The 51,854-nt window shown below is 55.1% G+C and overlaps 1 protein-coding gene across 3 annotated transcripts; it reads left to right on the top strand.

The window, feature by feature from the left end:
* Positions 1-1,456: 1,456 nt before the first annotated feature.
* Positions 1,457-51,332, top strand: TMEM266 (transmembrane protein 266). Of its 3 annotated transcripts, none has more exons than XM_053912909.1 (10): positions 1,457-1,577; positions 16,747-16,878; positions 19,127-19,315; positions 26,988-27,142; positions 29,115-29,188; positions 30,750-30,806; positions 31,770-31,908; positions 33,039-33,154; positions 41,829-42,000; positions 50,145-51,332. In XM_053912909.1, exons 2-10 carry the CDS (start codon positions 16,841-16,843, stop codon positions 50,732-50,734), a joined length of 1,530 nt encoding a protein of 509 aa, XP_053768884.1. In that variant the 5' UTR covers positions 1,457-1,577; positions 16,747-16,840; the 3' UTR covers positions 50,735-51,332. The 3 variants fall into 3 exon arrangements, with proteins under 3 accessions (XP_053768884.1, XP_053768885.1, XP_045052507.2); XM_053912910.1 differs by having other exon boundaries at positions 50,097-51,332; XM_045196572.2 differs by lacking the exon at positions 1,457-1,577 and adding an exon at positions 2,409-2,468.
* Positions 51,333-51,854: the final 522 nt, after the last annotated feature.

Below are 51,854 nucleotides of genomic sequence, written 5' to 3'. Positions count from 1 at the left end.
AAAAAATTGTATTAGGCCCTGGCTGGTGTGGCTCAGTGGATTGAGTGCAGCTTGCAAACCCAAAGATCACTGGTTCGGTTCCCAGTCAGGGCACAGGCCCCCATTGCCGGCCAGGCCCCCACTAGAGGGCGTGTGAGAGGCAAGCACACATTGATTCTCTCCCTTTTTCTCCCTCCCTTCCCCTCTGTCTAAAAATAGATAAATAAAATGTTTTTTTTAAATTGTATTAGACTACAAAGTTCCCAGGTGTTCCAAGTTCTGTGTTTGCAAGGTTCAAAACGTTTGTCCCACTCATTAACTGGTATTGTAACTGGGTGCCTTTCAATGGTGTTAATAAAATCTTTAGAGTCCTATGAGATGGGGAGAAATAGGATGACAATTTGGGCAAGTGATGCCCAGGGTTTTGTTTTTTTTCCTCACTCTTTTTCAAGTGAGGTTGAAATATTGCCACCACCTATCCGAAAACTATGCTCCCCTCCCCCCCCAACACCATCCGTCCTCCCAAGTTTTCTTGGCTCATCCCCACTTGCTCCAGTTCACATTTCTTCCTTGTTGAAAGTGTAGAAGGAAAATCCTCCGGCAACCCATGTAGCTTCTACAACTGTCACCACCAGGAGCCTTTTTCCCTCCCAAATTCAACCACTAGATTTGGGTAAGAAAGACTGAAAGGGAGGGAGGGAGTGAAGAAGGCTTATTTCCCACCTTGCCAAAATGAGACACTCCCTACCAGGATGTTCCTGTGTCTGAGAAAGTGTGGTTTCTATCTTCTAGCTGGAAACGCTGAGGTGGGGGAGAAGGAGGCCCGAATGACAGAGACATTCCTGGGAGGCCAAATGGACCTGACTAAAACAACAAACACTCCCCCGGATAAACAATAGAACCCCCAAGCCAATAAAAACCTACTTTCGAGTAGGAGAACGGGACAACTCCGTGTTCCAGAAGGGAGGGCTTCCAAACTTTTCAAATATTCTAACAAAAATGTCAACGTCAGGAGCCCGTAGGAAACTGGCTACTTTTTTTTTGGCCAGGTTTTTCAGGTTGAACTGATGGCGACTACAAATCACGAGCCCGGAGGCAGCCCGTCGGGACGGCGGTGCGCACGTGCGCGGAGCCCCGGCGCGCGAGCCCGGGGACCCTCCCGCGCGCCGGGCGGAGACACGCACGCCGGCTCCGGGGTCGTGGGGGCAATTCGTGGACGAAATGTCGGAAAAGGCTCCTTGAGGGCAGTCACGGAAAGGAATTGCTGACAGGGATCCCACCCCCGGGCCTCAGGACGCCGCGCCGGAGCCACCGGGTCCCCGCTGTGTCGCTGGTCCCACGTCCCTGGGCCTCGCACTTGTTGCCGCCCAGTCCCCGCCCCGCCCGGAGACCGCCGGCTTCTGCACCGCGCTTCTCCAGCGCCGCGGGCGGGGGGGCGCGCGGACGCGGGGGCGCGCGCGGGACGCGGGGCCAGCGCGCAGGCGCGACGGCGCAGGCGCGGGCCCGGCAGAGCCGGCGGCGCGAGGCGCTGAGGAGAACCCCGGGCGCGAGCGGGGCGGCCGCTGCTGCAGAGCCGAGCGAGCGGAGCCGGGCGGCAGGTACGTGTCCCCGCAGCCACCTCGCCGGGCCGCCTTCTCGCGCGGGCCCGGGGGTCGTGCGGTCTCCTCACGTGGCGCCGCGGGCTGAGGGGCTGAGGGGCCGGGGGGCCGGGCTGACCGCTGACCTTCATCCCGCGGGCCGGGAGCGTGCGGCCGCCCGGGACTCGGCTGCAGCCAGGGACCTACCCGCCGCCCCGCGTCGCTGCTCGTCTCCGCAGCGCTCTGGGCTCGGGTCCGGGTCCGGGTCCGGCCGCGCTGCCTGCCGCGCGCCCTCGGCCTCCGCGGGCCGGCTTGCGGGTCCCTGCAGCCCGAGGCTGCGGAGACCCCTGCAGGGCCGGCGGGCGCGCTCCGGCCTCGGTGGGCCGTGGCGGGGAGCGCACCCCGGGGGGCCCCTCGCCCCGTCGCGGTGGCTCCCGGGGTGCCGCGCCGCGGGACGGGCTGTCGGGACGTGGGTCCCTCCGGGGGGCGGGCGCGCCGACGCCCCGCATGCGGAGCGGCCACCTGTTGGAGGCCGGCCCCCAGGTGTCGCCGTCCCGCGCTGCCCCTCGCGCCGCGCCGCCGGCCGGAGCCGTGTCTTCCCCGGCCGCCCACCCGGCGCGGCTTCCGGGACAGGCTGAGGGGACACACCGCCTGCAGTGCACACGCGCGGGGCCCCACGCGCTCTGGACGGGTTTCTCCTCAGCGGGCGCGTCCCCCGCTGCCCGGGCTGCTCCGCGCGCCTGCAGCCGCTCAGGTGCGTGGCGTTGGCACTCTCCGTGTGTCCGCGCAACGCTGTGGGGAAAGGCACGGGAGCAACCCGAGGCACCGATGCACAACGGCTCCACCAGGCGTGGGCATGTGGCAGAACCCCGCCGCAGGCCGCACGTGCCCCCGAGGAGCGCACACGCCGAGGTGAGAGCTGGGCGCGCGCCGTCTTCCGGAGCCCTCGCACCTGACCTGCGACCTCCGCGCGCTGGACGCCGAGACCCGGAACGCTTCGCGCCCTGGCCGAAGGTCACAGTCAGGGTCAGGACAGCGAGGCGGGCGGACTCCGGCGCCCCCGAGCGCGGGGGGCGTCGGAGGAGCGTGGGAGGCGCCGTCGGCACTGCCATTAACGTGGAGCTTATGCGTTGGCACGCGGTGTCGGGTTTTCCACTCCGTCGGTCCCCCACCAGTTTCGGTGGCTTTGCTCTGACTGAGAGAATCTGCGGTTTTACAATGGATCCCTGTGGAATACTGGGAGGTGGTGCAGAGCCTATAAAAAACGGAGTCCGAGACTACTTCCGTTCAACTCTCCCAAAGAAGCAGTGAAGTGCAAAGAGTGCTTTCCCTTCAGACTTAAGTCTATAAAAATGTACACGCATCAGGCAGAGCAAGTCACTCGTGCTTTTCAGTATTGAACCCTACTGCAGCCTTCTCGCCCGCCCCGCATACGGTCTTCTGGTCTCACTGCCAGTCACAGGACCGCCCGGTTGCTGCCATAGGAATCCATGTGTCATACGTCCTACTCCACAGGCTGCCAACCCCTGGGCCCCAATCCAGTCTCTACAGTTGCAGCAGTTGTGCATTCGAAACTCTTGTAATTTGTGCTTTTAACTATTGATGTATATTTAGACTTTTTTTTGCAAATGCATTATTTATTATTATTATTATTATATGAAATACTTTTAATTTTCATTTATCTGTTTCTCTCTTCTTGGTGGCAACCATAGCAAGGGTTTTAATCTTATTTAGAAATAGGTTCACAACCCACAAGTTAACCCATCTCCTTGCCAAACTGAAAATAGTTGGAGTTCACGAGGGTCACCCACTGTAGAACCCTCACCTGCGGTCCAGGTCGCATCTAGGAACCCCTAGAGTTCCCTTTTGCTCTGTTTGCTCTCAGTTTCCCCATAGAGAAGATGTGAGGGTGTGTAAAGTTAGATCATACCAGTGGCCTTGGGTGCAGAGTGTGCGGGAAGCCGCCCGGTTCTGATGTGAGAGAGAGCCAGGAAATCACTTCTGCCTGAACAGCAGCCTAGACTGAGATTTCTGCTGGCAAATGTAACCTGCACTCGATTATAAAATGCTCAAGTATCACATGAGTAGAGAAGGTAGAAGGTCAGTAGTTAGAATCTGGTAATCTCACTCCCCAGCGTGATCCATAGTAACAGTTTAGTGTAGAGCCCTCCAGGTTGTGAAGATGGATACTAAAATATTACTGTTTGCCAACAGTAGTATACATAGTTACACACTGGTTTGCAGTTTCTTGTCTTGCACTTGGTAATGGACCTTGGCCCTCTTGGAGGCCCTTGAATGGCATATTTCTAGTTACCTTTTCTTTGGCCACGGTGGGAACCAGATGAGGGGAGCTGTGTAACTAGGGTGGGAGGAAGGGAACTAGTGTGTGCTGGGTAAGGACGCAGCCTGAGCTGTGTCCTATGATAGGTAGGTCTCACGTTCTGTAACTCCTGTAGCCTTTTGCTGTCACCCCTTGTGGTCAGCTGTTTATAGGTGAGGAAAGGGGAGCCCTAGGCACATGATGTAAGGACAGAGCTGAGATTCAAGTCTGGGCCAGTGTAACTCAAACTCTACTCTTTTTCTTTCTAATTGCACAATGACAAATGCTCCTGCCCCATAGTTCTCTGGCCTTCCATCCTATGCTGCCACTGCCCCTCCACACTGGCCTCCTTGCTGTTCCCCCTGCCTCAGGGCCTTAGCACTAGTGTTCCCTTTCCTGGTGTGCTCTCCCCACAGACAGCTACATGGTTTTCAGCATGACGTCCTTTTGGTTTTGCTCAAATTCTGACCACTCCTTTAAAACTACGTGCCTCCCCGTAGGCATTCCCATCCCTCCTTCCTGCTTTGCTTTTATCCATAGCCCCTACTAGCACACTATATAAGTTAGTTATGTTTATTGTCCACCCGCAGCCCGGGAATGAGCATGCCAGGGCACAGGGATTTTGTCTGTTGTGTTCCCTCGCTGAACCCTGATGCTATGTACAGGTCACTGTGGCATCCTTAAATCTTTCCAGCCCCCCATACTTTTTGTTAGCCTTACAGGTCCCCACAGTGAGTCGACATGTCTAAAATGCAAAGGCTCTCTAGGTTGGTTTGGGGGAACAGCAGTGAAAGTGGAGAAGAATCCACAGAGACCTTGTCTTACCTGAGTGGGTACTGGAGAGAGAGGAACCTCCCAGGTAGAGTCAGCCCCCTTAAAGATGAAAAGAAAGTCCCCTCAGGGCAGGGGTGTGTGACAAGGCAGCAGACAGTTGTGGGGCAGGGGCCTGCGTGGAGAGGAGACCTGTGGGTTCCCCTCTGTTGGAGTGCAGAGTGTTTTGAAGACTTCCAAAGATGCCACCAGCTTTCTTAGGGAGCCAAGTCTCTAGAAAGGAAAAGCAATCTCTGGACACTCACACAGGCAGGTTAATCACTGCAACTCAGCATCAGCCTGTTGCCTTTTTGGAGATTAAATACCTGTTGGTATCTTCCCTGTTGAAGCCTGGGTGTAAGAGTTCAGTGCCGAGCACACACCAGAAGCATCATGGCCTGAGATGCTTTTGGCCCAAGCTGTCCTGGACTGGGCTCCTTTCATACATTTGCTGCTTGTAGTTCTTGAGCTGCAGCAAATGATGACCATTTGGGGAACTCATACAGCACTTTACAGTTTAATACCTGGTTGCTGGAGGGAGTTAATGGTTATGGGATGAAGTCTCCCCAAAACTGCCTCTCAGCCATGGGGAGATCCCCCTTCTCCCTCTTCTCTCTTTTCGGTGGCGTAGGTGCTGCTCTGGGCAATCTGAATTATCCACCAGGAGAGAGTTACCCTTAAAAAAAAAAAAGAAAGAAACCAGCAATGCAGCCTCCCTAAAACTGCTTTTGACTTGTAATAGAAATGACTCAGTACCTAGGAGGGGAGCTGATACACAGCTCATTAAAACAGATAATTTTAATCAGTATTTCTACCCTTTGCAGCCCGGGTATTTGGAAGTCCAGGCTGCAACTGGGCAACTATTCTCTGGGTTTCAGTCTCAAGTCATAACACATGCTTTTGGTTGCTCTTTTGTCTCAGAAAACAAGTCGGAAGTGAGTTATTTCATCCTATTTCCTCAGCCTCCCACCCTACTTCTGGAACTATGATTTTGTCCAGCCAATGAGCTCACTGTACGAGGTCAAGCAACCTTCACTATAATGGTCTCCCTTAAAATCGTTAAATCTTTGTATTTTAACTGAATTTGATGCTGTGGTTTTCTTTTTTAATTCTGTGACACTTACTAATTCTGATTTTCAACATGACTACTAACAGGTGTTAGTTTTGTTCTTTGAAACAAAAGAACAGGGAGAAACATTGTCATCCCTTGAATAAAGAAAATCTTCCATAGCTTTGGGGCACAGTCTTAGAAGGATGCTTAGAAATTCACCTCTCCCTGTCCTTTCACTCTCAGTTCTTACCCTTGGCTCTATCTGCTGTCACTGCCTCCTTGATGTCCTTCAAGGAACCCCTGCTCCCACCTCTCATAAAGGTCACCTGTGATGGCCTACGCCCAAATCCACAGCTGTTTCTCAGATTTCGTTCCTGAAGGCTCAGCAACATCTGACCCTATCGACTCGTACTCCCGGGACTGCTCCCTGTCGCAGCTTCTTCCTAAGGCATCTGGCCTCTGTCCGAATCCTTCCTGTTCTGTGGAGAGAGGCCAGGGCGAGGGGGCGAGAGGCAGAGGAGTTTGACTGTGGGCTCTCCCCAGGGTTGGAATCCCGGCTCTAGCATTAGCTTACCCGGTGACTGAGTGATTTAACACAGCTGCGCTTCTGTTTCCTCATCAGTAAAATGGAAAGAAGAGTAACTATGTCGTTAGCTTGTTAGGAAGCGGATTAAATGAGTGTGCCTAGTCAAGAGTGAGCACTCAGCAAATGTCACCTTTTATCATTTTGATAATTTCTACTTAGATACCTCTGGAGGCTAAAAACCCTAACTTTGACTCCCAATTATTCTACTTACTGCCATGGCCCTTCCCAGTGTGTGGCTACTTCCGGGCCTTTGTCCACGCAGTCCCCACTGTGGACCCGGTCACCCCTTCCCGCCCTGCCGCTCCCTCCTGGCAGAGGCGGGAGCGCTGAGGAGAGGTTGAGCACCGACCCGTGATAAGACATCTTCCCACAGGCACTCAGCCCATCTTGCCCAGAAAGACTATAAATTACTTAAGGATGCCAGCTGTGCTTTATACTTAAAAAAAAAAAATCCTCCTCCATAGCATTTAACACTATACACGTAGTAGGAATTTAACTTGTATCTTTAAGCTGTCAAACATAGTTTTTCTTGGCCCTGTCAAAATCTTTTTCCTCTGAGGTTTTGATCAGTTCTAAAGCCCATGTAAGGTTTAGAAGGGAAAATTAAGTCAGCCCCACAGGGAGAGTTAACCACCTTAGAATAATTTTTGGAATGAGGAGGGATGTTTAGAAATCATTTTAAAAATGGGAGCGCAGGGAATAATTTAATGCGTTTAAAAAGGAGTTTGAAATCCTACCAACCTATGAAGCTGTTAGGATTTTATAAAGTGTTTAGAGCTTTTTTTTTTCCTTCCTGTTCTCATGACATTTCTCTAAGTAAAATGAGCTCTGAGGATGTAAGTGGGAAATTTTTTAACTCTTCAGACCTTGTCACAGGCCTGGTCCTGAGCCACCAGGTTCTAGTCCTGCCTTCTTTCCCTTTGCTACCCGGTAAAGAGGACATTGACGTTGAGTGAAGACCTAAGGAGGGGCTGCTTAATATTTTTAAAAAACATTAGTGTCTATAATCAGTTATAGATTGCATAAGAAATAAGGAGCTGTAAATAGATAAAACAGTTACAGAAATTCAGACCATCTTACTCCTGAAGGTCTCAAGTCTGAATGTAACCACACATTCTGGGGCTGTAGTGATCATCCTTGGAGTATTTCTGCTGAAATTGTTTTTAAGGGCCCCAAATGCTTTTATAGAGCCTTTGATAATAAGTACGTTATTATCAAATAATAACCACAATCAAGTTTTATTATCAAATCTTGATAATCAAATATTATCAAGTAATAATTATTACCAAAAAATAATATTTCTGGAGAAATCTTTGTTGGTTACCATTGGAGGAAATTATATTTGACCAGCTGTCCCCACCAGAGATTGCTTGTGGTGACAGTGCTGCTCTCAGACGCACTGCCAGGTGCTTCAGGGTGAAGTAGGAGTGACAGGTGCTCCGCCCTTCAGCAAAGGGCCACAGTGGCTCAGGAATCATCGTTGGTGTTAGAAAATTGATCTGGAGACTTGTGATTTAAAACCCACCTCCAGCTGACAGTCTTTGTTGTTCCTAAATGCAGTGGTGTTTCAGTTGACTGAAAATAACATGCTGTACTTTCTGAGAAACACCAAGGCTCCAGCCTTGGGAAAGACCTGCTTTGGCCATAAGTCTCCTTTGGCTTGTTAATTGCCTTCAAAAGTGGAAAGTGTATACAGAGGACCCCCAGTGTATACAGAGGACCCCCAAGGTGCTCACTACCCAATAGTTTAGAAATAAGCCTTCTATAGGTTCTGTGGTCATGGAGGCAAGGTAGACTTACTTATTCCACAGATGATTGCTGGCATCGTCAATGCTCCCGATCTTGCTAACAGGTGGAAGGAGCACCAAAGATCATGTCCAGTGCTATGGACTGATTTATGGCCCCTGCCCTCTACCAAATACATATCGTTGAAGCCCTGCCTCCTTATGTGGCTGCATGAGGTGATAGGGTCTATATCGAGAAATTAAGGTTAAACAAGGTCTTAAGAATGGGGTCTTAATCCGATAGGACTGTGGTCTTAGAAGAGGAAGAGAGAAAGATTTATTTTTCTCTCTCTCCACCATGTGAGCACATAGTGAGAAGGTAGCCACCTGCAAGCCAGAAAGAGAGGTGTCCCCAAAACCCAACCATGCTGGCACCCAGATCTTGGACTTCTGGTCTCCAAAACTGTGAGAGATAAATTTCTGTTGTTGAAGTCACCCAGTCTGTTATGGTAGCATAAGCTAGGTAGCAAACTAGGAGTGTGACTCCTGACAAGTCGTTTCCCTCTTCTGGGTCCTGGCATCCTTTCCTGCTAAATACGGGACTGGACTTTGTGGTTTAGAGGTCCCAGCATAACTTCTGTACTCTGAGCTGTGCAGTGCCTTAGGCGAGCAGGACAAAATAATTCACACGGGGAGCTTGCTTTACAAATTGTACTCAGTGATATCGGTTGGAAAAGTCAAGCATAGATGAATGGCATTTGTCAGGAGAAAACCTTAGTACATCCGAAACCCTTAATTATACACTGTAGGCAGCGCTGTAGCTCTGTCTGTGTCAAAAGATGCAGCGTTATCAAGTGGCACATTGTGGATAGAGATATGCAGCGTTTTTGCAACAGCTTGTTCATCTGGGGCGTGACTGGCCTGTGGCAGACAGGCAGCATCCGCAGTTTCAACTGCTCCTGCATCCCAAGACCTCAGTGCTCCTTCGTGCAGATTAAAGGCCCCTTGCCCAGTTCCTGCGGATACGAGTTAATGGACACAGATGATGCTCAGTGGGAAGTTTGGGGCCCATAGCTAGGGACACATTTTTTTCCTCCAGATTTTATACGTAACTGAATACTGTTACCATACTAGGTGTGAGTTTGTTTTGTTTTTGCTTCCTGCTTTTAATACCCCAGTCAGGCTAACATTTCTCAATTGTGATGTCATGCTTACTATTGCTGCATAACAAATTATCCCGACACATAGTGGGATAGTTTAAATGCCTTAAAAAAAGCATTCTATTTCGCTCAGATCTGCCAGTCTGGACTTGTGGTGCTGGAGACAGAGAGCTGTGGGGCAGAGAAGGTCGCTGGGCTGCTCCGTGGCCGGGGTGGTGGCCCTTCCTCTTTGCTTGCTGGATGGGGCCCTGACTCCTTGCTTTGACTCCATTTAACTTATGTCACAGATCATCCCCTCCCTCCAACCCCCCCGGTGTGCCGAGTCTGGGCCCTGGTAGTGAATGTGAACATTTTGATTACTGGAAGAGCTGCTCTCTCTCTCTGTCACACACATACTCATGAATATACATTTGTGGCCTAATTTGTACTTCTTGTGAGCTTGATTAACATGATTTAGGTAATCATGCTGAGGTTGACTCAACCTTGAGAGCGATGAAACTAGAGGCCACATCCTGGCACTCCATGCTGCCTCAGGGGGCACTATGCTTCCCCCTCAGTTTAAAATCCGGGAAACCTATTTATTCCGCAGATATTTCTTTCTTGGCACTTACATATGGGGTGCACTCAGGGGCTGGAGATCTCCTAAGGTGCCGGTTCAGGGACCCTGGGGCTTCTGCAGCCAAGTACCGCAAACTGGGTAGTTTAAAAAAACAGAAATTTGTCCTCTCGCAGTTCTGGAGGCCAGAGGTGTCAGATCAAGGTGGCCGCAGGGCCACACTCCCGTACAGGCTCTGGAGGAGAACCCTCCCTGCCTCTCTGCTGGACCCGGGCGTGTCTTGCCTTGAGGCAGCATCACTCCGGCCTCTGTCTCTTTCTTCACGGGGCCTTTTCCTCTCTGCCTCTTATAAGGACACTGCCGTTGGATTCAGGGCCCACCCCAGTCCAGGACTGTAACTCATTGTAACTACTTACAAAGACCAATTTCTACATAGAGTCGGGTTCTGAGTGAATTTGGGTAGACACTATTCAACCCACTGTGTCTCCTTCAGTTGGAAAGATGCTCAGGCTTAAGAGCCTGGGACTGTGCTGATTAAGTGAGTCCATCACAGCACAGACTACACAGGCCCTGGGTTGTAAGTGCAAGAGCTGTAAGAAGCATGCAGAAGCCTGGTTATAATTGAGGGAGATGTTGGCTGGTGGCTGGGGTGATACACAGTGATGTCTTCTGGTAAGATCCCCACAGGCACCATTCCAGACTGGGAACAACTACCCACCCACTAGGGCTCTTGCCGCCGCCAATCGAGCTCACCCCCCAGGACTGCTCTGTGCAGATGGGGCTGGTTCCCGCAGCCCCTGCTGCTCTCTGCTGGTGTGGCCACCTGTCTCCTGGCCCAGGGCCCTCCCAGCTTTGTAGCTTCCCATGGACACTGGTGATATTCCAAGGGCTCCTTTTCTCCTTTTGCGATAGGCTTCTCTTAGGGGCTGCTCCCCCATAATCACTCTAGTTACTGCCCACATCATTGCCATCTTGGTCATAGGAAGGCAGTCCCCCACAGTTGGGACATAGCACTCTCCTGCCACGCTGCTAACTGTGGATAAGCCACCGACCTCATCTTGAGTTAGGTTAACCTGTGACGCACTCCTGTGTTGGTTTCTTTCTGATCCTCCCCATCTCAGTCAAAGGGTAAGTGTTCTGTGCCAGAGTATCACATTCTCAGGTTCCCAGTCCGTCTTCTTACTCCTCATTCACTCATATGAGACTCCAGGGGACCCATTGCACAAATTACACCTACCCCATACTGCCTGGGTCACCTGGCACTGTGCCAGGTTCACGGACAGCCCTGCTGTCCTGGAGCAAAACATCTGAAACAGTGACAAGGGGACCCAAGTTGCCTTGGCTCCTAGCAGCAGAGTCAGGTGGACGTGGGTTCCAGTTCTAGGTCAGCCACTCACTGACAGTGCTCTTAACTTCCCTACCCAAGTTCTGTACATTGTAAAGTAGCTGTGAATTGGGCCTAAAGTGTTATACGTTGAAAAAACTTTGTGAAAACTTTTGGCACCACACCAGTTGCACTGAGATTGTAGGCAGAATCCACGGCACGTGGATAATAAGTGGCTGTCTCACGGCACTGTGTCGATTCAGGAAACTGGGCCCTGATCCACCTGACTACAATAGCTAATGCCTCTCCCAGCATGCAGTGTGTGTTTTTCTCTGCAGCAGGGGAGTCCCAGCCACGTCCCGCGGGCCCTATGTGGCCCAGGGTGGCTATGAATGTGGCCCAACACAAATTAGTACATTTAGTTAAAACCTCTTTATGCTCATCAGTTTTTGTTAGTGTTTGTGTATTTACTGTGTAGCCCAAGATTACTCCTCTTCTTCTAGTGTGGCCCAGAGACACCAAAACCTCGGACACCCCTATGAGCATTCCCCATTTTTTGCTCTTTTCTTTTACCTTAAAGGAAGACTTTATTCTTCCTTTTCAAAGTTGTTAATCTTTTTATTGTTAATTCCTTCCCTTCCCACCTGTGTCAGCACTTGTCTGTTTATCTCCGTTGGCTGTTTTCCATCCACAGACTTGAGGTGTACCTTTGCTTAGAAACACCCTTCTCTCAGCCCTGCAGCCCACTGCCTCATGAGACAGTGTAGGCTCTTTCCTTTGGCTTCACACTCCTCAAACACTTCTAACATTTCATCCATTCAACAGAAGTCTGTCACGCATGACCCCGTGTTTGGTACCATGCCAGATGATGGGCAGAGCTGATACTACCAGTGCTGCTTCTTGATCTCAAGCAAGGTAGTGACCAACCCCTAACAAGTTCTGGCCCGGCTTTGCCCAGAGCTTGTCCCTCACATGAGACCCTCTGATCTCAGCTCACCAGCCTCATTTCACTGATGTCAACAGTCCCAAGATCTCTCCCACCACACGGAGGGAACACACTTCATCTTGTTACTTCCTCTGTCTCCCTCGGATCCCAGGTCAAGCATTGCTTCTTCAGGGAACCCTTCATGCCCCCACTGCTCCCCAATTTGGGACACAGTCCTCTTTTACATCCCAGTAGATTCATCTGTCCCTTTGTTCAGACTGACGCAGTCTCTGATTTTCCATGTGTGGGTATAATTACTTGACCGTCTTTCCACTCTGCCCCGAGCTCCGTGGATGCAGGGACTGTGACAGTTTTCACTTGTCATTCTGTGCACAGTCCCAGTATTGGATCTGCCAGGTGGAAGGCCTCAGCAGACACTGGTAGAAGGAAGGGAGGGAGGGAAGGTCTTGCAGGAGCCAGTCAGGTAGGGAGAAGAAAACCACGTACACTGATACTTGGAGCAGAGTATGATAGTGGAGTTATGCCCTGTGTGTTAAGAGAGCGCAGAACCCAGCAGTTAGCTTATAGGGGTGTGGATGCAGGTGTGAAGTCATCAGCAAATACCTCTGAAAAAGATGAGTAGGCATTTGCTATGCAAATGAGGAAGAAATGGGACTCTGGTAGAGGGGAGGCTTACGCAAAGTTGTGAAAGAACAGCTGAGTGAGGTGGGTGTGACTGGAGTGAAGGGAGCATGCGGAGAACGGGCTGGAGAGCTGGGACACGGATAATGCCTGTTTCCTGCGGAATTTGTGTGGAAAGAGCCAGAATTGGGTTTTAAGTAGGAAATAATATGATTTGCATTTTAAAAAGACTTCTTTTGGCAACTGAAACTCTCACATATGGCTTGGTGGAGTTATACCCACTGTGAAAAGCTATTTGGCAGTATCTGATAAAATGAAACATATACCTATTTTATAAATTGGCAATTCTACTCCTAGATATTTGCCTAGAATTGAAAATTTGCATCCAAAAAAGACTTACACAGAAATGGTCACGACAACTTTTTTGTAAGAGCCAAAACTGGAAACAATTCAATTTTCCATCAACAGGTGAATGAAAAAATAAACTGTGGTGTTTCCATACAATCGTGTGCTAGTCAGCCACGTAAAGGAGCAAAGTGCTGATGAACTCAGACGCCCAGAGTAATCTCTCAGACATTATGTCGGAGAATCCAGACACACGTAATCCACATGGGGAGATTCCATGTCCATACAGTTAGAAAGTAGCCAAAGCTGGTCTCCGGGAATAGAGGTTGGGACAGCCTCTGGGCAGCAGGGGTGACTGCAGAGTCGCGCGGGAACTTTCTGGGGCAGTGGAAATGTCTCATATCTTGACTGGGGTGGTGGTGCTGTTCACACCTACCCAAGCACACACTTACAGGAGTGTTTTATTATATGTGAACCATGTGTACGCTAAGACCTCTTTGGAGGTAGTTTGGAGAATGCTGGGTGATGGCTTAAGACTTGACTTGGGGAGGTTGTAAAAACGCAGTTGAGAAATTTCAGGGCCAGTATTTAAGCAATGGCAGTGGATTTGGAAAAGGGATGAAATCCTGGGTTGTTGAGGTGATAGAATTGATAAGAATGACGTGAACAAGGATGTTTATTGTAGCATTTTCACAATGTCAAAAAAAAAAAATCTGAAAATTGCCCATCAACAGGGGAATTGTTAACTAAGTTGTAGAGCATCCCAACTGTGGAATATTATGCAGCTGTTAATGAAAAATGGAGCTTGAGCTTTACTGCTCGACTCAGCAGAGGGATTTCTACAAGAAAAGGGGCGGGTGCCCGGGTTTGACGTTGGTATATGTGCGTGTGCACGTGTGTACCGGGGACGACAGCAGTGAGGCAGGCGATGTGTCAGAGTGGGCACAGGGGGAGCACAGCCACTGAAAGCGTGAACGCTGTGATAAGCAATGCACATGAAGCTATATGTGTGCATGTGGGTTCAGAAATTAGAACAGATGTAAGTTTTTGTCTATTGACCAGAAAAGATGTCTGTTATACATTGCCGCGTGATAAAATCACAGAGTTCGTTCTATTTTGTTAAGCAGAAAGCTACAGAAGCTAGCCTAGGAACATGGGCACAGGTTCGCACAACTCCGAGCGTGGATTTCCACACCTGGCTGTTAATTTAGGGACATCAGGCAAGAGGTGGAGGGGCAGAATGGAGGATGGAGAGAAATGTAGCTTTTTACAAATAGACCTTTGAATTATTTTGTGTGTTGTGGTGGCCATGTGTCTATAATGTATCTGTGATTATTGCCACAATAGTACCACGTAACAAACTACCCCAAACCTTGGTGGGCTAAAAACAGACAACAACAAAATAAACACCAACCTTTTTTTTTTTTTTTAACAGATGGCTGAATGAAGGGGGTGGGGGATTGTGTCTACCAGCGAGGAGACATTAGTTGGTTAATATTCATAAGGAAGTTTACAGCTTTCAAAACAGTCCTCTATAATTCTTCATTATTCTCACCTCTCTGAATTTTAATGTCTGTCCCTGTATCTGTCTCTGTTACTAGCCCACGAGTTTGAGTGCCATGACCGTGTCTCATTTATCTTGATAATCTCAATATTTAATACGGTTCCTAGAACATAGAAGGTGCTAATAAATTCCGGAAGAGTACATTTTTACAAAACAACAACTTTATTTAGCTCATGAGTGTGTGAGTTAGTCTGGGCACAGCTGGGTGGCTCTTCTCATCTCGATAGGCCTCGCGAACACACCTGGGGGTGGCCAGCTGGCTGAGGTGATGGGCCTGCATGTTGCCACGGTGATGTACAAGCGAGAGGGCAAGCCCAGTCCTAGGAGTGCTGTTCATGTTTGCTGTTGTATTAGAGTTTTCTACGGAGAAACAGAAGCAATGGGATATATGTGCGCGTTTCATAGAGAGGTTTATGGTAAGGAATGGACTCGTGTAGAGTGGAAGCTGGGAAGTTCAGACCCAGGAGGGCCAATGGCATCCATTCGAGTCTGGAGACAAGACCAGTGCCCAGCTGGCCTGGCCTGGCAAGTCCAGGAGAGCAAGGCCCTTCCTGTTGTAGCCTCTGCAGAGCTCATTCCTTGCACGGCGTGTAAAGGGCTCACTTGGGAATACAACGTGTTAAAATGCGGTTCCAGGGTGGGTGTTGCTCACTTGGTTGGTTGCCTGTTTGTTGGGACCTCAATCCTGGCTTCATTGCCTATTGAGATCAGGCTACCACGTGACCCATCTTCCCACGGAGCTTTGTAAAAAGAACGAGAAAGGTGGACACTGACTAAGTCTGTATTAGGGAATGGAGACCTTCATAGAGCTTTTACTTTACAGTTAACACACAATCCCTAATACTACAAAGGTTAGGACCCTCTTTATCTAGCTGTGGGGGTACACCATCAGCCCAGAGTCTCCCTGCCACTTTGTCCCATGCTCTTGTTCCCCACAAACTGCTGTGGAAGCTGGGTGCCCTTCCGATTTTAGAAAGCTCTCCATCTCCTGTATTTCTACCTGCTCTAGGGTCAGACTTTCCCAAGATTTCCTCGAGTCACCTTTAACCTGAGGTCACAGTTTTTTCACAAGACTTCAAGGAGCATCCCCACAGGCAGGTTTATCCCTGTCCCCTGATATTTTGACCCTTGGAGCACATGTTCCTTCTGCAGGAGGAGCAGGTCTACCCTTTGTCTCTCGAGTTCAGCTGCCTCTGAAAGCAGATCTTCGGGAAGGGAGGCGGGTTCTATCCTGTGGACGTTGTAGGAAAAGCAGTTTGCAGCAGCAGCAACTTACAGAAGGATGGATGGCCCCTCGGAGCAACCTCCCTGATACCTTGTGCAAAATCACCCGGAACCCAGGCCTGTCTCTTCTACGTTGTTAGTCTCCCAGGAACCTTCCAGATGGTACTGGAGCACTGCTTTATAGAAAAGCATCTTCTGTTGACCAAATTTTAAAAGGAAGTCTTGTACTCAGCCATCAGAATGCTTTGGAATGTCCTCAGATTGAACAAACTGTACAATATGAATTTACAACATAATTACAATAAAAGCCAACACTCCATGCCAGGCACTGTTCTAAGTGCTTTACAAGCATCAACTCCTTTGGTTAGTTTTACTTTTATTCCCATTTTATAGGTGTTGAAACTGAGGACAGAGGAGTTACCTAACGTACCACAGTGAGGAGGCCAGTGAGGGGGAGTCAGGCCCTCAGCCTCCTCACTGAGAGACCCGTCCCGGAGAGGAGCAGAGGGGAGCCTGGGAGAGTGGAGAGGCCGAACTACTGGATGGACACGGAAACAGGAGAAAAAAATTGGTGGGGAAACATGAGATTTCTGAGGCAAACCTTATATTTGAGATCCCTAAAGCTGAAATATAAAATTACCCTGGTTTTCTTAGCAGGTGTGGTGGGAAGAGCTGTGGATTAGAAGTCGGATGGCCTAGGTCCATCCAGCCTGGCTCTTCTGCCATCTGTGTGTGACACAGAATGGTCCCTTCATCAGTCTGAGCCTGTTCTTCAGTTCTCTAACAGAGAAGCTCTGCCTGTCGTTAACCCCCGGAGAAGATCACAGGAGTCTGTTCAGCATCACTGTGGAAAGTGCTTCATGGAAGACAGTATCAAACACTTGCATTTTCGATGATCTTAGGGGCACTTTGGTCTGGTATCTGAGTGGAATAAATTCCTTTCATTCATTTGTTTCTAGGGTTCCATATTTGTACACCCGGTGGGACTCATACTTGGAAATGCTGACAACAGGCCTCAAAGACAGCTGAGCCCCAGGAGACGCAGGAAAGCCCATGGCTCTGGCCGCGTCTCTCAGCATGAGCAGCCCACGGTAAGTGCATTGGGAGCTGCTCCCTGTGGGTGCCGAGCGCGAACTCAGTCAGAACTGTGGGTCAGCAGTGGCTCCCTCTCCAGCTGCTTTTGTCCTTGAGCCCAACGTCAAAATGACTTGTTAGAATCTGCTTTTTCTCTGAGTTGCCTCACTGACATCATCTCATATTTTAGTTCAGAAAGGCAGAGCAATTCTGCAATCCAAAACTGTTGCTTGACCCTCTCATGCAGGTGAGGTCTCGGACTCTGTCCTGTAAGTGGGCTTCACAAACACATGTGTTATTAAATTTGGTTATTTTCTGTTAAACAAACAAACAAACACCTGTCATCAGATCCTCCCAGAGGACAAGGATCTTCTGATTCAGGTAACCACTATATTTTCTTTAGCAGGAGGCCACAGAAAACGAGGAAGCCTTTCAAAAACCAAACCTCAAGACAAGATTAGGAAGTGCTTAAGGTGAATTAATAAAACAGGCATTGTGAGGAAAGTTAGAAATCGTGACTGGGTTTCTGAAAGCAGGCTTTATGAAGCCAGGGGCAGAACTCTTCAGGGAGAATTGCTTTCCATTCTCAAACCCGAGAGGCTGTGCATGCCAACCACTTAATTTTACCAAGTGCCAGAAACATGGTCAGTTGTTTTGTGGTTGTAACTGCATGGCGAAAGTGCCAAGGCGAGCCCTGGCCGGCATGGCTCAGGGGGTTAGGCGTCATCCCACAAAGTAAAAGGCTGCAGTTTGGCCCCCAGTCAGGGCACATGCCTAGGTCCCTGGCATGTTTGGTCCCTGGTTGAGCACCTGTGAGAGGCAAGCAATTGATGTTTCTCACATTGGTGTTGCTCTCCCTCTTTCTTCTTCCCTTCCCCTCTCCCTAAAATCAAATACATAAGATAAAAAATGCCAAGGTAAGAATAGCACGCCTGTCCCACTGCTCTACCCCAGCCTGCCTAGCTAGCGGCTGGCTGCTGTCACCTGGAGCAGGAACCCACTATTGCCACAGCAATGCCGTGGGACAACCAACCACAGAACCTCAGTAGAATGCGGCAGGAAGTGCTTGTTCCTTCATGTCTGGGGTGGCCAGCAGGGCAGCTCTGCCCGTCCTGGCTGATTACCCCTGGGCTTGGGCTCTGCTGGCGGTCAGCTGATCAGGGTGAGACTGGAGTGCACTCCATGTGGCCCTCACCCTCCCCTGGGCAGGCCGGTCACCTTCTGATGGCTCTGTCGCAGGGGCAATAGCATCATCACAGAAATACATAGGTGCCTTTTCATGCCTCTGCTTGTGTCATGTCTACTAAGATCCCGTGGACCAAAACCAGTCACGTGACTGAACGTAGCATCATGAATCGGGAAGTGTGCTCTTCCTCTTGATGGGAGGAGCTGCAGCAAAGGGAGGGTGAAGAGCTGAGCCATTAGTAAACATTGTCCACCCTCCTGTTCTTACCCTACATCAGGGTGTTCTCTCAATAGTCAGGCTGTGAACTGTGGGGCCTTATCTCCCCACAAAAGAGGCTTTGTTTCCTGCCGAGCTGCCCACTGACCTGAAGGAGTGCTAGGCCACCGTGACCCCTGGAAGGAGGGGATGGAGGACAGGAAAGTTAGGAGGACAGATGTGGCCTGTTCCATGCTTCTCAGAGCCCAGTATTATTAGTCTCCGGAATTCCCCCACCATGTAGAAATACCCCTGACTCAGAAAATTCTGTTCAGTCCATGGTCCCTAGTTTCTGTGAGCAGTCCAGAAGGAAAGACGAGATTGAACCCAGCACCCTGCACATAAACACCCACACCTTTATTTCAGTTGTTGAGAACCACCAAAGCCTCACACCCTGCACCTGTTCTGTCTGAAGTCATTTTGTAAATGTGCCGAGAGTGTGCATCCTGTGCTTCGCGGGCCGCAGAAAGCAGAGGTGCAAACAGGCCTGCAAAGAAAATTGGGCATCGGAAATTACTTGCTGAATCTGGGTAGTTTAGGCAGCTAACCTGTGGTGTTCAAATAAAAATTCCACTTTTCCCTCAATTACCTAGATGATTCAAGCAGAAGAGAAGGAGGTAGATTTAGCTCTGAACTTCCTGGGTAACTATCACTGAGTATTATTGGTTAGATTTCAACAGTGGTTGGGGGACAAAAAAGGTTAGAATTCAGAGCTCCCCACCCAAGTGGGAGACTTGTCCTTCTGACACGCTCTCCCTCTTTTCCTTGGGGAATGAGATGTGGTTGCCGTGGGGGCTGACTGCCTGTTCCACCTCCATCGCCAGGCCTGCTCCAGGAGGAGGAGTTCCCGAGGTGGAGATCATCTCCCAACAAGTGGACGAGGAAACCAAGAGCATTGCTCCTGGGCAGCTGGTGAACTTTGCCTATAGGGACTTGCCCCTGGCCGCAGTTGACCTCTCCTCGGCGGGCTCGCAGCTGCTGTCAAATCTGGACGAAGACTACCAAAGAGAAGGGTAGGTGACCAACTGTCTCTTGCATAACTCCCCAGGTTGCCATGGTCCCCTCCTGTGGGGCACACAGAGGTCGGAGATGCTGAGCAGGAAGAGGCCAGATGTTCCCATCAGGCCACCCAGGCCCCTTTCTCAGACATTGTTGCTGCAGCAAAGGCTGTGGGCTTGGATCTTACTACCATTGTGGGACACAGCCTCTTTTGTAGCATTGGCTTGGGTGTCAGAGAGTCATAACATTTCAGGACTGACGTGCTTCGTGGTGGCCCATCCGACCCCTCTCTGCACACTGGGAATCAGGACACCCACCGGGATGGGGGATCTGCCCAAGGTCACAGAGCCCAGAAGGGATGGACTTGGCCCGCACTGCCCTTGGTGTCCTTGGTCAGCCAACGCGCACCAGGGGAGCTGCTGGCAGAGAGTGCCCTGCATCCGGCGCGGTGCTGAACCTGTCTGGGGTGGAGCAGCACTGACCCGGGAGGTGCGCTGCCCCTTTCACATAGGGCGATTCAAAGGTGTGGCCCCACCTCCTCCTACTTAGCTTGTCTGTCAGCCGGGTGGCTTTGTTCCCCAGTTAACATCTCGTGAGCCTGGTCTGGCTTACAAACATCTTTCCAAAGGTGAACAGTTGCGTTAGAGCCAATTTGAAGACCAGTAGGTCAGACGTCACCTCACCCCCACCCCTCGCTCTACGGCACAGACATGGAAACAGTGGCCTGGAGCTTTCAGCCACTTCTGGGCCACTGTCTTCCTCAGGTGCCTGTAAATGTTTCGGGACATGCTGGCTGCTTTGACTACGGAAATGAAGGGTTGCTGGGCTATTTCAGAAGCCGATGAGAAATATTGGCTTGAGATACATTTTCAGAGCTTGGTTCCCCTGTGCTTGTTTTCCAAAAGGGCTCCCACTTTCCAGACAGAAATTGCCTAACAGTTGGAAAACCACACGTCCTTTGCAAACACTTCACCCAGTGGCCCTCTGAAAATATAATTTTCTCCGAGTGTTGCGCATAGCTTGGGCAGGACACTTCGGGGAAAGGACAGGCAAGCTGGGGTGAGATAGCTGAGGGACGGATGCTGGGTGCTGGTGGCCACCCTGAGTGGGCACTCTCAGCACCCAGGTATCCACTGGCTCAAAGGCTGGGCTGAGGCCCTCGAGGCCGCTGAGCCAGGGCTGGCTTCATGCACGTGTGGCCTGTGCAGTCACTTGGTTTGATGCTGCTCTGCCACCACCTGGAAACTGAACAGTTTCTAAACAAGGAGCCGTGCATTTTCACTGGCTCCACAAATTGTGGCAGGTGTGTCCCTCTCCCAGCTCCGGGTGCCACATTTCTGCCCTCTGGTGGCGTAAAGCGGCAGTGCAGCTTCATAACGCCCCTGCCGGTCCAAGTTGCTCAGTGCCCAAAGGCTGGAGCCGCGACCTAGTGGGAACTGGAGAAGGCACAAAACCTACGGAGGCCCAGCCTTACTGCTGCGTTTGCTTCTGAACTGGGCCTCTGCAGAGTCTCCCCCTACCAGGGAGAATACAAATGAGGTGCCCATAGGGCAGAGAGGCCCTTGTTGTGATTTGAGTGCCCAGGTGTGCCCTGGAAGCTGCTCCCGTGGGGCGACAGGAAGCAGCAGGTGAAGAGATTTGTCACTGCTGCCTGTGCTCTCTGTGGGGCTCTTGGCAGCCAGGGGCTTCCTGAAGGAAGGAAGAGCAGGCCCAGGACAGACGCCAGGGAAAAGGGAAGCAAAACAAAAGCATACTGCGGGGAGGCGGGGGTGGAGGGGTGGCTCTCCTCAAGGCTTTTTGGCTCTTGCTGCATTTCCTGGGGTTCTCCCAAAATTTCCCACCTGGCCCTTTCTGAAGCAATGCACAACAACAATGTTTACAGTTCTGGTGAAAGTCTTGTCAGACAATCTGTTCCCACTCAGGGAAGTGTTATGTACGGGTCCGAACCGTCTCTGCGGGAAACGAAGGGACCTCGGGGACCCAGCACCCCACCATTCACTTCCCTTGAACTCAATGATATACTTCAGTGTTTTTAAGTTTCCCAGAAGCTAGGGAACACCCAAGACAGCATGTATTCTCCATATATATTTTTAAAGATTTTATTTATTTATTTATAGAAAGGCGAAGGGAGGGAAAAACACAGGGACAGAAACATCAGTGTGTGATTGCCTCTTGTGCACCTCCTACTGGGGACCTGGCCCACAACCCAGGCACATGCTGTGACTGGGAATTGAACTGGCATCCAGGCAACCCTGCGAGCCTTTGGTTTGCAGGCCGACGCTCAGTCTGCTGAGCCACACCAGCCAGGGCCTGTTCTCCATGTTCTAAGAGGACAGCAGAGTCCAGAATGTGAAGCACTTGTGCGAGGCCACACAGCGGCAGGTGTGGAAAAGCAGCGCCATCTCTGGCTCTTGCTCCTGGCTAGCACTGTGGTCTGTCCCCTTCCAGCATCACACGTTGTGACTCCTCCGGTGGTCGTCATTGCCCGTGTGATGCCACTGCAAGGCTGCACTGTCACATGCCTGCCCCCATTCTTCTGAGGGAGGCAGGGTGAGGGTCAGATGGCAGCTCTGCGGCCATGTAGAGAGCGTGCTCCAGAGGGTCGTGGAGAGCAGGTAGGAGACTTTGTCACAAATAGCAAAGTAAAGGAAGGAATGAAAGACATTTGGCCTTTTGTAGTTATTTATATTTTAGGGTCCTAAAAGGCGTAACCTGAGAGGTCAGGGGCCAGAACCCCAGAGGGGAGATGTCTGGAGGGAGGCCGCGTAGACAGAAAGGGGTGTTGTCACTTGGGATGATGCCAACGGCAGGGACTGCGCAGTCAGAGGAGGGAGACGTGCTGGGCTGTGGGGATGGTATGAGATGTCAGATGGGAAACAGGTCCAGTGTAGCAGTGTCTGAAGTATAGGCTGAGATCATTGTAGCGGGGCCGGCAAACAAAACTTGGAGGCAGAAGGTGGAGAGTGGAGGAGCCCACTAAGCTGGAATCCAAAATATACTTGGCACTCCCTGTATTCTCACCCAGGACCCACTCCTGCGGAAAGTCCCCTGTCTCCCAGGCCACCCAGGCTGGGGCCTGCCTCTGCCCGGGCTTTTGTGATGCTGGGCTGTCTGGTTTGCTCTCCAGTCTGTCCCCCCACCCTGGCCTGGGGTCCCTTAGGGCAGATATCAGCTCCTTCGAGCCTGGAGCAGAGTGGGTGTTGAGGAAGGAAGGAGTGACTTGAATGAGTAAGTGACTGGGTGGGTGAGGCCATCTAAGATTCAGATCAGGAGAGAAGGGAGCCAGTGCCATTGGGGAAAGTTGGGGGCTGGCCCCGGGTGTATGTGGGGTGGAAGAAGAGCCACAGGGAGGGACCAGGCTCTGGACCAGAACTCGGGCTGTGGTCACGGCTGGCCCATCCCTGAGCTACTTTCACCCCCTTCTACAAAGTCATCCTAAAATAAGGAAATCCTACTGGCCTCAGAACATGCCAACCTTGCTTAGCACTTACTTAGCATCCTTTTGGAAGAAGGAAAAGCCTTCCGGGGTTCAGGGTTGAAAGGCAGGTTAGTCCCTGCCGTGATCTTGCAAGTGCGAAGTCTGGAGGTTCATGACTCTTGAAACCGTTGTGTCCATTATTCTCAGCAAAATAAACCTTGGGTTCCTACCTCCTCGCCAGTACAGGCTGCACAGTTCCGGGCCACCACTAGGGGGCAGCAGAGCACCTCCGGCCACTCTGGGGGGGGTGCTAAGCGCTGCCTGGAGGAGGGAGAGCAATTTAAACCCCAGCTCAGGTCCCCCAAGGAAAATGAGCTGAATTTATGGGGCTTTGGGGTCCCCAGCCAACTGTGGGGGCATCTTGGATCTGGACTTTGGCCAAACAGAAGGCGGGGGTGCATTGCTGACCCAGTATTTGCCAGACTGCAGCTCAGAACAGAGAGAGCAGGACAGACATGTGCTGTGCCTGAGAACTAGCCCACCGGCTGGCTCCCACCCCATTGGGCAGTCAGCCTCATCCGGGCAGCCCTGCCCACGCGTGTGTGGCACAAAGGAGACTCAGACTGGGGGCCAGCTCCCCACATGGAGGACTCTGGAGGAGGGAGGGCGTATCACTGGAGCCATCATCACCCATTCCCACCCCTGAGTCAGGCTCCAGACCACAGCAGCCCTTCAGAGACATGCCAGCAACACCTTGCACCCCTCAGGTCAGGCAGCCCGTCCCCGGTGTGTCGGCTGTTGTGCCCCCCGGAGGGGTGTTGGGACTTGCCAAGTAGGGTGACAGTGCCTACCTCCTGGCCTGAGCTTGTCGGCAGCTGACATTTCTGAGGATGCAGGAAACCTGAGATTGGGGGACAAGAATGTCAGACTCCCGTGACCCCAGCTGCATAAGGCCTTGCTTCCTCCTCCTCCTTACCACCCCCCACCCTTGTCCCCAGCCCACCCCAGGGCACGGGGCTGACCTTCAGTTCTGATTGCAGAACTGAAGCTGCTGGTGTGGGGACTTCACTTCCTTCAGTTCCTGCAAAGGGCTGGGAGAGTCTCCATGCAGCTCCAACCCGAGACTTCCGCTGGGCCGAGCGCGTGGTGTGCTGACTTTCTGGGTCTGTGTGTGCCGCTGTGGCGCGCCTCTTGGAATTGGTATGGGAGGAGGAGGATGCTGGACAGGACTTTTCCTGTGGTTGCTGCCCTGCCCGGGGGCATGGGAAAGAAGCCCCACCACCCACCCATTGCAGGCACTCAGTGCAGGCTGTCCCTGTGGGCGCCGGCTTGATGGGTCTTATGGGGGAAATTTGTCTGTTTGTAGAAGTCACTTCCCTCTCCTGCTTTGTTTCTCACTTTATTTGTTTGGTTTTTCACGATGGGCTGAGACCAGGAGCCCATCGCACAGTCAGAACCCACCTGCAAGGCCGCAGGCCCATGAGGCGAGGGCCCTGCCACCCTCAGGCGCTCAGCACTCAGCACAGCTCCTAGCACTGAGTGGGCACATAATACCGGTGTGGAGTGGACATTGACACTTCTCGTGTGTAGATGATTAATGCCTTTTCTGAGGCCCATGTACTTAAACCCTCCCAGCACACACACGGGGCAGCTGTGCAGTAAGCATTGTGTTGTCGGGCTCACATATGTTATTTTTAGTATTTAGAACAACCCCACAAAGGTTGCCGATACTCGCACGGGGGAGTTAGGAAACAGGCTCAGAGATTGCACTCACAGTTCAGTCGCTGGGGCCACAGTTCGGAGACACCAGTTGCCACCCGAACCCAAACAGATGGAAAAGTCTGGCTTTTCCCCAAGCGTCTGTGTCAGCAGAGAAAAAAGTGGAAGGAGCTGTCTTTTCAGACAACGACCTGAGTTACCGTTTGTAAAGCAGTTGCAACAGCTCCTGGTTCATCATCAGTGCCTCGTAGGGTTTGTTAAATCAGGGACACTGGAGCCCAGGGCAGTGCCAGAGGGCTTTCTCTGACCGTATTGTCACCCTCTGGAACAGACGCAGTAGAGAAACGTGAAGTGGGGTGTGGGACATTCTGCTGACAGTTGAAACCACTGCCAGGCCTGGGATGTCCAGGCCACGTCAGCATCACAGATGTGCGATGTCTCGGGGACAGGCGGGTCTCAAGATGCAGGGCTTGAACCTGGAGTCCAGGTGTCCTCAGATGACCCACCAGCGGGGCTCAGGGGTCTGTATACTCCTTGGAACGTTTACTTAGTGTTGTGGTTTTGTGCATGTTGGGGGGTTTAGGGCTGTCATTTTCATCCCTTTGCAACGCAGAGTGGTTCTGATCCTTGGCTCCAGCAGTGCCACCATGGTCAGTGCCAGGCAGGTGGGCGAGCCTGGCTCTGGACTTCACTGTGGACAGAAAGCTGACTCACTGTGATCCCATCCCTTTCTTTGGGGACTCGACAGGTGAAAATCTCAGTGCAGGGCTGACAGGGCCATCTGACCTGGCTGCCTACAGGGCAGTCAGCTTGGCTGCGGTCTGCTGCCTCCCCCGGGGATGCATGACTGCAATTTTCGGGAAGACTTGAGGGTCTCCCCAGTCCCCACCCAGCCAGTGCTCCCTCCCCGCAGCCACAGCAGCAAGATGATGCAGTGCCTCGCTACAAGGCCAGACCCCAGAGGAGCCAACCCAGCCCCGGCCACACAGGCACCTCTGGCTCCAGGCTTGGGACCACTCACTGCCCAAGAGAATATAAAGCAGAAGCAGACAAGGCTCCCAGCCTCCTGCCCCAGCCAGGGTTCTCTGGGGCCTCAGCAAGGGTTGGTGGGACCTCACGCTAGAACACTGCCGCCTGCTGGGAGGGCCATCTGCTCCTTGGCGTTTGGGCCTCTGGCAGCCGGAGGCCTCCTGGAGCTGCTCCTCCTGCTGCAGCAGGACAGGAAATTGGGACACGCCTGCCCTCTAGTGGCCATTCTGGGGCAGTGCCAGAGGGAACCTGGCTCCTAGGCTCGGGTGGGCTGAATGCTGAGCAACGGAAGGAAAGCACTTTCCACAGCTGAAGACTCAGTGCTGATTTCCCTTTGGCCTATGGAGCTCATTGAGTCATTATTTAACCGCTCAGAGATATTTAGAAACTGAACACGTTTTGTCTTTCTGCTAAAACACAGTCTCCTAGGCATGCCTGAGCCTTCTGAAGCTCAGAGGACATTTTATTAGCTTTTGGGGATTTCTAAATAGCAGGTCAGCCAGAAAGTCTGCTGCTTCACCAGCTCTGTCCTGGAGCTTTGGGGCCCATGGCCCTGCTCTCTGAGGTGCTGCAGTGTAATTGAGGCTCAGGAAGTCCTCAGCACCCGCAAACCCACACACTGGCTGCTCAGCGTGATGCCATCCCAGAAAATGACCTTCACCGTGGCCCTTTTTATTTTTAACTGCAAAGAAGCTTGGCGGAAGTTCCAGTTGGCACTAAAATGGCATCAGTTTTAGGAGAATTCACTGGGTTCTAGAGGGTGGGGTGTGGGAGCTGGATCTCCTTCGAGACCTGCAGCGACATCCACATTGGGAGGAGTTAACAGGAAGCCGGAGGGAAGTGAGAGCCGGGTGGCTGGGTGAGAAAGGTGTCGAAGATTAAAATAGGGCCCAGGAAGGGGGGCAGGAGTGTCACTGTGGGGAGAGAAGGGGTGGGGTGTAGGTGACACAGTGATCAGGAGAGCCGGTCAGCTGAGCAGTGACAGCCAAAAAAAAATTTTAAGCTTCAAAGGGTCTTCATGCACCTGTGGGCACCTTGGCGTCCCTGGGCCTCTGTCCAGTGGGGCACGCTGTCCCTTGGAGCTGCAGGTGCAGGCTACGCCCAGTCCTTGCAGCCACTCCTGGACAGACACACTTGGCACCGTCCATCGGTGGCTTTCGTGGCCTTTCCTTCACTGACACGGTCTCTCACCCTGTATCCCTGGCTTACTGAAACCCTTTCTGGGGCCAGCTTCCCGAGGTTGGGGATCGAACCCCAGCCTTTGTGCTTTCCCAGAGCTGAGGACGGTGTCTTCCATTCCCAGGCCCCCTCATAGGCACCCCTTCCCCCGGATCCTGTGTGTCTAACGGGAGTGCATCAAATGCCCAGACAGACCCCTCTTTACAATTCTACTCCATGGCGTCTTGAATAGGTTGTGTTTCACCGGGAAGTGTAGGGAGGGAGGAGTGACGCAGGGGGTTTGAGAGCAGGGCCTCAGGGTCCTCCCTCTCAGCGCCTCCTCCCCACTCTTGTCCCCGCAGGTCTCCCTGGCTGAAGCCGTGCTGTGGGAAGAGAGCAGCCGTGTGGCAGGTATTTTTGCTCAGTGCCAGTCTCAACAGTTTCCTGGTAGCCTGTGTAATATTGGTGGTGATCCTCCTGACTCTGGAACTTCTAATAGATATAAAGCTTCTCCAGTGTGAGTAGCCAGAGGGAAACCCATGCAAATACGTACGATGTCGATTTTCCATGTGCACCCGTCCGCGGTCCCCAGCCAGGGTGTGATCTGCCCCCACCTGACACCCCGGCCCGCCACCCCGGCCCCTGGCCCGCGGGATCACCACCAGGGAGGACACCGGGCAGCTGCTGCCACCACCCCGCATCAGTCTGCCCCTCGTCACCCTGTGTGGCCACTTCCGTGTCCTCCCAGGCATTTCGCCATCTGAAACCGATGAGGTCAGAAGTGTTAGGGCCCCTATGTGCACTTCTTTTTATGTTCCCATTTGGAATTTTCCAGGGTGGAATTTTCTGGAGCTTAAAGAGAGTTCCCATTGTGGAGGCATATCACCTGGTCGTAACTCGTGGCAGCAACTGCAGTGACACTGTGGCTCCTTGTGTTTTGTCAGGCATGAGTGGGATGGTGCAAAAAGCACTTCCTTGTAACTGGACCCCAGCACCTGCCCTGTGAGGCAGACAGGGCTGTGGCCATCCAGCTTCACAGACATGGGGTGTGAGACCTGGAGGAGCTGGAGACCTTCCCCAGGCGACTAGCCCTGGGGCTGGGAGCCACCAGGCCAGGTTTCGGTGCAGCCAGGCTTCCCCCACCCCAGCACAAGTCCTCGCTGGGTCTGTGCTGGCTCTGCATTTCCGGAGGCTGCAGCCTCTTCCATCCTGGTGGGCCCCATGGCCACACGGCTGTCCCAGTGGACAGCCCCCTGCTCCGTGCCCTGGGGGAGGGCAGTTGAGAGTCTTGCTTTGCATGAGTGAGTGGTTCTGGAGAGTCCTCTGCTCCCACATTTCCCCGGTTCAGAAGGTGGGTCATTCAAGTGCAAACAAAAAAGAGATGAGATTCTTGGCCCCCTCCAGATGTTTCCTTTCCTGCCATTGGCCACACTCAGGACCACAGATCCAGCCACCCCAAAGCCACCAGGGGTCTGGGACTTGTTTTCTCAAATGCCACCAGGCCCTTGGCTGGAGCCTCTGATTCAGGGCTCCTAATGAGTCGTGAGTCACAATGGCCATACAACAGCAGCACAGGGTGGCTTCTGTCTGACCAGCCTCACTGGGTCCCACTCACAGGGGCTTCAGGCACAAGGCAACCAGCACAGGTGGCACACCCCACCTGGCTTCCGTAAACTGTATTGTGTACTTTCCGCCCCATGCACCTGCACGTCCGCTGTTCGTGAGGCCTGCTCATGAGGGCGTCTTTCTTTCCCTGTGGTGGGGCGCAGCCGGGCGCGCGGGGTTCCGGGCTTGACAGGCATCAAGTCAAACTGAGAGCCAGGCTGACCTTGGAATTTTCCTGAAAATTAAATATCCAGGAGATTGACTTTGGTGGGAGATCCAATAGCAGCTCGTAAACGGGCATCTTAAATTCCACAGAATGCACAGTCAGAGATTTATGGCTCCTCCGAAGCAACCAGATGCTTCAACCAGTGCGTAGCAGATGCGTAGCAGACCCAGCCACTTGCTTGGCCACCTGGGAGGCTGGCATCCCTTGGCCCTGGCGCCTTCTGCCCGTCCTTGTCCCAGCCTGTTTTCTGGGACATCCTGGCCCACACCGCCATCTCTGCCACTCCATTTTCAGAATGAAAAGTGAGAGTGAGGTAGCCTCCGTCCCCGACACCTGTGCACGGCACCCCAGGCTGGACCGTGGTGGGGGTTTCCAATAGGACCCAACCTGTCGAGGCTGAAGGGCTGGGCCAGAGCTCTGAGATGCGGCCTGTGGGCCTGTCGCAGGGTGGGAGGGTGGAGGAAAGGATGGCATCACATCTACCCGTCTCCCACCACCTCCTTTGCAGACACCCCGTGGTGGCCTCTGGTTTGACTTCACCCAGATCCCCCATTCACGCAAGCAGCTGGTCCCAGAGTCCGGCCCTGGCTGGGAAGCCCTCTCCAACGCATCCCAGGCCTGGCCACTGAAATGGACTCTGTCATTGTGTTTGTTGCAGTTTCCAGTGCTTTCCAGTTTGCTGGTGTGATTCACTGGATCAGTCTGGTCATCCTGTCCGTGTTCTTCTCAGAGGTGGGTACACCCTGGGCCCTGCGACCTCCTCTGGCACGCCCTCGAAGCTGCGGGCAGGGAGACTCAGAACAGGGAGGGAGTCCTGTGCTCAGACGTTACCAGGGGAGCAGCCTCGGCCCTGCCAGGGAGCTGGGCCCTGCAAGTGGCCCCTGAGCTGAGTCCCAGCGGATGAGCAGCTGTGGTCCAGGTGTGGGTGGGCCGTGACATGGGGAAGGTAGGACTGAGAGGGACGTCCCTGAGGGAGAGCAGGTGGTTCATGTGGCCAGTGAGGAGCATGTGGGGTTGGAGGCTAGAGCCAGGGGCCTGGAGGTAGGGAGAGCGGTGAGGATGCTGTGGTCGCTGTGGCTGATGCGCTGGGTGCGGATTGCTGCAGGCCTGTCCCTCGGGGCTGAAAGGGCGGGGTCACAGGCCCAGGCAGTGGACTTGACCAGGTGCTGTGGGGCTTGTGGGGTCTGGCCGGGCCAAACGCTGTGCCACCTCCGTGGGAAAAAAGGGCAGGTCTCCTGAGTGGGGGGGCAGGGGGCGGACGCCCCTGCCCTTTCTAGTTGGCAGGTAAAGCCCGTGTGTGTATCTGACGTGTGAGGTAAGAGGGAAAACTCTGGCTCTAGGGGCCCTGGGTTTGGTGGGAGCCAGGATCCCGGCCCAGCAGGGCCTTGGGCTGAAACGGGGGCGGGGTGGAAGGTCCCAAGGAGTCAAGTTCCGGGCCCTGGTGGGGCTCTGGCCCCATGTAATGGTGCTGGTGCGTGTTCTCTCCCCCCCTCTCCCCTCTCCCCTCTCCTCCCCACTCCCCTCTCCTCCCCTCTCCCCTCTCTGTTGCTGGGCTGTGTGGGAAGGGCAGCGGGTTCTCCTCCGGCCTCAGCCCCTGCAGCCCGTGGAATTGGCAGGCGAGCCTGGGCCTGAGGGTCAGACTAGGGGGCAGATCCCCGGACTGTCCTGGCCAGCTCGCTGAGATGGTTGTCCGGGAGGGGCCTCGGCCTCCAGGACAGTGCCTGCTCCCGGCCTGCTGCCCCGGGAGGTCCTGCTCTCTGGCCCCTCGCCTCCCTTACTGCCGTCCCCCCGAGCAATACCTGGGCCGTGGCCCAGTGTCCCCTTGGTGCAAACCTTGGAAGCCATGCCATGCGTCTCTGGCTGCCAGCAGTGGCGTGCACTCAGTTGCCGAGGTTCTTCCCACGGTCCCTCTGCTTGGGTTGTATTGGCTTTGCAGAATTCAGTGCCTGGTGTTGATTTGCCATCCCCTGCCTGTCATGCTGGAGACGAGCCCCCTGACACCAGCACTCCCTGTGCAGAGAGAGGCGTGTCAGCCTCAGACCCCAACCCATTGCCACACACACCCGGCCCAGCAGGGCCAGGGCTCCCATGGCTGATTGGGGGGTGGAGGGTGGCAGCTGGGAGGAGGACGGCGCCCCCACTCCGGGACCTGGTAGAAGCCAGGAGCCGCTGCACCCACAGCTGCTCAACTGCAGCAGAGACAGTCTCCCCCTTTGGGCACGGATGTGACCCAGAGCCGCCTCTGTGGGGGGCAGCGTGTAACCCGAACTTCCGTGTCACTTGTTCTCCTCAGACCGTTCTCCGCATTGTGGTGCTCGGGATCTGGGATTACATCGAGAACAAAATAGAGGTAAAGACCAACATCCACCTCCCCTTGCCACCCACGCTGGGTCCTGGGATGTTGCCGTCCCCCAAGCCTGGGCCGGGAGCCAGGGAAAGAGGCTGCCCCTTCCCACATGCAGACAAGGGTCCCCAGTGTGGGGCGCGGGGGGAGGGAAGACTGAGGACATTCCCAGTAAAGGGACGTCTAAACATTCTGGTGAAGTGCTGCAGAATTGTAACTTATCCTTGAATCATTTTGGAAAGCTTTTGAAATGTGTTACAAAACAAATGCATGCACTCTGAAATGGCCCTGTGTGTGTGTGGGGAGGGGTGCAGGGAGCTGAGCTGGTTTTTCAGAGGAAAACCCCTACTCCGCCTTGTGAGTGGGGTGAATGGGGTGCAGGGTGGGGGGAGGTGGGGAGGCCTGGCTGTCACACAGCAGCGGCCAAGGTGGGCAGCATCTGCCGTGGGCTCCTGCCTCGCCTCCTGCCTCACCTCCCACCCACTCTGACTCTCTAGCTGAGCAGACCGAGGGCCTGACCATGGAGGTCTCGGGGAGGCAGGCTGGAGCAGGAGGTGGCAGGCCAGGGCCCAGGGTCCCTCTTGCCCCGGCACTGCCTCCCTGCAGACAGAGACGAGAGGAAGGCTGTGGGTCTTGCTACCCAGGGGGCCCTGCGGGGCTCAGTGAGGCTTGTCCCCATCCTGAGAAGGGACAATGTACTGGAAACAGACTCTGGGAAAAGAGGCTTGAAACAGCCGGAGGCTGTGGGAACAAAGGATGGAGGTGGGCGGAGGTCAGAGGGGCAGGCCTGCTCAGGAGCATTTCTGGTGGGGGTTGCCCAAACACTGAGCAGGGCCCAGGGGGACAGCCAAGGGCAGGAGGCCCTTAGTGAACAGACAGGAGGAGGTGCTGACCAGATGCAAGGGCTGGGCTGGGCTCCGGCTGGAGAACTGAGGATGACCCAGGGCCCTGAAATCTGCTCACTGCCAGGTGTTTGATGGGGCCGTGATCATCCTGTCCTTGGCCCCGATGGTGGCCTCTACTGTGGCCAACGGGCCCCGGAGCCCCTGGGACGCCATCAGCCTCATCATCCTGCTCCGCATCTGGCGGGTGAAGAGGGTCATCGATGGTGAGTGGCTGGAAGGGCTCGGTGGGGCTGGCGGGTCTAAAACCAGGGCTCTCAGGTGAGAGGAGAGAGACCTGCTCCCTGGAGTCACGCTGTGGCCCAGGAGGGCTGCTGCAGTGCCAGCCATCACAGCTGTGTCTCAGCCATAGGAAGCAGGAAGGGAGGAGCAGGAAAGCCCCAGTGACCTTTTTAAAAAACATCTTTTTTAATATGTAGTCCACACACCATAAAACTTAACTCTTTGAAGTGCACAGTTCGGTAGTTCTTAATATATTTATTCACAGAGTTGTGGAAACATCACCAAAATCTACGTGTAGACCATCTTCATCACTCAAAAATAAACCAACCCCTCACACATTCGCATTCCCCCCAAATTCCTCCACACACCCCCTTCCTCAGGCCTGGGCAACCACCAGTCTACTTCCAGCTCATACGTTGGCCTCGTGGACATTTCACATAAGTGGACTCGGGACATGCGGCCTGTTGTGTCTGCTTTTCCCCACTTGGTGTGGTGTTTTCGAGGGTGACCATGTGGTAGCGGTGTCAGCGCTTCCTTCCCTTTGCTGAGTGGCCGGCACTGAGTGGACAGGTCACATTTTATTTATCTTCTGGTGACGGACATGTAGGTTGTTTACACTTTGGCTGCTGTGAATGCTCACGTACACGGATTTGTGTGCATGTATGTGTCCGTTTCTCCTAGGTGCTGCGGGGTGGGATTGCTGGGCCATGGGGTCACTGTTTGTTTAGGATTTTGAAGAACTGCCAGAGAGTTTTGCAAGGTGGCTGTGCATTTGCCGTTCCCACCGGTGGCTGCTCGCCCGCGCCCCCCAGTGGCCTTCCATGGCACCTGCATGTGCACTCATCATGCAGCACCTGCTCTTGTGGCTGCACAGAGGCTGCAGACTGGAGTCCTTAGGCCCAGTATGAGGGGTTTGTCACTGTGGAAAAGGACGGAGACAGTTCGGTCTGGCCCTGCCCCCAAGATCCCTCGGGGAACTGTGGCTGGGCCGGAATGCCTCCCCCCACCCCCTACCCCACCCCCGGGGCTGAGCACTGGCACCACCCTACCCTGACCCAGGCACAGTGGTGTTCCCAGCACGGCCCACTCCTCACGGGCCGCCTCCGTCTTGCAGCATATGTCCTGCCTGTGAAGGTGGAGATGGAGATGGTCATCCAGCAGTATGAGAAGGCCAAGGTCATCCAGGATGAGCAGCTGGAGAGGCTGACGCAGATCTGCCAGGAGCAAGGGGTAAGCAACTGCGGCCACGCCCATTTCTGTCCGTTTCTGTCGGGTTGTGTCCAAGGCGCAGGTGCTGGTGGTGCCTGAACCCACAGGGTCCCCGGGGCCAGAGGCCTCCTGCAGCCCCTCCAGGCCCAGAGCAGGGGAAATGCGTCTGTAAGGTCGCTTGTGCCCAGCCAGGCTGACTCAGCCCGGACCCCCAGGCCAAGGTGCCTTTCCCTGCCCACGGGGACCGGTCAGCTCTGCAGCCTGAACCAGCTGTGTCACCAGCTCGGTTCATGAGTCTCTTTGGCACAACCGTCCCTGAGGCGGGGGCTGAATTCCATCTGCTGAGGCTGCTGGGCAGCCCACCTCCACGGTTTCTATTGCAGCCCCATCCCAAGCTCCTGGGGACCCCACATTTCTGGCTCAAGACCCCCCACAAGGTGCCTCCCTCCCGGGGGTCTGGGCCGCAGAGATTCTGCACAGGAAAGAGCCAATAAATAAAGATGTGTCCCTCCAGGTAGGGACGTCTGGAAAAGAGATGAACAGAAACAAACCACTTTAATTGAAAAAGCATCTGAAGCCTGTCAGTTAGCAGAGTCCCAGGGTGCCCCCGGGAAGCTGGGAGTGGGGGTCAGAGCCACTCTCCCAAAGCTCAGTGGGGCCTACACCACAGGCCCGGATGACAGGTGCCTCCTTTTCGGCTGTGTTTTAGGGTCATCTCTGAGACCTGATAGGGCAACAGACACCCTTAAGGAAATGGGAGCGCAGCTCAGGGAGTGTCAGGGGCAGCCAGATGCGTGGAGAGAATGGCGCTGGGATAGCGAAGAATGGGCCTTAGGGACAGACAGCGGGCAAAGCCTGCTCAGGCACTTCCTCCCCCTGGAACTTGAGCTGCACATGGCCGTGTGGGTTTGGGTACGGGTGGGACCTCTGTGGGTCTTGGTTTTTCTCCTCTGAAAACTGGGGGGTGGCTCGGCCTAAAGCCTGGCACATGACATGTGGTGACATATGAGAGCAGACCCTAGACAGTCTGTCCCCTGCACCCACATACACCCATTTTACAGATGCGAAAACTGAGGACTGCAGACTTGCCCAAGAGCGCACAGCTGAGGGCACGCAGAGGCGGGGACAGAGCCAGCTAGTGTCCCTGTGAGCCCTGCCATCCCAGCCCGTGTGCATAGGGCAGGTTCCATGCCCTTCCAGCGCTCGGGGAAACCGACGTGCAGCTCTTCCAGAGGCACTGAGTCCCCCCACAGCACCTCTCAGGCCCCTCCAGGTCCCCTCTGTCACAGACACTTGTCTATCCCTCTTATGGAGTTCTCAGAGTTCAGGGAGGCAGTTTCCAAACCGGAGCCACGTTTCCCCGGAGGTCCGTGGGCAGGCATAGCGGCTCAGAGCCGACAAAGCCCTCACTTTGTACTCGCCTTGCCTTCTTCCGGGACGTGTTTGTGTAAAAGTCCCAAACGTTGCTCCTCTGAGGTCTTTTTTTAAAAGGAACTTTGTTTTTTAGAGCACTTTTAGATTTCTAGAAACATTGTGGAGATAGTTCCCTTACCTGCTCCCATCACTTTCCCCACAATGACAGCTTACATTACATTCACCCATTGGTCACGACCAGTCAGCGGGCGTCAGCACCTTCCTCCTGCGGTGCATGCGTCGTTCACAGTCACTTCACGTGCACCTAGCGTCCTTCCTCACGGGTGGCCCCCGGTGTTGTTGCCAGGCTCCTCCTGTCTGGGAAAGGCACTGGCACGGTCCTCATTCTCACCCTGGCGGGCCAGGCCAGGCTGGCGCGTTGCGAGCCACCGCTCTGTTGGGTATGTCTGCTGATTCTCATGGTTCGATTGAAGTCATGGGTTCTGGGGGGGAAGACCACAGAGGTAAAGTGCCCTTCTCGTCACCTCACATACAGGGTGCCCCCTGTGGACGGGACACCACCGTGGCTCTCGACTTCGCTCACTGGCAGGGGTGTGTTTGTCTCGTCTGTCCACTGATAGGTCACTCTGTGTTAGTCACCTCGGTTTTTTCAGAAAGCTGAAATTCCTTCTTCCTGTGGCCCTGGAGACTCAGGTCACATGGTTTGCCAGTGTCTTGCATAAACGCCTTGTTATCTTCTGTGCTACGTCCGTGCCACCTGGCCGCTCCTCTCCTACCACAGGCCATATCCTCCATGCCCCGGTACCACCTCACGTCTGGGGAAGGCCCTCACAGGGCATCTCACCCCTGGACTTGCAGATGGGGGAACCCAAGGCCCAGCAGAGGATGGAAAGAGGGTGTTTCCCCCAGACAGCGCAGCCCCTGGTCTGCACAGGGAGACCAGGAGCTCCATCGTCCGTTACCTGGTCCTTAACAGCTTCCTTCTGCAAAGGGGAGCTTCTGGGACCAGTGGGGAGCCTGGGCTGGCCTGCACACAGCTGGCAGGCAGCTCCCTGCTGTGATGACTGCCCATGGCCCCTGGCCCCCGAACCCAGCAGTCCTTCAGCAGGAAAGTGCCTCCCCGTTCGCCGTTCTTCCTCTCACCGGGGCGCAGGAGGCTAGTCACTGTCCTTCAGAGAGATGCAGGGAACCTCCCATGTCTGCCGCACTGGCTGCTGCAGAAACCGGAGCCGTTTCGGATACAGTGGTTAAGTCAGCGCATCTTACGAACCACATCTGAGGTTTTGTGCAGGTCGGGGCCCCCCTCTTACTCTACTTTTCCAACATGTCCTGAAGTCCCCGTTGTACCTTTCCTGGGGAGCCTCGCAACAGCCTGTGGCGCAAAGCAGTGCGGCCTGACCTGCCGCTGGAGTTTGTTTCTCTTCCCTGCTTGGTCCCATGGGAAGGACAGGAGGAAGTGACATTTTCCTTCCTCAGCTCCGCCTACCCCAGACCACTCGGCTGTGGGGCTGTCTGCGAGGAGGACTGGGTGACCCACAGGCAGGCGTCAGTCCCTGAAAGGGGAGTCCTGGTGGGCATCAGAGTTCTGACTTCAGCTCTACCAGCCAGGGGCTGTCTCCCCTGAGTCCCGGGCTCAGGTTCCTAACTGGGAACGTGGAGGGAACCAGGCCTGCCTCAGGAGGACGCTGTGAGTCCCGGGCTCAGGTTCCTAACTGGGAACGTGGAGGGAACCAGGCCTGCCTCAGGAGGACGCTGTGAGGACAGGGTGCGGAAGGTGCGGTCCGGCTTGCTGCTGTCCCTTAGCAAGTCCGAGCAGGGGGAGAGAGAGCACTTGGTCACGCATGCAGTGGCGCCCATGCACAGGGGTACTGTCAGACGCTTGTACTCGTGGTGATCTGGATGGGACGGTGGCCGCAGGCGGGCTCTTTGCTGCTCACGAATCCCTCTGAGGAAGGAAGGACGGACAGAGGCTGCAGGAGGCCCCTGGCTGCCCTGTGTCTTGCAGTTTGTTGCGGAAAGCCGGGCGGACAGCTGGGGCGGCAGTGCGGCCCTCCGCCCACGGAAGCCGGGCACCCTTGTGAGTTGCTATTGACGGCTCTGCCAGGCGGACCCAGAAATCCTGACTTGCATGTCACTACCGAGTGCAGCGTGCAGGGGCGGGAAGGGCGGGTAAGGGACCCTCTTCCCCACAGTGACCGGCGTCCAGCCTCCTCCCATTTGGAGGCTTCTCCTGACGCCAGGTCCTCGGTGTTTTCTCCCTTAACCCAGGGGCCTGAAGCAGGTGCAGAGCCAGGCCGGAAAGTGGCGATGGCACCTCGGCCTCCATTTTGTGGGCGGGCTCAGTTGCACAGTCACACCTGAGGTGCCAGATGCTGACAGGAGTGGGCTGTGTGCCCCAGGAGAATGCTGTCACCTGTGCAGTCACCCGATCCCTAAAACGAGGCCAGCAGGCTCACAGCAGGCCCAGCCCTCCCCCCCCCACTTGCAGTAGCAAGAGGCACAATCACATTGTCCATCCCCCCTGCGTGAGTGCCCGTGTCCTGGCCGCTTCCTTAGGAAACATGGGGGTGTAGACCTCGAGCTGTAGGCATCCCTGGTGGAGGCAGGGGGTGGCGGGTCCTGCTGCCCAGGTCCGGGAACCGGACCATGTATGCCAGGTGTGGACCTCTCTGTGGACGCCCGGCACCCCGAGACAAGGCCGCTGGCAAATGGCTCACCTCTGAGGCTGGGCCTCAGTGGGTCAGAAAGAGCAGGAAAGGGGTTTTGTTTGGGCTGTAGGGTGGTGATGATGCTTGATGCTGGCTCATTCCAGAGAGCCCCCCCTTTTCCTGAAGAGGCCACTAGGCCCTAGCTCAGCCCAGCACCGTCTGTCACCTCGATTATGCAGGGTATTCCCTGTGGGGTGTCACGTGGTTTATGTTTGTTCGTTTTTTAAACGTGGACAGCGATTCGTACAACAGCTAATGAAAAACCTACTTGGCTGATAAAAGTAGCCATCAGAGGACTGACTTGTTACTCTTTGGCAATAATTTAACTGTATGGCGACTCCCCGTCCTCTTCGCAGTGGGAGGAGAGGAGAGAAGGTTGAACCCGGCCGCACCCTGCCCCGCACTATTGGTGAGCAACTGTCTCCTGGCCTCTGTTGTTACCAACAATGGCCGAAGTGATGGAAGCAAACAGGGGACGCCGTCTGCGCAGCAGATGGGGCTGGAGACAGGGCCGGCCGTGCAGGCAGCACTGACAGGACGGAGGAAAATGATTGGTGCCACATTAGGCACCATCAAGCTTCTGGCCAGAGCTCACCTCGATCAGAGCGCACATCGATCAGCCGAGGCCGTGCCCATTGCACTCCACACACCACACCCTTCCCGGCTGAGCCCCCGAGTGCCGCCCTGCGGTACCCCAGCATAGAGCCCCACCCAGAGGAAGGGCCGGCTCCCTGCAGTAATGCAGGCTGGGCTTCCCTGGAGCTGGCGGATGGATCTCTCAGGCTATCTGATTAGGAACACTCAGCTAACAAAGTGCATTAAGTAGGGCAGTGATGGGAAAATTCTCTTAATTTTGTCTTCAAAGCACCCCCTGCCCCTCCCCTGCCCTCAGAGGCCCAGGCCCTGCCACCGAGTCCCCGTGTGGTGGGTGCTTCTCCCGTGTTTTTTAGGGGTCTCATGACGGGGTGTCTAGGTGCAGGGCCTTTGTGTTGACTCCGTTTAGGATTCTCTGAGTCTGGAATTTCTGGGCTAATGTTTTCTACTAGATTTGGAAAGTTCTTGGCCGCAATTTCTTCACTTGCTGCTTCTCTCCCACCTTCATTCTCCTGCAGCTCGAGCTGCAGTGCAGGTGGTGGGCCTGGGATGGCGGCTGACATCACTCTCCCACCCGATTCTGTCCACCCCGCCCCCCCGTCTTGTTCTGGACGTAAGTTTTCATATCTTTCCATGGCCCTGTCCTCTGGTTCAGTGCCCGGCGTCTGTTTCCAGGGCGCTGTTAAACCCACGCGACTGAGCCCTGAGTTTCAGGTATCCGCGACTGAGCTTCTAAACCTTTCATTTGATTCCTTCTATAGGTTCTCTTTCTCCACTGAGATGCTACATCCATTTTATCCATCTGTCCCCCTATTTCTTTAACACGCAATTACAGTTACTTCGAAGTCTTTGTTAACTCAAATACTTGCATGGGGCAGCTTCTATGAACTGCTTATGTCTTGGGAAGAGATCACTTTTTCCTGCTTGCTCCCATGAATATGTGAGCCTTCATGTGGATGGTGCATGTTAGAGGTTTCGGTTTACGGGACCCTTCTCTACAGAGTTGGGCATGTCAGCAGGAGCAGGGGTGGCCCCGGCTTTGTCCCCTCCTGGCCGGGGTCCCAGACTCAGACTCTGCTGGTCCGTGGGCCTCCCAAACACAAAGAAACTGAGGCCCAGAGAGGAAGGAGCCCGACCTGAAGTCAGAGCGAGGGAGGGGTGACGGGCCAAGACCTCAGGCTCCTACTTGCAGCCCTTGCTTCTCCCCATGGGGACGGGGATGGTGGGATGGGGATGGGGGTCTCCTGCTCTTTTGGGCGCTGCCGCCACCAGCACTGCTGTGCTGCAGATGCCACTGGCTGCTTGCTGCTCTGTCAGTGAAGGCTCATGTCCTCAAAGCAGCTTCCCACAACGGCCTGTGCAGCCCTCATACTGGCCAGGCCTCTGTGTGCTGGACACAGCAGGCCGTCTCTGCCACAAATGCCACCACAGCCAGCCCCGAGGGTTCTCACAAGAGGGGTGTTCCCTGAAGTACCCCAGACAGCCTCCCCTGGGGCTACCCTGGGCCCCTTCCAAACTGGGAGAGGTGTTTTCCTTCCAAAACATGTAACAATTTTAACAGAGCTCTCACCGTGCTTTACCCAAGTCCTCCGGTGGGGGAGGGGGAGGGGAGGGGAGGGAGGGGGACCACCTCCCGGGGGCTCCACTGCAGCGCCTGTGTCTTTAGCTGTGCCTTGGGGCTGGGCAGGCGCTGGCCTCTGGCCTCTGGCTTGAATTCCAGTGGGACACTCATGGGCAGCTCAGGATGGATGGCCGGTTATCAATAATGCATCTGTTCGGAGTGGCCTGGGAGGCCATTAACTGGGCCTGCCTCCCCCGATGAGCGACCTTGGAGAAAGCTGGCCCGGCACGCCCATGGGAAGCTCAGATCCGCAGGGGTAGGAGGGGTGCCGCCCTGGGAGAGCCCCGAGGATGCCTCCGGGCCGGTGGCCTGAGCCCTTCCCCTCTGCGGGCGGCCCTGTAGTGAGCCAGCCCCAGTTTCTTACTGTTTGAGGCCAGCGGCCCCGTTTGAGGACTGGGTGGTTCAGGTCCAGAGTCTAAGCCTCGTCTGAGACCACAGTTAGAGCTCAGTCTGTGGGCAGGGTCGGGACAGGGTTTGTCGCAGCTCTGGGGTCGGGCTGAGGCGCGGTGTGTGGCTGAGCAGAGCTTGTCCCGGGGGTGAGCGGGGCGGGGTGTGCCGGCCCCTCGCTGACTGCCAGAGCGGGGGTGGGGGGGGCGCTTTCCTTCCCGGTTCTGCGCGAGAGCCTGCGAGCTGGGAGTTGGCCGTTGGGGGCCGGTATTTACACCACAAGGCTGTGCCTTTCTTTAAAGAAAAAGAAATAAATAAAACCCCTGAGATCCTTCCCCAAATTCCACTGAAACGGTAGTGCAAAGATCGAACACGTGAGTGAAGAAATTGTCGGTAAACACTGTGCAAGACAAAGGACCGAGACCGCAGGGGAAGGGTTGGCTGAAGGTCCGCGCACAGACTGCTGGAGCCCCAGGCCTCTCCCGAGTCCCGCACAGCCAGGGACGCGCGCCCCCGCAGCCCCGTGCGCGTGCGGAGAGGAGCGCTGTGCAGGTGGGCGCGGGGTTGGGCGGGGCCCGGGGTAGGGGCTGAAAACGAGGAGGAAGGGAAAGTCGTCCCGTTTTACCCGGGTTGGAAATGCGCGAGAAACAGGCGGGAGGAACCGGAGGACGTGGTCCAAGTGCCTGTGTTTGGTGTCGTGGTCATAGGCGGGCTGAGTCGGGACGGCTGCAGCCCTGGGGGGAGGGAGGAATGGGGTTTTCAAAAGAAAAAGCGTGGGGGTAGTGGGAGGTTGTGAGGGGCTGGGGGGGGTATGTCAAACTCATTTTCACCTGGGCCGCGTCAGTCTCGCGGCTTCCTTCAAAGGGCCGCGGGTAAGGTTAGCGCTGCGGGAAGGTAACTACCGCTGAACAAGAGCTCAGCGAGAGCTCGATGTCGCCTCCTGGTGGACAGGAGGGGGAGGGCCGGTTCGGCCCGCGGGCCTTGCGTTTGCCACCTATGCGCTAGGCTGTTGTTCTTCGGGGTGGGAGGGATGTGGCGGGGTTGCAGGACGTGCGCCGGGGCCGGGACGGTGGTTCAGGGAGAGGACCCGGCTCTTCCCAGGGCAAGGAGCGGCAGTCTGACCAGCGGTGCTGTGGCCCGCGGTGGGCGCATGTTGTGCGCGGTGGGAGAGTTTCCACTAAGCTGCGGGCTATCAAGCGAGTAGGGGTAACTGAGTCACGGGCAGGGCAGCGCGTTGGGAGACTGGCCTAACCCTTTCAGGCGGGATCCTCTGCCCCTGCTGCAGTCCCGCTCCCGGCACAGAGGCAGCCAGGGGGTCCCGGAGCAGCAGCCTGGGAAGGCCGCCAGGCAACGCCGCGCACGCTGACCCAGGGAAGTTGCCCGACGAGTGTTTTGCGCGACCACCCTAGTGTCAGCGAATGCTTTAGTGGAGCGTTTCACTTTCAGAACAAAAATAAAACATTAGAATAAACAAACAGCACCATCACAGGGTGCTAAGTGCCAGGCGGAGAATTGTAAGAGGCTGACGTCACGGAGTGCCTGGGTGATTGCCGTGGGTGGGGGCCGGCCAGGTGATCTGGGGGCGGAGGGCACAGGTGAGCCCGATACAGGCCTGATGTACAGCAGGGGGAGGCCCGGTTGCCTCCCGGTGAGCCACGAGTGTGGAGCCTGGGGTTCCTCCCGGCCGAGACGAGTGGACAAGGGGCTGACAGGAGAGCCCCCCGCCAGTCCTGTTGGAGCAGCCGCAGTGGGGTAGGACGGGGCAGACGGGTGGTGGGGGGAGGGGGAGCCCAAAGCAAGGGAGGCACCTTCGTGCCTGGCTCCAGCGAAACCGCGATGGTGGTGGTTGGTATTGTCGGCGGTTGTGAGGAGAGCCAGTGTGGCCTTCGGGGGGCGCTCAGCACCGCCACGAGGGCGACGTGCCGGCCAGCTGCCTCTCCCTGAAGCGCCCGACCTGGCACGCAGGCCCGCTAGGTGTGGCGCCGCGACTCACACCCCTCCCCTCCCGCAGTTCGAGATCCGGCAGCTGCGGGCGCACCTGGCGCAGCAGGACCTGGACCTGGCGGCGGAGCGCGAGGAGGCGCTGAGGGCCCCGCAGGTGCTGCGCCGGCCGCGCGGCCGTTACCACGTGCTGGAGGAGGCGGCGCACGAGAGCTTCGTGGAGGAGCTGCAGCCCTCCCCCGGTAAGCCGTGCGCCATGGGGGACCCCGCGCCTCTGCGACCCCAGGGTGTGCACCCAGCTTCCTTGCAGGGCCGTGTGCCCTCCTTGGCCCCTGATTTGACAGCTGAGTTGGGGTCGGGACTGACCTGAGCCCAGGAGAAGCTCGTTTACCCGAGCTACCTTGAATGACCTTTGGGTGAAATCAGCTGCCCGTGGGCTCTGAGCTTTGTCTCATGTTTTTCTGTTTATATTTATTAGCTACAGCTGCTGGGTCTCCGGGGCTTGGTAGGTGTGTTGTAGGGTCCCGTGGTGCCATCGCCCTGGTCACCCGAGCTGGGTATTCCAGGTATGTCCCTTATGTGGGTTGTGCGTACCGCAGTTGAGTCGGTTTTGTTTTTTTAAAGATTTGTAAAATTTATTTTTACAGAGGGGCAGGGAGAAGGAGAGAGAGACATCAGTGTGTGGGTGCCTATCGTGCGCCCCCTACTGGGGACGTGGCCCGAAACCCAGGCACATGCCCTGAATGGGAACCGAATTGGGGATCTTTTGGTTTGGGGACCCTTTGGGTCACGGGCTGGGGCTCAACCCGCTGAGCCACACCCGCCGGGGCTGCAGTTGAGTCTTGACTGGTTTAGGCGCGTCTGTGGCAAGGATGGCCCCTCAGGCTGACTGGTTGTGAGGACTGGCCGCGACAGCAGTGCCACAGCTGTCCTACTGGGCCGAGTCCACACAGCAGGCGGGGCTTTGGTGCCACAGGAGTCTCGAGTGTTTTTTGTGGAGGTGCTTTCAGTGCTCTGCTGCGGTCTGAGGCTGGTCACTAGCTGTGTTGGTTCTGAGGTCTCCTGGTAGGTGGACGCCGGGGTCAGCTGCGGCCTGTGCCACACCGAGGGCCATTGCTGTGAGCGACAAGGGATCTGCAGGTGGCTGCTACTGGTGCTGGGCTCGCAGGGGCCTGGACAGGCTACGCCGCACACTGAGGCTGCCGGCCGCTAGTGGTGACCTTGGAGCTGTTCAGTGAGAGGCACGGGGCGTGGTGAAGGCAGATGCGGCTTGTCTGGGGTTTGTGGACCTTTTGAGACATTTTAGGAAAGTGTGCAGCACGAGCCAAGACAGGCCGTCTGTGCGGAGAAGCCATGAAGCGGCTCGAGGTGGGTGGCACAGGGTCTCAGCGGACCACCAAGGTGGGGTGAAGTTAGCCACCTGCCGGACACTCAGAAGTGCTGTCTGCCTGCAGGGGCAGGGGTGCTCATTAAAGGACCAGTGGCCTCTGCCAGCACTTCGGGAGAAGGCAGTCCCCGTAGACTCTCTGAAGCTAGAATACCGAGTTCCTCCCCGTGTGCCCCTCATGCCTTCTGAGCTGCCCCCCCCCCAGTGCTGCGGCTCAGAGCGAGTGAGCCACTAAATAAGCCCGTGTATGGTTTCTTTGACACATGCCTGGGACTCCAGTAGCCCTTCGTCCCACTCAGCCCTACCTCGGCTGGTTTTGTCAAGTTATGGGGACTTCCGCTTCCCCCCAGGGCCGGGGAAGCTGGGTGTGGGGCTGGGACTCGTGGCTCCTCAGGGGGACCCCCTCTGCAGCTGAGATATCCCTACTCGTGGGTTTTAAACGGTCGCACCTGGCTGTGGGACTGGCCCGGTCCATGTGTCTGCCCCTCGTAATAGTCTACGTGGCTTCCTGTGTGCATCCTTAGTTATAGGAGTTCTATTCAAATAGCATTCAGGTGGTGCCCAACAATGGTTGGTCTGTAGGTGTTAATTTTTTTTTTAATTTTTATTCAATTACAGTTGTATGCCTTTTCTCCCCACCCCAGCTGAACCCACCTCCCTCCCTCCTCCCCCTTGATTTTGTCCATGTGTCCTTTATTAGTAGTTCCTGTAAGCTGTTAATTTTTATGTGCTTGTGGCAGAAGGCACGTACAGCATTTACCTACTGCACTATCGTGCCCGGAAGCACCTGTGTGCCCACTTTAAAGTCCCTGAACTCAGGATTCTGGCACAGCACACATTCCAGACTGCCTGTCTGCTCCCAGGTCCTCAGCCCTAGACATACCAGCGTGGCCATTACTGTCCCTCAGCCAATGACCTCTAGACCGTGGACGTCTGGTGCCACATTTGGGCCCAGGAAGTCAACATTTGGGCTTGGAGAGTCTGCAAAGCAAGCAAGGCTTTAAAATAATTGTACACATTTGAGAAGCACTGTGAAGCTTAGCTTTCTAGCTTCTCTTGCTCCTCCTCTCTCGGGATTCCCTTTAGTGGGCACTTTCAGGACAAGGAAGGAGGCAGAATCAGAAGGGACAAAGCTGAGTCAGACTGGAAGCTTACTCAGTCTAGATAGGGTCGGCTGTGTATCACCAGCCAGGGTGTCGTGGGGAATGTGCCAGCCCTCCTGCAGCCTAGGGGTGTTTCTCAACAGACACTCGGCTCACACATGCACCCTGGAAGCAGCTGCAGTTGCCCCTCCCAGCTGGCCTGGATCCCCATCCCTGCGTTTCCTCATCTCCTCTGACACCCACAGCTTCCGAGCTCCCTAGAGGTGCACATGCCCCAGTGGACAAGGTCAGTGCTTCTGACTGCTAACGGCAGAGGTGTGGAGGGCTGGCACGTGACTCACATCCTTAAATGGGCCAGAGTGACAGGGCGCCCCGCCGACCTCACCCTGACCAAGAGCTGTGTCAAGGGAGAGATTTACATGACATGAGAAATTATGGCTGACCAAGCAGGGGGTGTTCTGGGCCACTCTGCAGACTGGAGACAGAGCAAGGGCAGCGTGTGTTGCTAACATTGACCTTCAGACCAGTGAGGGCTCTGAGGCCCAGCCTGTCACAGCTATCCACACACAGTCCAGGGATGAGCCTACAGACGTGAGCGGTCGGTCCCAGGAGTGTGGAGTGCCAACCCCAGCCCAGGTAAGAGGACGCAGGGCCTACAGTCACACCGTGGCCCGCCGGTTACACTCACACTTGTGTTTAGACTTCTCCGGCACAAATCACTTTTATAATCTGGGCCGTAAAGTACAGGCATGGGAGCCTGCCAAGTTCAGGATGTAGTCAATAAAACTTTCCTCCCAAATTTATTGGTCTTTAAGAATCCCCATAACTCATGAGTTATAGCCCCTGCTGGGACAGCCGTGGTCTTACCCATCCATCACAGCGAGCCTCAGCGTCCCACCCCAGAGTGACACCAGGCCAGCAGGCCTGGGCCCTCCCTGTGCCCAGCAGAGCTCCACTTGGAAGAGAAGACTGTGGCAGCGAAGGCAAGTCTGGCTAGAGGGGGACCTAGCAGGCAAGCTGGTGGGGTGAGCCTGAGTGGGAGTGAGGGGGCATACTACAGGTGGAGGTACAGGGGGGAACTAGGTGCTCCAGCTGTGGGAGTGAGCTGAAGGGGCAAAACTGGAGGGGCAGGTAGACGGGGGAGCTTGGGGTGGTTTCGATAGGCAAGGTAAAGTAGGGAGCTCAGGGGTGAGTCTGAGGAGGATGTAAATTGGCAAGGTAGTGGGGCGACCTAGTGCAGTGAGCTAGGAGGAGTTAGAGTGGCGACCAAGAGGGGCTAGCAAGACTGGTGAGCTGGGGTGGGGGGCAAGATAGAGGGGCCTGCTAGATGGGTGAGCTACAGACTCGACGAACTATATTGCAAAGTTAGAGTGGGGAGTTAGCAAGGCGAACCTAAGTGGGGAGGTAGAGGAGCAAGCTCTAGAGTGGGGAGATGGAGAGGGGCGAGCTAGAGTGCGGATCTGGGAACAACCTAGAGGGGCAAGCCGGGTGGAGGCGGCAGGCTAACATGGGGAACGAGGCCGCTGACCTAGTGGTTGAGCCAGAGTGGAGAGCTACAGGGGGAAGCTACCAGGTGAGCTAGAGTGGGGAGTTGGGGACTTAAATAGAAAGCTAGAGTATGAGTGGGGGAGCAATGGGGCCAAGCAAGGGGACGAGCTAGTGGGGCAAGGTGGAGGTCACACCAGAGTCAGAGTACAATGGGGAGCTAGCAGGGTGCACTAGATTGGGGATTAGAAGGGTGAGCTAGTGTGGGGATCTAGGGAGCTGGGTTTTGGGAGGTAGAGTAAGGAGCCACGGGAGAGCAAGAGTTGGGACATAGAGTGGGGAGCTAGAGGAGCCAAGCACACTGGGGGGAGCTAGATTAGGGTCTAGGGATAGAGCCAGAGTGGGAAGTTAGAATGGGGAGTTGGGGATGAGCCGCAGGGGTCCTCTAGTTGAGGATCAAAGGCAGCAGGCTGGGGTGAAGCTAGGTGGGTGAAGTACAGTGGACACCTAGAGTTTGGAGCTCCTCAGGGGAGCTAAACGTGGGATCTAGACAATGCTTTAGGGTGTGGGGCTACAGTGGGGAGCACGAATGGGGAGACAGGTAAGTGAACTAGGGGTGCGAGCTAGACTGTGCAGCTAGGGGACTTGAGTTACAGGCAGGAGCTGGAGGAGCAAGCTAGAGTGGTAAGCTTGAGAGGGAAGCTAGGGGTGATCTCGTTTAGGCAGCTAGCTAGTTAGGTGAATTACAGAGGCAAGGTCTAGGGGAACTAGGTTGGGGAGCTAGTGGGGGCCTTGAGAGGTTCAAGACTGGTCAGCAAGACTAGGGACCTAAGGAAGGAGATGGGGGTGAGATAGAGCAGGGAGTTGAGTTTGGGGGGGGGGGGAGCTACAGTGGGAAGCTATGTTCATGAGATTATGCACCAGAACAGGGAGTTAAAGGGGGAAGCTAGTGGTGTGAGGTAGACAGGCAACCCGGCAGGGCATACTGTAGTGGGGAGCTACAGTGGGAAACTCCTGAGGTGAGCTAGTCAGGTGAGCTACACTGCGGAGTGAGACTGGGGAGCTAAAGTGGGGACCTAACGAGTTGAGGTTGTGGGCAAGCTAGAGGGGCAACAGAGAACGGGCAGCTAGGCTGGTGAGCTGAAGCGGGGAGCTAGAGTGCAAGCTAGAATGGATGGGGTGACCTTGGGTGTGAGCTAAAGTAAGGAGCTGAGGAGGTGAACGACATTAGGGATTAGAGGGAGGAGCTGGAGTAGGGATCAAAGGTCAGCTAAATGAAGGGATAGGGTGAGAGGGTAGAGGGATGAGGGGAACTAGGGGGCTAGATGGGAAACAAAGTGGGGGCTGGGTCTTGGTTTTCTTTGGGGGGAAAGGCCAGGGTGGAGAGGTAGATTGAGAATCTAGAGTGAGAGCTGGGAGGGTGAACTACGTACAGAACCCTTGACCTAGACCAAGGGTCTTAAACTCTTTCACTGGGGGCCACATCAGCCTTTCGGTTGCCTTCAAAGGGCCAAACGTAACTTTAAGACTGTATACGTGTAACTGCTCCTTAAGTAGGGGCAAGGAGCTGGGCCGAATCTGGGCCTGGTGTTGCCACCTGTGACCTAGACCTTGCCCTAGTGCAGCTATAGAGGTTAGCTGGGATTGGAAGTTAGAGGGCAAGCTAGAGTGGGGAACTAGTCGGATGAGTGAGGTGGAGAGCTGGGGTTTGACCTGGAGAGGTGTGAGGCAGACTGGGGAACTAGAGTTGAGTGCTAAGGGGGGCAAGCTACAATGCAAGGTGCAGTGGTGACCTTGAGTGAGGCGCTACCTTAGGGAGTTGTGGGCACCGACTGAGGTGGTATGCTATTGTGGGGCTAGCTAGAGCAGTAAGCTTGCATGCGAAGGTGGACAATGGAGCTAGAGTGTGGAGAGTAGGAATCGAGGGGGCAAGACAAGGAGCCGAGTTAGAGTGGAGGGTTAGCAGGGTACCAGGGGACATGTAGAAGGGTGAGCTAGAGTGGGGATCTGGGGATGACCTAGGGCATCAAGCTAGGGGGGCAGACTATACAGGGGAGACAATGGGAGCAAGCTACAGTAGGGAGCTAGACCAAAATGGGGGTGAGCTGGAGGAGCTAGCGTTGAGATCTAGTGACTGAGCTACCATAGGATGCTAAGAGGGGTGAGCTAGAGTTGGGAACTATATTGGGGAGCTAGGAGGGTGCACTAGATTTGGGATTAGAAAAGCTATGTAGGGAGGGAGCTGGGTTAGCCGTTCAGCTGGAAAGGCAACTCACCAGAGGGGTGACACAGCGGAAAGCTATTGTGGGAGAGGGGGTAGCTAGTGGGTGGCCAACAGCGGGATTAGGGTTTGGCACTAGTGAGGTGCTCTAATTGGGACTCAAAGGCAACAGGCTAGGGAGAGCTAGAGGAGCGATGTAGAAGGGCAAAATATGGGCACCAGTTCAACTGGGCATCTACGTTGGGAAGCCAAAAACGAAAGCTGGGGGGGTGAGCTAGAATGGGTAAATATTTGGGGGAACTATAGACAAAAATGGGGAGCTGGAGGGGCAGAGTAGGGAGCTAGGATGGCCACCTAAGGGTCAAGCTAGTGTGGGATGGCAGAGTATGGGGAACTAGATTGGGAAGCTAAAGGGTGAGCTAGTGTGGCTAGATTGCAGAACTGGGGGTGCATACTAGAGGGGTAAGCTACAGTGGGGAGCTGGGTGAGGTACAATGGGAAACCAGAGTGGGGAGCTGAGTTACACAGTAGGGGGAGTTAGGTGGCAAGAGAGGGTGGGGAGAGGTGTTCTGGAGTGGGGAAGCAGTGTGTATAAATGGAAGGAGGTGTGGGGTTTAAGTGGAGTGGAAGAAAGAGGAGTTATGGGGCCAGCTAGCATGGGATGCTAGCTAGGGATGAAGAGGGGAAAGCTGCAGTGGAGATCTGGGGGTGGGGGGGGTCCATGAGTGAAGTACAAGTGTGGAGAGCTAGGGGTCTAACTAGGGGGGCGTTAGAATTGGGAATTATGGGTTTAGCTCACAGAGGGAGCTATGGAGGCAAGAAGTGAGATTTAAGAGGAGCAAGCTGGAGTGAGGAGCTAGATGGTTGGGCTACAAGGTGCCCTGTAAAGTAAGTCCCACTGGAGACTAAGGCCCACTGAAATACAAGTCGCCTCCTGGCACTGAAAAATAAGTCACATTCTGGGACTTGAGAAAGGTGGTCAACTAGACTGGGGTTCCATAGGGTGAACTACAATGGGGACCTAAGGTGGGAAGTTACAGGTCAAGCTATGGGCAACATAGGGCCTTGCTAGAGTATGAATTATAGCAGGGAACTGGGAGCGGGAGGCAGCCTAGAGGGCAGAGCTAAAGAGGGAGACGGGGGCGTGCTAACTAGGGTGGTGAGGCAGAGTAGGAGCTAGAGGGGTGAGCTGGACTGGGCTGCCAGGAGGGTGCACTAGACGTGGGAGCTACAGGGGTAATACAGGGGTAACACATAGGTGGAGCTGGGGCAGGGTAGATAGGCGTTTGAGCTAGGGGGACAAGCTAGGGGATTTGTTAGCATGGGTAGCAAAAGTTGGATTTGGGGGTGAGCTAATGGAGCTAGGGGGTGACCTATAGGAGCTAGAGGATTGAGCTACGGCTCAAGCCAGCCAGAGTGGGGTTCTAGTGTGGGAAGCTGCAGGGGTGAGCTAGATCTGGGAGCTAGAATGTAGACCTAGGAGGTAAGCTAAACACAGAAGCTAGAGGATATGAAGTAGGGTGGGGTGCTAGTGAGCAGGAGTTCTATGACACGGAGAAAGGGGGGGAGCTAGGAGGTGAACTACAGCAGCAAGCTGGAGGGGTGAGCTAGAGGGGCAAGCTAGACTTGGGAACCTAATGAGCTAAGCTAGGGGTTGGGAGATTAGCTAGGGGTTGATCTATGGGGACAAGCTAGAATAGGCAACTAGATTGAAGAGCTAAGGGTCAAGGCAGAGTGGGGAGCTAGGGTGGGAGGAGTTAGAAGGTACACTGGGGTACGCAAAGAATGGGGAGCTACAGCAGGCACCCCTGGGGCAGGCTAGAGTGGGAAGCCAAGGAAGGGACTTTGGGTGGCCAGCTATTGCTGTGAGCTACAGAGGGGTGCTAGGGGGTTGAGCTATAGAGGAGAGCAGATAGAACTAGAGTGGGGAGCTGGGGGTGAAACAAGGCAGCTACAGGGGTTGTGTGCAAACTGTCTTCTCCCTCTGTCCCACTTCCACTCATAATGAAGTGTATTTGAAGATCCTGTGTGTAGGTACGTACATACGTGTATACTCGCTGACTTTTCTGAGCTCGCTGACCATACTATCACCATCCGGTCCAAAAACTGGTTCTGCTCAGCTCTGCCCTCACCAGGACCCAGAGGTGGTGTTGAGGGTGACATGTTACCAACTCCCCTCCTTTCTTGCAGACAGCGGAGTCCCAGAGCCAGCCATGTGCCTAGTCACCACGGCTGCCGTAGACATCCACCAGCCCAACGTCTCCTCTGACCTCTTCTCGGTGGACATGGCCCCGAAGCTCAGCAGTAAGGGCACCTGTGTGAGCTCCACCTCCGAGAGCGCATCCTGCTCCACTGGCAGCTCGGTCCCCGGGGCCCAGAGTGACAGCAGCACCCTGTGCTCTTCTAGGGATGGCAGCACTGCCCATGACTTGTCTTCCAAGCCCAGCCCCTCTCCCCTGCCACTGCCACCACCACCACTCCAGCAGCAAATGAAAGAGACCACAGTCCAGGACCTGCTGTCCTCCCTGTCAGAGGACCCCTGCCCATCCCAGAGGGCCTTGGACCCAGCCCCCTCAGCCCAGCCCAGCCCAGCCGGCTCGGCCCAAACCAGCCCAGAGCTGGAGCACAGGGTGAGTCTGTTCAACCAGAAGAACCAGGAGGGCTTTCCCGTCTTTCAGATCCAGCCTGTCATCCACTTCCAGCCAGCTGCACCCACGCTGCACAAATTCAGATCTTTGGAATCCAAAGAGCAGACACTGCACAGGGTCCCTGAAGCCTAGAGCCTCCAGGTGGGGTGGGCTGGGTAGCAGAAGGGCACACACAGTTGGGGCCACATGAAGGACCCAGGAGCCCACCTGGCCTCAGGGTGCTGCCCGCCTCCAGGGAGGTGATAGCAGGAAAGGAGGACACATGCCTCAGACCTCAAAGCCTAGAGCTGGTGCTTCCTCTGGCCCTGACCAGGGGAAGGTGGTGCTCACGGCTGGGTTTTTAAACCATTTTTATAAAACCAGCCTGAGGCCCAGCTTCAGCAGGGTGGAGTCCAGGCCCAGCTCAGCCTCTGCCGTTGCCTTCATTCCTGACGCCCACTCTGGACCTTCAGGAACAGCACTGTGAGCAGGGGCTGTCCAGCCCCACCCCCCCAAACCCTCCTGTCCAGGAATCCTGGGTGGAGCCCACACAATCTCACGAAGACAACCATCTGAGCCTATTTTGTTCCTTCTCATTCTCTCACTTCCGCATGAGCCTTTCTGGGTCTTTTCAGGACAAACCCAGTTTTCACCTTCACAGGACATAAAGGGATGAATTTGCAGGTGGATGGGAGTGTCCTGGGGGCAGGGGACAGCCATTTGGCAAACTCAGCTTTAATAATAAAAGCCAGCTGCACTGAGATTTGTGTTGGCAGAGGTCTTCCTTTGGTTGCTGGCCTAGGTGCAGTCTGCAGTGCCTCCTTGCTGGGGCTGGCCTGGCAAAAACCCATGCAGGGACCCAACCCCTGTCTGGCAGCGCTGAAGCCTTTTCAGAGTGGAGGGCACTGTGGGCCCAGGCGGGAAGCTCTCACACTGCCTGCGTGTGTGACTCCAGACTAGTCCCGTCCCTCATCTCCCCACCAAACCAGAGCTCAGAATTTCACCTTCCTCGCTGACAACTGTGACCCAGCTGTCCCACCTGGGTCTCCATCCCTGGGACATCAAACTCAGCAGGGGCAAGGCTGAGCACCACCCTGAAGCCTGCTTACGCACACGCAGGGCATCAGTGCCTCTTCTCGTTCCCCACAAGCTGTCACAGCTTCTGCCCTGCCCATCACCTGCCCAGACCCCAACATGGCCTGGCTCAGCCCAGGCCCAACCTCCGTCTCCCTTGCTGAAAAGTTTCCAAGGGGTCTCATGTTGGTAACTACTG

This window comes from Desmodus rotundus, chromosome 10 (genome assembly GCF_022682495.2).
Source record: "Desmodus rotundus isolate HL8 chromosome 10, HLdesRot8A.1, whole genome shotgun sequence".
NCBI lineage: Eukaryota > Metazoa > Chordata > Mammalia > Chiroptera > Phyllostomidae > Desmodus > Desmodus rotundus.
The sequence above is the reverse complement of the archived record's forward strand: the minus strand, read 5'-3'. Positions and strand labels throughout refer to the sequence as shown.

What these genes read in the sequence shown, in the direction of transcription:
- TMEM266 (XM_053912910.1), top strand. Translation starts at nt 16,841, where the DNA reads ATGGCTCTGGCCGCGTCTCTCAGCATGAGCAGCCCACG. An exon ending in AGATCTGCCAGGAGCAAGGG is followed by an intron (nt 33,155 to 41,828) that starts GTAAGCAACTGC and finishes CCCCTCCCGCAG; the next exon opens with TTCGAGATCCGGCAGCTGCG. An exon ending in GGAGCTGCAGCCCTCCCCCG is followed by an intron (nt 42,001 to 50,096) that starts GTAAGCCGTGCG and finishes ACCAGGACCCAG; the next exon opens with AGGTGGTGTTGAGGGTGACA.